Source organism: Juglans microcarpa x Juglans regia, chromosome 5S (genome assembly GCF_004785595.1).
Source record: "Juglans microcarpa x Juglans regia isolate MS1-56 chromosome 5S, Jm3101_v1.0, whole genome shotgun sequence".
In the NCBI taxonomy this organism is placed as follows: Eukaryota; Viridiplantae; Streptophyta; class Magnoliopsida; order Fagales; family Juglandaceae; genus Juglans; species Juglans microcarpa x Juglans regia.
In genome coordinates, this window is record NC_054603.1 from 13,342,295 (window position 1) to 13,414,383 (window position 72,089).

Genomic DNA, 72,089 nt, shown 5'->3' on the forward strand with positions numbered 1-72,089 from the left:
GGTGGTAAATTACACAACAATAAGGATATTGATAGATAACAGAAGCTCGGCGAACTTCATATTCTAGGATGCTTTTACGATGATGGGGTTAAATGCGAGTCAGTTTCGGCTAGCGCTAACCACGTTGAAGGGATTTACGGGAGATGTAGTCCAACCCATGAGTTCTATCACACTGCATGTGTCAGTAGGAACTAATGCTCACCTCGCCACCACTATGACTGAGTTCTTGGTGGTCAAAACGCAATCATCGCATACTGCCATTATAGGCTGACCAACTTTAAACGCCTTGAAAGCGACACGTCCACTTACCATATGAAAATTAAGTTTCCTACGAAGGTGGGAGTTGGCGAGATACGTGGCGAACAAGTGCTTGCCTAAAAGTGCTATGTGCAAGAACTAAAAAGAGGATAGTGGGATGTAAAAATGATAGAGCTGCGAGAAAATGACAATGGGATTTACCCACCACCTCCACCTGAGGTTTCATGACAGAGGCATATATGAGGGATGAAGAAATATTGAGGCAAGGAGAATTCGATGAACCTTTGGAACTTGTGTCTTTCGATCCAGGCCAACCAGGTAATCATGTAAGAATCAGGACTACGATGGCAAAGTAGGAGAGGACTCTCCTAATACAACTCCTAGGGGAGCACAAAGACATCCTTGCATGGAAACATCAAGATATGCCAGGAATCAGAAAGGAGGTAATAGAACACCGGCTAAATGTTAACCCAGACACAAGGCCTGTTAGACAGAAGAAGAGGAATTTCAGCACCAATAAGTACAAAGCGATGGCAGAGGAAGTGGATCGATTGTTGGCAGCTGGGTTTTTTAGGGAGACTCAGTACCCATAATGGTTGTCAAACGTAGTCTTAGTAAAGAAGTCCAATGGAAAGTGGAAAATGTGTGTGGACTTTACGGACCTTAACAAAGCCTACCTAAAAGATAACTTCCCTTTCCCCAGGATAGATTCAAAAGTCGACACTACGACAAGTCACAAGGTGTTAAGCTTCATGTATGCCTACTTCGGATACAACCAAATCAAAATGAGCCGCGCTGACTAGGATAAAATGGCCTTCATAACCGACCGGGGCCAATACTGTTACCCAGTTATGCCTTTTGGATTGAAAAATGTAAGAGCAAACTACCGAAGGCTAGTTAACAAAATGTTCAAGGGTCAGATAGGTCAAAACATGGAAGTATATGTGGATGACCTTTTGGTAAAAAGAATGGAGTTCGAGCAGCATTTATAAGACTTGAAAGAAGCTTTCGGTGTACTTTGGTAGTACAAAATAAGGCTTAACCTAGCTAAGTGCGTGTTCGGGGTTCAGTCAGGCAAGTTCTTGGGTTTCGTGGTATCTGAGAGGGGCATTGATGCGAATCCCGAGAAACTCAGGGCGATCATCGAGATGAAGCTGCCCACGACTCTTAATGAGGTTCAAAAAGTGGCAGAGAGAATATCGACTCTCAGCAGGTTCGTGTCAAGCTCAACGGACAAGTGCATCCCTTTTTTTCAGGTACTGAAGAAGGCACAAAAATGGGATGCATGATGTGAGGATGCGTTTGCACAGCTGAAGGAATACCTCACCCATCCACCACTACTTAGTCAAATTATGCAGGCGGAGCCCTTGTCACTATATCTGGCCGCCACCCCAGAGGCAGTTTCCGTTGCTTTAGTCAGAGATGAGGGGAAAAACCAGAGGCCCATGTATTATGTCAGCAAAGGAGCAAAGAGGAGGTACCCAAAGATAGAGTTGATCGCCTTCACCCTGGTGACGTCAGCACAGTGATTGCACCCTTATTTCCAGGCTCATCCCTTATGGATCATCACCTCCACACCTTTACAAAAGGTGTTGCAAAGACCTAACACTTCGGGGCGACTGGTGAAATGGTCCGTGGAGTTGAGCGAATATGACATCAACTATGTTCCCAGAACCTCTATCAAAGGACAAGTCTTGGCCGATTTTGTTGCAGAGTTAACAAACTTTCCCAAGGAAACACCGAAGACACTCAAGAAGGAACCATGGCCCATACATGTCGATGGCTCACCTTGCTGAGCAGGAGGAGGTGTGGGCTTACACATGGTAACAGAAGATGGCACGGAGTCATTTCATGTTGTCTAATTAAACTTCAAGGTGACAAACAATGAAACAGAGTACGAGGCGGTGCTCATGGGGTTGGCCATAGCTGAAACATCAGGAAGAAGGTCGATAGCAGTCAAGGCAGACTCCCAGGTGGTGGTTGGCCCAATCATGAGAGAATATTAGGCAAAGGGACCAAAGCTAGTGAGGTACATCCATCATGTCCAAGAGAAGTCCTGTCGATTCCAGTATTTTTGAATTGAACAAATTTTCAGGGGGGACAATTGGAAGGAGATCGATTGGGAAGGGCAGCATCATAGGGCAGGAGCAAATGTTGCCATGGGAGGTAGTCCTCAGGACAGTAGATATGACTGTAATAGGGGATGAAGTTTGTGGAATCGATGAAAGTTTGCTAGGATGGACAGACGACATTATCAAGTATTTGATGGAAGGCGAGCTACTCGCTTCTTGGGACGAGGCGAGGAAGGTAAGAAACAGGGCAGCTCGGTTCACCTTAATAGATGGATTGTTATACAAGCAAAGTTTTCTAGCCCATTGCTAAGATGCATTTTAAGGGAGGAGGCCGAGTATGTGATGAGGGAGGTACATGAAGGTGTTTGGGGGAACCATTCAGGAGGAAGGTCATTGGTGGCAAAAGATATGAGGGCAGGCTACTATTGGCCCAATGCCCTGTGGGATTCAAAGGAGTTCGTGAAAAGGTGTGCCCAGTGCCAACTGCAAGCAACAGTCTCGAACATGCCTCCAAAAAAATTGAAGTCAATGACGGCTCCATGGTCGTTTGCCCAATGGGGGATAGACCTAGTTGGCCCTATAACTCCGGGTAAGGGAGGAACAAAATTCATCATCGTCACCGTCGACTATTTCACAAAGTGAGCAGAAGCTGAGACAATGGTGACAATGACTGCTCAAAATGTGACGAAGTTCATATGGAAGACAATCGTGTGCAGATTCGGGATTCCACTAAGCATCGTCTTTGACAATGGCGAGCAGTTTAATTTAGAGCATTATCGTAGGTGGTGTGCAAAGCTCAGGATCAAAGTCAAAAACTCATCTCCCGGACACCCACAGGTGAAAGAACAAGTCGAGGCAACCAACAAAAACATAGTCAGGATACTAAAGAATAAGGTAGGCGACAAGAAAGGGACGTGGGTAGATGAACTCCCCGAGATCTTATGGGCATACAGGACAACATCCAAGACATCAATAGGTGAAACTCCTTTCACCTTAGCATATGGAGTTGAGGCCATGATACCTGTAGAAGTGGGGGTACCAAGTCATAGGAAGCTCCACTTCAACGCCAATGAGAATGAAAAGAAATTGGAAGAGCATCTAGACTTGCTAGAAGAAAGAAGGGGAAATGATGAGACAAGGGTGGTCGCTTACAAGAAGAAGACGAAGCAGTATTTCAACAAAAGAGTAAGACCAAGGTCCATATGTGGAGACTGGGGTGACCATTGCAAAAGAAGGAAAACTGGACCCAAGATGGGAGGGGCCGTACGTGGTCACAAGAACCAGCCACTAGGGAGCCTACCGCCTAAAGGATACGGCAGGACGTGAACTGCCTCACCCGTGGAATGCTGAGCATTTAAGAAAGTTCTATGTTTAAAGTTTTGTTACAATATTATCATGCCTAAGAAATTATTTTGCGCAATGTTATTTGTTTCCATAGGGTCTTACTTTTTGGTAAGCTTGGGTATTCATATCATACTCTTGTTTTTCATTGTTTCTTATATATTCGACAAAATTAGGCAGTCGAGAATTCTCCCGCTACACCTCTTTGCCAAGACTACACGGTCGAGGAACCTTCCCGTTACGCCACTAGCCAAAGTCAAGCGGTCGAGCAACTCTCCCACCACACTCCACTCGCCAAGGTTACGTGGTCGAGAACTCTCCCGTTACACCTTCTTGCCAAGGCTACACGGTCAAGGAACCCTCCCGTTTCACCACTCGCCAAAGTCAAGCAGTCAAGCAACTCTCCCACCACAATCCACTCAACATAGGTTACGCAGTCGAGAACTCTCCTGCTACACCTTCTCGCCAAGGCTACACGGTCAATGAACCCTCTCATTACCCCGGTCGGTCAAGCGGTTGAGCAACTCTCCTACCACAATCCACTCACCAAGGTTACGCAGTCAAGAACTCTCGCCAAGGCTACACGATCGAGGAACCCTCCCGTTACGCCACTCGCCAAAGTCAAGCAGTCGAGCAACTCTTCCGCCGCAATCCACTCACCAAGGTTACGCAGTTGAGAACTCTCCCGCTACACCTTCTCGCCAAGGCTATACGGTCGAGGAACCCTCCCATTACGCCACTCGCCAAAGTCAAGCGATCGAGTGGCTCTCCCAATCACCCAAGTTACACAGTCGCAAAGTTAAGCAAATCACCACACAATTGACCAAATCACGCAATTGAATTTTAAATAAGTTAAGTCCGTCTTCACTCTCGCTTTTTTTTTTCCTTTGCCCTTTGTTTAACTTAACTCAAACTAAAACAAGGTAGGTTCACAATCCATACATATACAAATTCGTAAATATGCAATTACTAAAACAAAAGAGTAAAATCTTTAATCACAAGCATTCATATTGTTTGACAAAACTAAGGAACCCAAAATATACAATCACTAAGGGGCACTTTGCCCGAAATTTAGATGTAGTCCAAAAAATGCTGAAAATAAGATATCAAGGAACATGAGGAGGAGGAAAGGCATCCGTCATCACATCTCGCCCAATAAGCCACGATCCTGAATTGCTTGGCAAAGTTAATCTAAGGGATAAGGCGATCAATTTTCTCCTGCAAGCGACCCAGCTCTTGCTTCAGCTCAGAGACCTTCTTTTCAAAAGCAATCAGGGTTTTCTTGTTGGTCTCCTGACTCTAGTTCAGCATCAAGAAACTATAGTCGTGCTCTTTAAGAAAACACTTGGCTGAGGCCAAATCATGCTCTGCTTTAACCTTCTCACCTTGAGCCACGCTTAGCCGGATGTTGGTTTCTAGTCGTGCCTCCTCAGAAGCAGTCAAGCAGTCTTTGTCTGCCGCAAATCCTCTACTTCTTTTTCCATCTCACTCAAGTGGGCAGTCAGGTTGTTTTGTTCAACCTCCCTCTCGGCGGCGCTAGCCTTGTACAACACATTTTCACCTAATGCGCTCGCTAGCTAGGATTGGAGGGAGGCAACTTGTTCCTGATAAGAGGCCTTATCCCTGGAAGGCTCCCCATCCAGCTTCTCTTTCTCCTCCAGGGCAGAAACAATAGCCTCATGAGCCTCACTGATGAATGAACGCATGGAGTCATTTTCTTCTTTGAGCTCCATATGATCTTCCACAAGCATCTCAGTCAGCTTATCAACTCCCTGCAAAAAAAAATCAATCAAAACAAGGAAAATCATGGCACAACAAAAACGACAATGATCCAGGCAGAGTTAAAACAAATAAAACTCACTGGCAAAATAATGTTGCGTAAGTTGAGAACGGTGGAACGGAGTGCTTCATCCCGACGCGATCTGAAGGCCTGAGAAGAGTCCTCTAGCAGAGAAGAGAAAGCACCTAGTTGAGCAGTAGGAGTCTAGAAGGAAATCCCAGCCATGCCCTCCTGAGTCAACGGTTCCTAGATGGGGGCAGAGTCAACAGCTCCCAAGCAGTGGGAGGCAACTGGTCAGTGGTTGTTTGAACTGACGTCCCGATTGTTTGGGTGACTAGGGGAATGGAGACACCTTCCTAGATTGAAATCCCGTCGGGATGTCCAGCCTAACAATCGCCAAAGGGAAAGTTTGGAGAAGTTTTCCCGCCCCCTATTGGAGGTGTGTTGAAGGGGGTAAGGAATCGACACCCTGCTCCCACTAACAAAGGATAGGTTCGGGAAGACAAAGGGTAGTTTAGGAGTGTCTCCACTCAAAGCCGTCGAGGTAGTAGGCGAGGGCTCACCAGCATCCCCAGGTTGAAATGAGTCTCCATATTCATCTAACAAGGAAGGAAGGCTGCCAGTAGGAGGTGCGTTGAAGAAATTCGGGTCCATAAGAGAGATAAAATCCTCCCCCTCCCAGGGAGGGGCATCCTTGGGAGTGATTGCTTGCCCAGAAAGAACTTCTGACCTCAAGGCTTCCTCAGCTTCAAGAATAAAGTCCAACTCAACATCTGCTTGGGCCGTAATGGTATCTAGCTAGTCAGGCCGACTTAATGGAGGTTTCCTTGACCCATCTCCTATATTTTGCCAAGGGAGGGAGGGGAGGTGGAGCGCCCTTAGAGGTGAATTCCCCACCGACAAGGGGGCACCAAGGATCTCACGACTAAGCACATGGGCTCGACTAGATACCATCAAGAATCTATCAATATTGGTGGGCGTCAAGATGGTGTCAGACTCGATAAAGCTAAGGTTTGCCATCGCCCAAGATTGAACCAAGCGAATGCGAGCTTCTTCTCAAGGTTACGTTCTTCTCGAACGGGCAACCAAGACCCTCGAATGAGGAATTCTCGATGTGAAACCTCATCTGCCGAAAATTCCCGCTCCCTTCCTGAAACAAAGAAAAACTTCTTCAGCCAATCCTTGGTGTGGGAATATTTACGCTCAAGTTGCACCAGTTTACTACAAAACCTAAAACTACACAAATTCTCATCCAAACTGCTAAATCCATGGAGAGAAAGGAACTCCCGAGCATTGAGATCAGGGTAATTGTCACCAGTGGGCTCTAGAACTCGCAACCACAAAACGCAGCAAGCCATCAAAATACGCTATGCATTGGGCACCGGTTGGGCCAGAGTAAGGCCTAAGACATATAAGACGTTGCGGACAGGCCGCACGAAGGGCAAACGGAGCCCCATTGAAAACATAGTCAGGTAAAGGGTAACGGAGACAACCATACCTCTAATGTCAACAGCTCCATGTCGCTGACCAGGCAACATCAACCCTAACGAGTTGAGGATGCTAAAATGGTCCCTCGCTCCATTCAGTTCGTGACGAGAGAGGGAGGAAACTCAGCGGTGGCCTTGGAAGATAGAGCGAGAGACACCTCCATTGACGTTAGGGCTAGTAACGGTGCCATCACCAGGGGCAGAAAGCTCGCGGGGTCACGAAGGACCACCATCTCGAAAGGAGCCTGCGACTTGGTTTTTACTAGAAGCCATGGAAACACGGAACACATGAGAATGCGACAGAGGAAGAAGAAGAAGGAAATTGGAGGGCATGAAAAGTTGGATGCAAGAAACTAGGAAGCTTGACCGAAAAGACAGAAAGGGAGGAAAAGAAAATAGGCAACACCTCGTAATAAATAGTGACGAGAGAATATATGGGGGAATGCGTATCGACTTCTGACAGACGCCGTGGGAGAATCACGAAGAATAACCCCAAATGTCACCCCAAGAACGCTTCGCGTGTGGTAAGGATTCCCGAGGTAGCTAGAGGGAGCTTAGGCCCAGCGCCTCTTGGATTTAAAAGCCATGTTGCGTGACTCATGATAAGGACTCACGGGGTAACTAAAGGAGGACAAGTTAAAATCGAAAGAACCTAAAAAAAATTAATATAAAAGTATCACACAATATGTGACGAGACTTCACAGGATAACTGGAAGGGCTCTAATACCACCATAGGGGCCCGCGGGGTGCCTCCCTTGGCCTGGGCCTCCACGGCCTAGCAAGACACTTGAGCCCTAAACACCCCCCTTGAATCACCAAAGAGAATACCCACCTAATTATCCCAGTATTGTTAAGATGTTCATTCAAAATAGATGGATAACTCATAAGAACGACGATTCAAGTTTCAAATAATGGATGATGCAATTAACTCGAAGGATCTCAAGAAGGCAGATTCTCTATTTAAAGAGGCCAGGTACGCTAATGAAAGTCTGGAAAATCTTGATTCTGAGATTACATATATTATTACTGACTTAAGCATCGGAGGGTCCCCTTTTATCCCTCAAGTCCTCTTACTCTTGGTTGCAAGAAGTCGAGAGTATGCGACGGTGAAACATGTCCTCAACAATTAGCCTGATCAATTAGACCGGAGATAAAAGACTAATTTCCATCAATCATCTGATCTAGGTATTCACCGATATTCTTAAAAAAGAAATGAAAGTTGAAATTTAATTTATCTCTTTAAAAGAATTAAAACGTAGCTTGCAGCTTGACCAGAGGGCACCACTTTGTACAGTTTACCATTGACAACACCATGCATGTCATTATTGTATTTTTAAAAAGAGTAGTATAATATTAATATATATATATATATATATTTATATATATAATACCCTTCATGATCAAGGGGATGGCTCAGGTATGACTTTCTAGTCTGAACAACTGAACTTATGATAGTTTCCATATTAGAGCAAGTGAAAGCCACGTTTAAAAATAAAAAATAACTGAAGATAAAGTAAAAGATGAGATCGTGCTTTTTTGCTTTCCTTACGGTCCATATGATTTTATTAATAGAGTTGAATACTACCCAACATAATCATTATATATAAACATTCCAACATTATATATACTTTCCCAGCCTCCACACGTTTACTTACAAGTATGTATTTGACGTAGTTTTACAATTTAATATCGTACCACTTCAAAATATATCAGTTAATAGATTTATTTTTATGAAATTTTTTTATAATTTAAACATTTTTCTTGTGTATAATATAAGCATACTCGCATAAACCTACAAGTAATTTGAGTGATATTTTAAAGTTTGTACTTCAAATTAATCTTCCCCCTTATATTCCCATGAACATGTCAATCTTTAACAGTAATTCATTGCATGAGATATCATTTAGGGAACAAAATCCATAATCGAGCTATCATTAGTTCCATGCACTAGTGTGCGATTAGATTGGAGACCAAACCCTAGCCTTGGCGGCTGCAATTGGCTGTCGACAAAAATTGTCAACACGTACTGTCATATTTAAGAGTGTCTGTGCGTGTCTGCAGTTTTGATATTGCCCATGCAAAGACATGAGATGGCCCACGTACGTTTGAAATATGTTTTTCGTGGGGTATAGGCATTTATAATAAAAACACGAAAAAGTATTATATGATTCTGGAGACGGACTGGATCTTGCCTCTTTATTCTTTGCTAAGATTCATTTTCACATCAACTTAATTTAGTACTACTGTATGTGTGTCTCTTACACCAAAAACAAAATATTAAGTACAATATGGCCCACAAAAGATGATATCACACTCTGTCATAGATACGTATACTCTATAGAAAAGATATTTATAAGGAATGCAAATTTCGTACATTATTTAAAAAAAATTAAATAAATCATACGTGATTAAATTTGAGATCTATATATAAAATCCTTTGTAACATGATATAGTTCTTTAAATAATTTTTTTCATGGACCCCAATAAGTTCTTCCAATCATTTTTCTATTAATTCAGGAGATTAGCATCATGTGTTCATTTAAGAATAATCCAGTTATATCCTAAAAAAACATAGATAATAACTATGTATGATATTGTGCGTAAAATTATCTATATGTATAGCACTATCCTAATATAAAATTGCATGTAATTTGTTTTTCTGGGATTAATTTATCACTAATTTTACCAAAGAATGGTAGTGATAAGTTTTAAGTACGATTTGGATAGTGAGATGAGATAAGATAGTTTTAGATGAAAGTTAAAAGTTGAATAAAATATTATTAGAATATTATTATTATTTTAAAATTTGAAAAAGTTAAATTGTTTATATTTTGTGTGAAAATTTAAAAAAATTATAATGATGAAATAAAATAAGATGAAACATTTTCACTATGAGTAATGCTATATTTAATTATAGATTATATAAATACCGTGTATTTCTTTAAAAAAAAAATAAAATTTATTATTAAAAAATTAATTTGTTCATGTCAATCTTATCTTTACTCACTGTTTTTAAAGGAGGACGTAATACTTACGCACAACATGAATACAAATATCATGTCTCCTTTCACTATCTCTCCAATTTTTTTCTCACAGGCTTTGAAGTCACCCAATCTATACCGTTAGTCACCAACTACCACAAACGAATTTTCTAAAGCAAGTCCTTAACAACAAGAAATTTAAAAAAAAAAAAAAACCAAGTGCATGTTTAAATCAGCTACAGTACTAAGAATTAAGAAAACAAAGTGAGTGCTAAAACAGGAAAAATCAAACAAAGTGATGAGTGCATCCAATTTTCAACACAATCCACCAAAAAACACAGTGCTGCAGCAAATGATCATACCAAGAAACCATGTTCAATGCGCGTGCAACATCAATCCAACCTCCGACTGTTCACTACTTCAACCCTGTTCTCGATGATCATCTTACACTCATTGCAACTTTTTCCTTTCTTCTTTGTTTTATATGGAAAATTACCCCCAATTTTGCATGCCAATGACCTTGGACTTGGTCCATGTTGGTAGTTGGATTGTATTAGCATTAATGTAATCTTACCTTTTCACACACGGTTTCAGACCAACTTAGATGTGGAAACTTGACCAATTTGGCAAGTGAATGATTTTTTTTCAAACGTTTGAACCCATGATTCGTGGACAGTAGTTAATAGAAACCTTTTGGTTTACATGAGTGACAGGCATAGACCCTAAAGTGACACTTTATTTGGAAGTTGCCCCTTTGTTAGTGCAGCAAATTCCTCAATGCAAACTTAGATCAACTTGCATGCAATTGTAATCAGCTTTGACTTCACATGTAATATTTTGTTTACTTTTTCTTGTAAAGCACAGAGAGAGAGAGAGAGAGAGAGAGCATTACCTCGCAATTCTTTGAGCAACTAAAGTCTAAAAGAGGCAAATAATCATTTATTATCCTGTGGTTGCATGCATGCTCGTGTACGCCAAATGTTGCATATAGGCAGTATGGACCCAAATATTAAATACAGTAAGATTCATATTAAATACAGTATGGACCTAACATAAGTGTAAAATACACTTTTATTTTATGTAATTTTTTTCATGCATTTTTTTTAAACCACTTTATTTATTTAAAAACAAAACAAAAAAATCAAATTGATAGAATTTTTCGGAAGAATGTGTCCGTGGCTTAAGCATTTTCCTTATGTAAATAGAAATTGTGAAAAATAAGCATTTAATCTATAAATCTAAGGAAATTTGATCCGATTTGACTCTAGTCATTCTAGATATCTACAGAAACGGTTTCATCTCATCTCATTATTATAATTTTCTTAAATTCTTATATAAAATATAATAAACAATTCAACTTTTTTAACTTCTAAAATAATAATAATAATATTAAGAAATAATATTTTAATAATATTTTATTTAATTTTTAATTTTTATCTAAAATTATTTCATCTCTTCTCACTGTCTAAACGGAACTTAAAAGGATTGAGCGATCAATGGGCTTTAATTTTGGTTTGATAATTGGGCTGGAAATTGAGATGGTTCTTTAACACAAAAAGGGCTTTGTTGTTTCTCCATCCCATTTAAAGGTTAAAAACATTTGTTCTGCCTATGCAGTGCATGCTCATTTATAGCGAGGTATTCGTCCACCCATAAACGAGAGGAGAAATCAATACAGAAGAAAGATACTTATTCTTAAAAGGAAAAAATAAATTAACTATTGATTTTTCTCTATAAACACTCGCGAAATAGAGAATTTTAAAGTATTTTCGTTCTTAAAATGGAGTTGAGATATCGTTATCCCGTGAACAAATCAAAATTGAACATTCTTTTTTTAGAGAAATAATATTTGTAATTATAGAGAATGCAAGTATCATGTACTTCTTTTGAAAGAAATAAATAATATTTATGTACTTAAATTTTTGAAAATTTGACTGATACTAAAACTTTATAATTATGTGAATAGTAGTAAAATTATTTAAGTTAAGATGTTTTATTAAGTTTTGAGAGATGATAGAGAAAAATATTGAATAAAAATATTAAAAAATTAAAAAATTATTTAAATAATATTTATGTTTTAAAATTTGAAAAAGTTATATTATTTTTTGTGTTTTGTTTAAAAATTGTATTGAATTTTGTGTTTGGGAAGGTTTTTTTTTTTTTTTTTTGGAACATGATATTTCAAAAAGTTAGTGTAACTTAAGAAGGTTTAAAGTGAAAATTGGGGATAACTAACATAAGTTAGTGCAAGTATAAACTTGTATAACGAAAGCAGGAAATATTGGGGCATTTATGTGTATTCTAAAAAGATAAATACTAAAATAAATAAATAAATAATGGCAAGCATAATAGAAAATTGAATAATAGATCATTTTCAAATACAAATAAATAGAACTTGTGACCGTTGCACCAAACCAAAATTTAAAATCTCTACCCTAACCCCCATTTCTCTCACTGTCCAATTGCGTAGAAATGGTGTCAAAGATCTCAAAGAGAACTCCGACGAAGTACTTCAAGGATTTCCATATCAATAGGCAGCATCGCCGCCGTCACCGTCGGAAATCGTCTGCCAAGAACAATGTCGCCGACATCGCATCCATCAACAAGTCGATTTTGACCTGCCATCGCCGCTTCATCAAACTCTTGTCCAAGTTGGCCTACCTCAACACCTCTAACTGCCAGCACAAGGGCTGCCAGACTCATGCAAAGATTCCCGACCAACACGAATGCACCGTCGACCCCGCACCCCTCCCACCGCTGATTTCGCCGAAGTGAACGGTGTTTCTCGACCTGGACGAGACCCTGATCCACTCCAAGCCGGACACACCGCCAGACCAACCGGTTTGACTTCGTGGTGAGGCCTACTATCGACAGCGAGATCATGAGCTTCTACGTGCTGAAGCGCCCTGGCGTCGACCAACTCCTGGCAACTCTGGGTGAGAGATTCGAGATCGTGGTGTTCACGGCGGGGTTGAGGGAATACGCGTCGCTCGTGCTCGACTAGCTAGACCGTAAGGCCGTAATATCCCACCAGCTGTACCAAGATTCCTGCAAGGAGGTGGACGGGAAGTTCGTGAAGGACTTGTCGGGTTTGGGGAGAGACCTGAGGCAAGTGGTAATCGTAGAAGATAACCCGAATGCGTACGAGTTTCAGCCCGAGAATGCGATCCCCATTCGACCCTTTACAGACGATCTCAGCGACACGGAGTTGGAGAGGGTGATCAAGTTCCTTGAGGGAACATATGGATTTGAGGATATGAGGAAGGCTGTTAAGCAATACATGACTGCTGATCCATATAATAAAACATTTTGATGGTATGCAAATTTAATAATTCCCACCAAGTTTGTCTCTTTCTTTCTTTATCAAGTTTCTTTTCCTCGAAAGAATATCAGATATTTATGTATGTATTGAACAGAAAACTGTTCAATCATAAAGGAGAAAAGAAACTCACGCTAATTTGTTCATGATTCATTTTCCTCCGAGTTGACACTGACATAGAATTTTAAATAATTAAAAATCTATTATTTTGGGATTTCAAATTATATATGAATAGTTCGAATAATGACATAGTCGGAGTATCAAGCTAAATGACTTATCTGAGACTTTACACAAACACAAGGAGGGCATTACGGGTACTACGGCAATAACATGAGGCCCGATATTACTCTACTCACATTATACAACAATTCACAAGAGTCTTCTAGAATAGAACTGTAGAGGAAGTTGTTATTATTTCTCTCAGGTTTTGTAACAACTATTATTCTTTATTCTCTTTTACTTGTGTATAAATATTACCCAAAGCACTCAATGAGATCAGAGAAGTTTTTCCATTTTCCAATTCTGTTATCATGGCATCAGAGCCACAAGACTAACATCTTCGTCCATGGCTTCCTCTACCATTTCTTCCTTCTCTCATTACCACAAAATTAACAAATGATAATTACCTTCTCTGGAAGGTGCAAATCTCAGCATATCTTCGTGGGCAAGACCTCTATGCTCATGTCGATGGATCCCTTTTATCCCCACCTCAGTTTCTTCTTGCCACTTCTGAAACACCTTCCAAACTCAACCCAGCTTTTTCCTCTTGGCAACACACTGATCAGCTGGTCTTGAGTGTGCTTTTTTCTTCCCTCTCCAATTCTATCCTTGGCCATGTTCTCTCATCAACTACCGCTCATTCTCTCTGGTCCACTCTAGCCTCTATGTTTGCCTCTCACTCCCAAGCTAAGGAGTTTCAAATTAGGTTTCAGCTCACTAATCTCTCCAAAGGTGAGCAACCGATTTCTGATTATTTTGGGAAGGTAATCTCTCTTGTTGAGTCACTGACTGCTATTCGTAATTCCCTTCCTGATAAGGAGGTCGTCACCTACCTTCTCAATGGGTTAGGTCCCACTTATAAGGCATTTATCACCTCTGTGACTACACGGACTGATCCTCTTACCGCACATGAGTTATTTCAACTCTTACTTATTCATGAAAGTAGAAACTCTCACCAAACCAGGAATACTATTTCTCTTGAGCCCTCTATGAATTTCAGTGTTTCTGGACAAAGAGGTCAGCATGGTCGAGGCAATTTTCGCGGTGGCCGCCAAGGGCGTGGACCGGGTCGTAATTTTAATAACACTCGTGGAGGTCGTGGGGGTCGTTTCTCCACTCAGTCAAACTCATCTCAACAAGGATACAATACTCAACGCCCTACTTGTCAAGTATGTAACAAGTCCGGTCATGTTGCCCTGCAATGCCGGTACCGATTTGATCATGCTTATCAATTGGATCCTCCAAGATCCTTCTCTGCTCATTATACTGCTCCCAGTTCCATGTCTGAGGCTGTATGGTATCCTGACTCCGGCGCAACACACCACATTACAAATGAACTTAGTAACTTGAATGTTTCTTCGGAACCATATACTGGTAGTGATTCTATACATGTGGGAGACGGCACGGGTATTCCCATCCAAAACTTTGGTGACTCCTTTCTCTCATCCAACTCTTCCTCTTTTCATCTTAAAAATCTCCTGCATGTTCCTACCATAACAAAAAATCTTGTGTCTGTTCTCCGTTTATGTTTAGATAACTCTTGCTATTTTGAATTTCACTCATCTCACTTTTTTGTGAAGGACAATCAGACGGGAACAGTGCTCCTCATAGGACCCATGCATAATGGGCTCTATGTTTGTCCCTCGTCATCTTCCTCAGCTCTCAGTCCATCTATTCATCTTGGAGAAAGAACAACCAAAGCCCACTGGCACAAAAGGCTTGGACACCCATCAGTGAATATTGTCTCCCGTGTCTTACATCAATTTCACTTGCCTACTATTTCCAATGACTCTGTTTTCTTTTGTACCTAGTATCCACTAGCAAAAGCTCATCAGTTACCTTTTAGCCGTAGCCATACAACTTATACCAAGCCACTTCAATTGTTATGCGCTGATGTTTGGGGCCCAGCACCCCACATTTCCAGACTTGGTTTTAAGTGTTATCTCTCATTTGTTGATCAATTTAAGAGATACACATGGTTCTTTCCTCTTAAACTAAAATATGATGTTGCTCATATTTTCACCACTTTTTTGCCTTATATTGAACGCTTGTTTAATTCCAAACTTTTAATTCTTCAAACTGATGGTGGTGGAGAGTTCAAACCTCTCACCCAAATTTGTAATAAGTTTGGAATCACACATCGTCTCTCTTGTCCTCATACACATCAACAAAACGGACTTGTTGAACGTAAACATCGACACATTGTCGAAACTAGGCTTGCTCTTTTAGCCCATTCTTCTTTACCTTTTTCTTTTTGGGCTGATGCTTTTGAAACGGCTGTTTACTTAATAAATCTTCTCCCATCTCCGGTTATTAAAAACCAATCACCTCATTTTGTGGTTCATCAAAATAATCCTGATTATATTTTTTTGAAAGTATTTGGTTATGAGTGTTGGCCCAATCTCAGGCCTTATCTTTCAAATAAATTAAAATTCAGATCTACCTCCTGTCTATTCTTGGGCTATAGCCCATCTCATAAAGGATACAAGTGTCTAGACGTCAAACACAATAGACTCTACATCTCCAGGGACGTCACTTTTAATGAGTCCTCGTTTCCTTTCGTACATCTCAGCCTAGTCTCGTTTCAAGTTCTTCTCGTGCGAAAACTACCCTTTTACCTCTACTCACACCTTCCATTCTTGGGCCTGGGCCCAGCCCATCATCATCCTCTAACTCAGCCTTGCCTTTACATTCGTCTTCAACCTCTCGCAATTCCTCATATGAGACAAATCCTTCTATTCCGTCTGAAACTCAACCATCAAGTTCCACCCATCCACCTTCCTCTCTTCCTTCCATCTCTCTTATTCCACCTTGTTCACCAATTATAACTCGTGCCCATACAAATTCTTCTAGGCCCCGAGTCTTCACGGACGAAACCGTGCCGTATACCTCTCGGTATTGTTTTACTACCTCTATAAGTGTTCCTGATGATCCTTCTAGTTTCTCTGCAGCTGCAAAATTTTCAGAATGGTGTGACGCCATGCATCAAGAATTCACTGCACAACAACAAATCCAGACGTGGAGCTTAGTCCCTCCTCCTCCCATGGCAAACATCCTTGGCTGTCGCTAGGTGTTTTGTACCAAAACTAGAGCTGATGGTTCTTTCGAAAGAAGAAAAGCACGACTGGTAGCTAAAGGCTACCATCAACTCCACGGTTTGGACTACACTGAGACCTTTAGTCCAGTGGTGAAGCCGTCTACCATTCACCTAATCCTCTCGCTTGCAGTGACTTAATCTTGGCCCTTACGGCAACTTGACATCCAAAATGCATTTTTGCATGGATCCTTAACAGATGATGTGTATATGCAACAACCTCAAGGATTTGTTGATTCAACTCATCCAAATTATATTTGCAAACTCCACAAAGCCATCTATGGCCTCAAGCAGGCCCCAAGAGCATGGTTTGTTCAGCTTAGTTCTTGGCTTCTTGATTTCAGTTTCACTGCCTCCAGAGCTGACCCTTCCTTATTTATTTTAATTCATGCTGATATCAAAATTTATTTTTTGGTATATGTAGATGACATTGTCATCACATCTTCACATTCCTCTGCCATTAACAGTCTTATTTCAGCATTGGGGAGTGCTTTCCTAGTAAAGGACCTCGGTGATCTTTCCTTTTTCCTTGGAGTTGAAGTTGATCACACAGCACATGGCTTAATTCTCTCCCAACAACAATACATCAAGTAACTGTTAACCCACAGCAAAATGCTTCACGCCAATCTATCAATTCACCTATGGCTGCTAATCTCAAACTTTCGAAGTTTGACTCACCAGAGTTTGAAGATGCCACACTTTATCGAAGCATAGTTGGGGGTCTCCAGTATCTGTCCTTGACCAGACCAGATCTCTCTTTTGCAGTCAACAAAGTGTGCTAATTCATGCACACACCTAAAGCTTCCCATTGGACTGCCGTGAAAAGTATCTTACGATACCTCAAAGCAACCATCAACTATGGTCTGCTCTTCAAGGCTCAAACTGATTTTTCCCTTCAAGCATATTCTGATGCAGATTGGGGGGCTATCCGGATGATCGCCGATCAACTGGAGGTTTTTGTATTTACTTGGGTCATCACTTAATATCATGGAGTTCAAAGAAGCAAAGCACAGTGGCCCGTTCCTCCACTGAAGCTGAATACAAGTCTCTCGCTTCCTCAGCAGCAGAAGTTATTTGGCTGCAAACAGTACTTCGTGAACTAGGCGTCTTCCTTTCCACAGCTCCTACTTTATGGTGTGACAATATTGGAGCAACATATCTATCAGTGAATCCTGTATATCACTCAAAAACAAAGCACATGGACATTGATTTCCACTTCGTTAGAGACAGGGTTGCGGTAAAAACCTTACAAGTTCAATTTTGCAGTTCACAAGACTAGTTGGCTGACCTTCTCACCAAACCTATTGTTGCCAATCGTTTTCACCATTTCAGGTCGAGCCTCAACGTGGTAGACACCCCATTGGCCTCGAGGGGGCGTATCAAGCTAAATGACTTATCTGAGACTTTACACAAACACAAGGAGGGCGTTACAGGTACTACGGCAATAACATGAGGCCCGATATTACTCTGCTCACATTATACAACAATTCACAAGAGTCTTCTAGAATAGAACTGTAGAGGAAGTCGTTATTATTTCTCTCAGGTTTTGTAACAACTATTATTCTTTATTCTCTTTTACTTGTGTATAAATATTACCCAAAGCACTCAATGAGATCAGAGAAGTTTTTCCATTTTCCAATTCTGTTATCACGGAGGTGCTTACGCAAGACATAGCTGGATCTCCTTTTCTCTACCTTCTGTTACATTAGTATGTTGGGAAAAAAATCTTCAAAAATAAGATTAGCCATGTCGTCCTGAGTATAATACTGGTTCGCCATAGGTCCGAAGTCATCTCCTTTCTTCAACTACACACGAACCTTGCTTTGCCATTGACTGGCTTTTCCTCTTCTTAGAAATATGCATATTTCTTTAGGAGGCCATAATGTTTATGAATCTAACACCCCCATATTGATATTTATCTAGTGTAGGATTTTCCTGACAAAGCACTCCAATCTTCAGCTCATTTTGTTGCAATCTGCATAATAAGAGAGCATAACGAATGGAGCAATTGCATGCTCAATCTCATATTCCCACCTAGACAAGCCGGTCAAATGTAGGCAGATCCTTGTATTAGAGATCAAACTAGAAACAGAGCGACAGTGCAATGATCTGCACACAGGAGTTTATGCGACAAACTCGAGATTACCAAGAACAACAGAGAGCTTCAATGAAAAGAGAAAAGTTATGATATTATTGAATGAATGAAGAATAGTACATTCGGGTCTCTTATATACGAGATGAATACTAGAACTACCATAACTAACTTGTATAACAAAAAGGGTTGACGCGGCAGACTATCTTGGATTATAAAAGAGATTGAAAACTAATGTTTGTATATTCTTCTTCAATGAATACAACCAATATGTGGTAGCAAATATATACAAATGTATGCGAACCATGATCCCATAATTAAAGGAGGGAATCTGTCAATATAAGTGATGTGCTTAATTTCTATACAAGTTTTTTCGTAATTTTATTATTAATTTTATGCTAGTTTGTGTTTAATTTTCTTATTTATTAGATTTTTTTTTAAATAAATAAATTGAATGAGTCATCAAGATAATAGAAAATGTTCATTTCTTAAAATTCCTGAAGTACCCTTTGGTATTTGGAGGGTAACTTTTGTTAAAGAACTCTAATAAGGGCAATTTTGGTGTCTACAGAAATCTAGGGAAAAACCCTACAACTTTCATGTTGAAGACTTTGCCGAAAACAAACATCTAGAAGGAGGAAACAGTACATCAAGTCAGAGGTCGAGAAATTGCCAAATTCTTGACATACCCTTCAATATTTAGAGCATAACTTTGGCTAGAGAATTCCAAGAAGGGCAATCTCTGTGTCTACGGAAAGCTAATAGAAAACCCTACAATTTTTGTGTTAAAGCCTTAAAGCCTTGGCCGAAAACAAACATCTTCAGAGAGAACGGTGTATCAATTTGGAGGTCGAAAATCTACAGAATTGGAGTTTGTAAACGATTGAGATTCTCAATTTCCATATAGTTTCCTTTTTAACTCTTTCATCTTCTTTTTGTGTAATTTTCATTATGAATTCTAGAATTATTATGGTTTGTTTTGATTACATTATGAATTAATTTCTATTGCTAAGACTACGATGTAGCCTCTCCATAACAATCCTGAATCTTATTTCTATGTGATCATAATTTTATCATTCTCTTTTAGTATACATCATTGAGTTTTGTGTTTTCAATTATCTGGTCAATATTTGAATGAATTGTTGTGCATGTTAATTCGAGAGATGATGCATGTAGTTTAGCTTCGTATGATGTATGCCATGAATTGAACGAAAAAAGGGAATGTGCCAACATGATTTGTGCAATTTTATGTGAAATATTATTAATCTTAATGTGCTCAAATGCTTTTAAATTCGTAGACATATCGCGGGTTATCGTATGTTAGGTAATTCTAATTCTACTTGAGATAGGGTCTTAAATAAGTTAAAATATTTCGTCGTCAAATAGGATGATAATTGATTGATTGTATGGTTAGGATTTAGGATTGGATTGCTTAGGTGAGTCGGATGCCTTAGTATTTTCTTCTTAGGTGAAATCTTCTTCTTTTTAAGTGTTTGGTCAATTCTTCTTCATTTGTTTGGTCAAAATCCACCACTTTTCTTATTTTTCAAATAACTTAAAATTAGAACAATTTCAATAGTTAAAAGGTAAATAGTTCTCGTCGGTTCAACATCCTTCTTTATCACTATATTACTTGTTAGGATTTCGTGCACTTGCGAAATTTTACAACAAGTTTTTGGCGCCGTTCTCGGGACTATTTATTTTCTATTAGTTTTGATACCAACTAGTTCTAGGTTAATTTGATTTTTTTATCTTAGTCTTAATTGTTAATTTTGTTTTTATTTTTCTTTTCATGTTTCCCGAGTTGTGCATGAGACATACTCGAAACTTAGATTTAATACCTTTTGACCCTAAAATTGAACGCACCCTTTATCGTTTAGACAAGGAGAAGAAGGAAGATTCCACAACTAAAAACAAAACAATGGAAGATTAACTTGAAAACAGGACTTTGGGAGATTATGTTGTCCCCTTGGTCACTGGAGCTACTTCTAGCATTAGACAGCCTGTCATTCAAGCCAATAACTTTGAGATAAAGCCAGCTATTCTTCAAATGGTAGCTTCAATGGTGCAATTCAGTGGCATGGCACATGATGATCCAAATGCTCACATAGCTAATTTTCTGGAGTTACGTGAACCTTTTAAACATAACAGAGTTTCTAATGATGCAATTAGATTGAGACTCTTTCCATTCTCCCTTCGAGACAAGGTAAAGACATGGTTAAACTCACTTCCAACGTTGACCAAAACTACATGGGATGATTTGGCTAAAAAGTTTCTAGCAAAGTTCTTCCCCCTAGCCAAAACTGTGAAGATACGAAATGATATCACTACTTTTGTCCAATTTGATATGGAGTCGCTTTATTAAACTTGGGAGAGGTATAAAGAATTGCTTAGAAAGTAACCATATCATGGACTTCCTGTTTGGATTCAAGTGCAAACCTTTTACAATGGTTTTTAGCCTACAACACGTACAATGATTGATGCGGCAGTCGGAGGGACTTTGATGAAGAAATCATCGGCAGATGCATGAGTTGGTGGAGGAGATGGCAACCAACAATTACCAATGGACAGTGGATAAAGTGACACCAAAAAGAACCTAGGGAGTTCACGAAATTGATTCTTTTTTTGCTTTAGCTGCTCAAGTTGCAGCTTTATCTAAGAAATTAGATAATATCAATGTGAGTTCCATTCAATCTACTAATGCAATTTGTGAATTTTGTGCAGGAAATCATATGGGGGTAGATTGTCAAGTGGTAAATCCATTTGCCAACAATAGTTCGGAGCAAGCAAACTTTGTATCAAATTACCAACGACAAAAAAATCTTTATTCTAACACTTACAATCCAGAATGGCGAAACCACCCAAATTTCTCATGGTGCAACTCCCAAAATGTTGCCAAGCCTCCACTTTTCAAAATCAACAACAAGAGAAAAAGTCGAATATGGAAGAGGTAATGGCACAATTTATGGCCAAGGTAGATGCTAGATTTCAAGATCATGACATTACTCTAAAGAACAATAAGAACATTATGCGGAGCATTGAAAAGATAATTGGTCAATTGGCAAAATTAATGTCCGAAAGGCCTCAAGGATCACTTCCAAGCACCATAGAAAACAACTCGAAAGAAGAAGTGAAAACCATTACTTTAAGAAGTGGAATGGAGCTTAATTTACAAGAGAGAGAAAAATCCCAGAAAAGAGGAGTTGATTGTGAGAGCCGCAGCGCCCATATCCGAGGCTGTAGTGCCCACCCCTGTTTCGAGCCCAACAGTAAAAAATTCTGGAAATCCTCCCGAGTCTTCTTCTCTTACTTCTCCTTATGTTCCTCCTATATATTTTCCTCAAAGATTTCAGAAAAATAAGCTAAATAAACAACTTTCTAAATTCCTTAATGTTTTTAAAAAGTTACATATTAACATTCCTTTTGCAGATGCCTTGGAATAAATAACTAGCTATGTGAAGTTCATGAAGGAGATTCTATCAAACAAGAGGAAATTTGGAGAGTATGACACCATGATGTTGACTGAAGAGTGCACCGCCATTTAGCAAAATAAGTTACCACCGAAGCTTAAAGATCCAAGGAGTTTTACTATTCCTTGCACCATTGGAAACTCTTATTTCAAAAAAGTTTTGTGTGATTTAGGTGCTAGCATAAATCTGATATCTTTTTCTATTTTCAGGCAATTAGGGATAGGAGAGGTCAAGGCCACTACCATTTCACTTTAATTGACGGACCAATCCATTAAATGACCAAGAGGCATAGTAGAGGATGTTCTTGTTAAAGTTGACAAGTTTATTTTCCCTACAGATTTTATTGTTTTAGATATGGAGGAAGATCGAGAAATCCTACTTATTCTTGGTCGACCATTCTTAGCCATGGGAAGAACTCTCATAGATGTGCAACAAGGAAAACTAATACTACAGGTGCAAGATGAACAAGTTACATTCAATGTGTTTGATGCAATGAAATATCCGTCAACAACCGATACATGCTTCAACATAGATGTGATTGATGAACTCGTGGTAGAAATTTTTGAAGAGAATTACCCTAAGAAACCACTTGAGGCATGTCTTGTTCAATCCAGCACTTCTGATTCCGAGAATTCCAAGATAAGTAATTGTGCACACTACATGGAAGCATCTCCACCTTACTTGCCTAAAGGGAAGTCAGAAAATATAACATTAGGCGAAAGCACTACTCCACAAAAGCCATCCATTATTGAGGCCCTCTCTTTAGAACTCAAACATCTTCATTCTCATTTTAAATATGCTTATTTACATGATTCTTCTTTACCTAATTTCTTCATCTTTGATAGGTCTTGAAGAAGAAAAGTTACTTCCAACTTTGAGAGTTCACAAGCAAGCTTTGGGATGGACTATAGCCGACATTAAGAGAATAAGTCCTTCACTTTGCATGCACTAGATTTTAATGGAATAGAATTATTAGCCTACAATGTAGCCACAAAGGAGACTTAATCTGAACTTGGAAGAAGTTGTAAAAAAGAAAGTTCTCAAATTGTTGGATGCCGGAATTATTTACCCTAGTTCTGATAGCTCATGGGTAAGTCTGGTGCAAGTAGTACCCAAGAAGGGAGGAGTGACGGTGATAGGGAATGAAGATAATAAACTCATCTCAACAAGAACAGTCACGGGTTAGAGAGTGTGCATAGACTACCGCAAGCTCAAAGATGCCACACGAAAAGACACTTTCCCACTTCCTTTTATTAATCAAATGTTCGAACGGCTCGCCGGTAGCTTATTACTATTTCCTAGATGGATACTCAGGATACAATCAAATCCAAATTTCACCGAAAGATCAAGAAAAGACCACTTTCACTTGCCCATATGGAACATTTGCCTACCGAAGGATGCCTTTTGGTTTGTGCAATGCTCCGACCACATTTCAACGATGCATGAAGGCCATTTTTTTGGATATGGTAGAAAAGTTTATTCAAATTTTTATGGATGAACTTTCTGTATTTGGTTCTTCATTTGATAATTGTTTAAATAATCTATCTTTAGTTCTACAAAGATGTGAAGAAACTAACATTGTTCTTAATTGAGAAAAATTTCATTTTTGGTGCAGGAATGAATTGTACTTGAGCATAAATTTTCTTCCAAGGGCATTGAGGTAGATCAAGCCAAAGTAGAGGTCATTGAAAAATTACCTCCACCTAGCACAGTCATGGGCATAAGAAGTTTCTTGGGACATGCGGGGTTTTAGTGTCGTTTTATTCAAGATTTTTCTAAGATTATTAAAGCCCTTTATTCTCTTTTGGTCAAAGATACTCCATTTAACTTTTCCAATAATTGTTTGCGGGCATTTGCACTTTTGAAGAAGAAGCTAAGTTTAGCCCCAATAATATGTGCACCGGATTGGGCAATTCCATTTGAATTGATGTGTGATGCAAGTGATTATGCAATAGGAGCTATGCTTGGACAAATGAAGAACAAGGTTCTCCATGTTATTTGCTATGCGAGTCGTACCTTGACGGATGCTCAATTAAAGTATGCGACTGCAGAAAAAGAATTGTTAGCCTTGGTCTTTGCTTTTGATAAATTTAGATTATCTTTAATTGGGTCAAAAGTAATTGTTTACACTGATCATATGCTCTTAAATACTTGTTATCTTAAAAGAAAACAAAACCAAGGTTACTTAGGTGGATTTTACTCTTACAAGAATTCAATTTGGAGATCAAAGACAGAAAGGGAATTGAGAATCAAGTAGCCGATCATCTCTCTAGACTTGAGCACACAACTGAAGAGGGAGCACCACTTTCTCCAATAAATGAGGTATTCCCGAATGAACAACTCTTTGTTTTATCTCTAACACAAGTTCTTTAGTATGCAGATTATGTAAACTACTTGGTAAGCAATGTGATCAATCCGAATTTTACATACCAACAAAGGAAGAAATTATTTTCGTAGGTCAAGCACTACTATTGGGAGGAACATTTTCTCTACAAGCATTGTAGTGATCAAGTGATTAGGAGATATGTATTTGAGGAAGAGATAGAGTCGATTCTAAGACATTGTCATTCATTAGAGGTTGGCAGGAACCATGGAGTGAACAAAACGGTAGCTAAAGTGCTCCAATCATGTTTTTATTGGCCCGCCATTTTTAAAGATGCTTATGCTTTTGTTTTTTTTTTTTTTTTTTTTTTTGTGATAAATTCCAAATGGAGTGGAAATATTTCCTGGAAAAATGAAATGCCATTAAATAATATACTTGTTGAGCTATTTGATATTTGGGGCATAGATTTCATGGGGTCATTCCCTTCTTCTTTCTCTAATCAATACATTTTAGTAGCTATAGATTATGTTTTCAAATGGGTAGACGTCATGGCCCTCCTTGCAAATGATTCTAAAGTTGTGATGAATTTTTTGAGAAAATGGATATTCACTCAGTTTGGAACTCCAAGAGCAATAATTAGCGATAAGAGAAAACATTTTTGCAACCGGCAATTTGAGGCACTCTTGAGCAAATATGGTGTTACACACAAGGTTGCCACTCCATACCATCCTCAAATTAGTGGACAAGTAGAAATTTCCAACTAAGAGCTTAAATGAATATTGGAGAAAATCGTGAGTAACTCAAGAAAAGATTGGTCCAAAAAATTAGACGATGCACTATGGGCATACCAGACAACCTTCAAAACTCCAATTGGTATGTCCCCCTATCGTCTAATTTTCGGGAAGGCATCTCACTTACCGGTGGAGTTGGAACACAGAGCTTATTGGGCTATCAAGACTCTTAATTTTGACATGGAGACAGCAGGTGAGAAGAGGATATTACAACTCAACGAGATGGATGAGTTTCGGCATGCATCCTATGAGAATGCTCGCATATACGAGGAGAGAACCAAGAGATGGCATGATAGACACATTTTCAAGAGAAACTTTGAAGTTGGCCAAAGAGTTCTACTTTATAATTCCAGACTTCGCCTCTTCCAAGAAAAATTACGATCCCGATGGTCCGGACCATTCATGGTAACAGGAGTTTTCCCGTATCGCGTCATTGAGGCTTCTAACGACTCAAAAGGCACATTCAAAGTTAATGGTCACGTCTAAAGCCCTACTTCGAATGAGATTTCAACAAGCAAAAAGTCTCAATTGATTTGCTTGATCAGTGATTCAAAGAAGGAAATGTCAAGCTAAAGACTATAACCAAGCTCTTTTTCGGAGGCAACCCAAATTTCTTTCCATTATTTTATTTTATTTTTATTTTTTTCTGATTATTTCACTTTTATTTTATTTTTCATGCTCTCATTTTGCAAATTTTTATTTTTTATTTGCTAAAAGAAAAGGGCAACTTCGCGCATTGCACTAGAAGAGCCTTCCACAACACTCCTTTGAAACACGCCCAGGCACACACACTCGAGAGCCGGTGCCGCAGCACCCAAATGACTGCCTCCAATGTTATTCCCTACTCTAGACTTATCATAGCACTTCTGTAACATTTTCCCAGACCTATTATTGCACTCATGCAATATTTTTAGGGAAGTTTACTTTTATCCTTTTAATTTTTCATCTATTTTGATTCTTCACATTGGAGACAATGTGTTCTTTAAGTTTGGGGGTAGGGGTCATTTATTTTGGAGTATCTATTTATTTTCACAAAAAAATTTATATATTTAAAAATTTTGAAAATCACAAAAATTTTTCTTTTCCTTTTGTTTTGTTTTGGGTTGATAATCACTAGCCTATGATATTACCTGATTGAAATTGAGTTAGATTTTTGGAAAATGCCAAATTTGTCTTGTTTTGTGCTTAATTCTTGTGTTAGCTTGGTTTATTTGAATTCTTTTGAATACTTTTGCACAATACCATGATCAATAAGTTGCTTTGTTGGATTAGAGTATATTTATGTGAATTAGATATTTTCTAAGATCTTACTGAACTCTAGAACCTATTTGATAATCTCTCAAGGTGAAATCCTAGGCAGCACACTACTAGAAAAATGATTTAGGTCATCTTTGGAACGTTTGGGCTTTCCTAGCCTACCCTAATTATCTATCTCTAGTCACCCCTTTGAGCCTTAAACACATTGGCTATTTTTCTTTCATTAACTCACATTAACCACACATTTTAACCCATAAAACACCCATCCTACATTTTCAACAAAATTTGTTATTTGCTTAGTCATTGGGGAAGAGAAAAAATTTGTTAAAGAATTAAAGGAGCAATAGCAAGTTTTTTTATTCTATTATAAAAAAAATACAAATAATACAACCCGAATTAAAAAATAATAATAAGTTTGGGGATTGTGGAATTGAAATAATAATAATAATAATAATAAAGAAGAAGAAAAACAAATAGATAAATAAATTGCTCAAAAGTTGCTATAAGAAGTAAATGTAATTTTTTTTCTCTCTCTTAATTGGTGAAGCTTGTGTTGAATTTTCTTGCTTTGAGTTCATACCATTTTTTTTATTTTACCATTACCCTGGGCCGAACATTACAAGCTTTTATTAAGACCTTTTGATCTTTGGTGGTGTGTTTGTACTATATTAGTGGAGAGTTGATTTGAAAAATAGGCATATGAAGTTCGAGAAGCTCATTCTCATAGAGATCAATCGTAATTCAATCCAGTTTGCATAAATTGATCCAAGTTAATAGAGTAGCAAGTTGAAAATGGTTACTCACACACACTCAAATGTTTCCTTGTAAACCTAAGCATGCTCTTGAATTAATCTAAAAACTTGTTAAATGCTTAGATTTTTCCTTAAAATCAATTTCATTATACAATCCATGATGCAATCATTGTGAAAAATCAACTTATTCCATTTGTTTAATTTTTCTTTTCTTTTTTCTTTTTGCTCAAGGACTAGCAAATCTTAAGTTTGGGGATGTTTGATGTGCTTAACTTCTTTTTGCTAGTTTGTGTTTAATTTTCTTATTTATTAGAGTTTTTATTTATTTTGTTTATTTTTTTTAGGAATAACTAAATTGGAGGAGTCATGGAAATTGAAGGAGTCATCAAGATAATAGGAAACGTTCATTTCTAGAAATTCCTGAAGTATCATTCAGTATTTGGAGGATAAATTTTCCTAGAAAACTCTAATAAAGGCAATTTTAGTGTCTATGGAAAGTTAGGGGAAAACCTTACAATTTTTGTGTTGAAGACTTTGCCGAAAACGAACATCTAGAAGGAGGAAACAGCACATTAAGTCAGAGGTCGAGAAATTGCATGTTAATTCGAGAGATAATGCATGTAGTTTAGCTTCGTATGATGTATGCCATGAATTGAACGAAAGACATGAATGTGCCAACGTGATTTATGCAGCTTTTATGTGAAATATTATTAATCTTAATGTGCTCAAATGCTTTTAAATTCGTATAGACATATCGCGGGTTATCGTATGTTGGGTAATTCTAATTCTACTTGAGAGATAGTCTTAGATAAGTTAGAATATTTCGCTGTCAAATAGGATGATAATTGATTGATTGTATGGTTAGGATTTGGGATTCAATTAGTTAGGTGGGCCGGATGACTTAGTGTTTTCTTCTTGAGTAAAATCTTCTTCTTTTTAAGTATTTGATCAATTCTTCATTTGTTGATTTAATTTCATTTGTTTTTAGTTTTCAAATTCAAAATCCACCACTTTTCTTGATTTTTAAATAATTTATAATTAGAACAATTTCAATAGTTAATACGTAAATAGTACTCGTGGCTTCGACATCCTTCTTTATCACTATATTATTTGTTAGGATTTTGTGCACTTGCGAAATTTAACAACAATAAATATAAATGGTAGCTAGCTATCCACATGGCTTGATTCATGGGATTGTTGACCAAGGCTTTCAATGCAGAGGATTTATCGGCATGAAACAGGGAAAGTTTTTGTGTGCTGTCACACCCCCACAAGCTCAACAGGGAGGAACAAACAGTGAGCTTGGAACGAAATCTAGAGAATTTTGTGTCAACTAGAGGCTTAGTGAGTACATCAGCAGGCTAGTCTTTACCTGAGATAAAATGGACTTGGAGCTATCCGAGGCCAACTCTTTCTCAGACAAAGTGAAAGTCAATCGCAACGTGCTTTGTACGAGCATAAAAAATGGGATTGGCAGAGAGGTACGTGGCTCCAATATTATTACACCACAACGTGTGAGGTTGGTGTAAATAAACACCAAGTTCTCGAAGAAGATCTTGCAACCAAATTAATTCAGCTGTGGAGTTTGCTAAAGCTTTGTATTCAGCTTCAGTACTTGATTTGGCAATTGTAGGTTGCTTGCAAGAGCTCCAAAATATTAAGTTTTCACCAAAGAAAATGAGATACCCATTGGTGGAGCATCGATCGTCTGCATCAGAATATGCTTGTAAGAGGTTGTAGGACTTAGGTGAGATATGAAGACCATGCATAAAGGTGGCTTTAAGATAGCGTAGAATTCTTTTCACATTCGTCCAGTGATTTATAGTAGGGCGGTGCATGTATTGAGATACACAATTTACTGCAAAAGAGAGGTTAAGTCTGGTAAGCAGGACATATTGGACAGCTCCAACTATACTACAATAAAGAGTGGGATAATGAAAGGCATCACTGTCAAACATGGTGAGATCACGAGAGGAAGACATGGGAATGGCTATAGGCTTGGCATTGGTCATATTGGTGCGATGAAGTAGATCCAAAACATATTTCTGTTGTGAAAGAAAAGTTCCATCTAACTTGAAATGAGCTTCAACAACAAGAAAATAATGTAGTTGGCTAAGATCTTTGATTGGTAGGCTAGACCGAAGATGGTGTAGCAGAGAATCAACTGCAGAAGAACCAGTGACGAGTATATCATTAACATAGACCAAGACAAAAAGCTCTAAATTGTTGTGACGATATATAAAAAGGGAGGGAGGTATCAGCTTTTAAGGAAAATAAGCCGAACTCAAGAAGTTGAGAGCTCAATTTTGTGAACCACGAGCGGGGAGCTTGCTTAAGACCGTAGATGGCCTTTCTTAATTGACAAACATGGTATGGATATTGAGGGTGAACAAAGCCCTGTGGCTGGGTCATAAAAATTGTTTCAGTAAGGTCACTGTGCAAGAATGCGTTATACACATCAAGTTGTCTTACTTGCCATTTTCTACTAACTGCCAGGCTGAGAATGAGTCAGATGGTCTGTGGTTTAACAACCGGACTAAAGGTTTCATCATAATCAAGACTAGGTTGTTGATGGAAACCTTTGGCCACTAACCGAGCTTTATAACGTTGAATGCTACTATCGGCATTGCATTTGAGACAGTAAACGCACTTGCATCCGATTATGTCCATCTAGGGTTTGACAGGAACAAGTTGCCAGGTACCATTGCTTAAGAGAGCATCAAATTCATTGCTCATGTCTTTTCTCCATTCTGAGTGTGAAGCACATTGGTTCATGATCAACAGAGGTGCTAGTTGATAGCAGAGCATGAGGCTAAGTAGCTATCGTGCCATCGTGGTGTTTCTTGTGGCACCAAATATTGTTTTGGAAGCTGGTGCACATCGGATGGATTCGAGGAGCAGCTGGTGGATTTGTTGGATTTGTGCGAGAGCTTGGTGCTGGTGCAGGAATGGCAGTTGGTGAAAAAGTACTATCTAGAGAAGACAATGGTACTGTGGAATCATGCGAGGAAGGTGCAAGAACATGGACAACTAGAGGGCTATTGTGTGGAGCTAATGTAAATTGCTCAAGTGGGCCAGAAGTGTTAGTTGGACTAGCTGAAGGGACCTGCATACACAAAGGTAAAAGGGCCTTACGTGATTGACCCATGTTAGAAGGAAGGTTGGTGCTTGAGACAAAAGTTTGAAATGGAAAACAAGTCTCATCAAAAGTGACAAACCAAGATATGTATATTCGGCTAGATGGGAGATGAAGACAAGTGTATCCATTGTGTAAAGGACTATATCCAAGAAAGACATAACGACCGATAGTCTAGCTTGTGGGCATTGTATGGACGTAGGTTGGGCCAACAAGCACATCCAGCATGAGCCGTAAGAGAAAGCCAAGTTTCAACAAGATGACGGTATTTTCTTTCAACGGATCCATTTTGCTCATGAGTGTGTGGGCAAATTATTCGATGGCCAATACCAAGAGACTTAAAAAATGTATTTAGTTGTCTATACTCCCCACCCCAATCGATTTGAACGGATTTGATTTTCCTCTCAATTTGACGCTCAACGAGTTTTTGAAAAATCTGAAAAGTAGGCTCAACTTCAGATTTTTTGGTCAACGGATAAAGCCATGTGAATTTACTATAGTCATCTAAGAAAATAACATAGTATCGGCAGCCTTCTATAAAGGGTATAGGAGAAAGACCCCAAACATATGAGAAAATTAAGTCCAAAGGATTTTGAGAACGATATGGTGACAAATGAAAAGGTAAATTATGACTTTTAGCTTGTTTACAAGAATTGCAAATAGCAATAGTCTTATTTCTAGTAACAGGGAGTTTATTGGAAAATAAAATGTTATTGACTAAACAGAGTGAGGGATGTCCAAAACGACTATGCCAAACGTCAAGTGAAGCTCATTCACAAAGGAAGGCAGATTTGTGAGGAGCATTGGATGGAGAGGGTGAAAAAGTGTACAACCCATTTTTAGTCGGTCCGCGAAGGAGGAGCCTCCCAGTATTAAGGTCCTTCACATAAAAATACGATGGATGAAATTCAAAAAATACATGATTATCACAAGTGAACTTGCTAGCAGACAACAGATGCTTTTGAATAGAAGGAACATATAAGAGTTGTTGCAAGTATAATTTTTTGGAAATAAATGAAAAATAAGAAGCACCAATATGATGGATAGGCAGACCTACACCATTACCAACCCTTGTATGATCAGTGCCAGTATATTCATCAGCTTGGAGGTTTAGATTGTTAAGGTCAGAGGTGAGATGATAAGTGGCAGTTGTATCAGGATACCAGTTGGAATCATTTTGAGAGGATGCAGCCGACATGTGTGCTTGAAGACCATTGGTTTGCTTAGCTTGATATGCAAAATTAAAATGTTGATAGCACTTGAGTTCTGTATGGCCTGGTTTATTACAAACTTGGCAGATTGGTCTTGATCCATTGTAGGAGAAATTGCATCCACACCCCCTTCCTCGTGAACGGCTATTTGACTGAGAGGACTGGTTTTTATTTTCAATGGTTGAGCCACGAGAGCTGCCTTGACTCGAAGAATGCCGCGAGACCATGTTGGCAGTAGCATTTAGAATATTTAAACCATTTTGCTGCTACTCTAGCCGAAGCTCATAATTGAGGAGATGGTCATATGTCTCTTGGAGATTCATTGGTTTTAGTCGAGTGGTGAGCAAGGTGATAAGAGAATCATAGTCAGATCCAAGGTCTACAAGAAGGGGTGGCCTATGGCTGCCAAAGTATCGGCATAAGTCTTCATTTTCTGAAAGTATTCAGCAATGGAAAGGCTGCCCTTTTTCTGTGAGGACAAGTTGACACATAGTTTGATGATTCTCGCATTGGATTGAACCACGAACATACTCTCAAGTGCTTGCCAAACTTCACGGGAAGTGTGAAGGCCAATGACATGAGCAAGAACTTCTTTGGACAGAGAGGAAACAATGGCCGAAAAAAGGAGTTGATCATGTTGTTGCCATTGATGATAGTCAGGATTGGGAGTAAACGCAAAACCTGTGATGTTATTGGCAGGGGCTGGAAGAAGTAAAGGAGGGGTTGGAATGGAGCCATCCACAAAATCATACAAGTTTTGTCCTTTGAGGTATGGGACCAATTGAGCTTTCCGTAATAAATTGTTCTCCCGATTTAGTTTAATGGTAATGAGGTTTGTGAGAGGGAGAGCTGAGGTAGATGAAGCAGGGGAAGAAGTCGTGGTGGATGAATAAGATGCTATAGGAAAAAAAAGACATTAGTCACAATAGGCTCTGAATACCATAAAAGAAATTGAAAACTAATGTTTTTATATTCTTCTTCAATGAATATTACAGCCGATATGAGGTGGCAAATATATACAAATGTATGCCAACCATGATCCCATAATTAAAGGAGGGAATCTGTCAATATAAATATAAATGGTAGCTAGCTGTCCACATGGCTTGATTCATGGGATTGTTGACCGAGGCTTTCAATGTAGAGGATTTATCGGCATGTGCTTGTGAGCTAGATTCATGGGTTTGTTGGCTGAGGCTTTCAAAGCAGAGGATTTATCGACATGAAGCAGGGGAAGTTTATGTGTGCTATTAGATTACCATACTAGCTAGGGCAGCTTACAAGTGAGGCTTACGTCTAATACCTTGAGATCCATTTGCAAGACGCTCAACCAAAATTCAAGCCAATAATTTCATCATGGAGGCTTATTTGCAATCACAAGTCCGGGAAAAATATAATGTTCAGTATAATTGTCCTCTCTGCAAGGATCCTTTTTCAATGAAGGGAAAGGTCTTTCAGGTGCAAACATCCCTACCAACATCTACTTCTCTAGTTCGCTAATAAGTTTTGATAACTTCTTGTTTATCTTTTTGTTCGCAAGGGGCCTTCAAGGTGGAATATGAGTTTCAACCTTTATTTTCCTGTTTGGTCTACTTAGGTTGTCCTACATCGATTGTGGAAGAGGCTGATGGTCAATTTATAAGTATAAGGGAAAGCCTCACTTCTTGACTTAGCTTTTGGAATTGAGAGAGGCTTATTAACCACCCAACACTAGTATCGAAGCTCAGGTTTACTAACAGTCTCAACCTAACAGTCCGCGGAAGAAACGGGTTGTCTCTACTTCAACCCAAGGCCTGATGTGGAGGAGGAGATTGTTGGATTTGTCCCACATCGGTTATGGAATAGACTAGTGGTCAGTTTATAAGTGTGGGGAAGAACCTCACCTCTTGAGCTAGCTTTTGGGGTTGAGAGAGCCCATGACCACTCAACACTAGTATCAGAGCCCATGTTTACCAATAATCTCAGTCCATTAGTTTGTGAGAGAAATGAATTGTCGCTACTCCAACCCAAGGACCAACGTGTGAGGAAAAAATTGTTGGGGGTTGTCCCCCATCAGTTGTGCAAGAGGCTGGTGGTCATTTTATAAGTGTGGGGGAGAGCATCACCTCTTGAGCTAGCTTTTGGGGTTGAGAGCCCATGACCACTCAATACTAGTATCAGAGCCCATATTTACCAACAATCTTGGCCCAACAGTCCTTGGGAGAAACTTTCTGTCTCTACTCCAACCCAGGGCCTGATGTCTGAGGTGAGATTGTTAGGGTTAGCAACCTGCCAACTCTGCAGAGCAATGAATTTGGCAACATGCGACACACGACACACAATATTTAACGTGGTTTGGCAACATGCCAACTCCGTAAAGCAGTGAATTTTATTCCATATGAGATTACAATCACAAAGTGAGTTACAAGAGCACCACTCTACTCACACAATCTCAACTCTCTCTTTCTAGGCTTTTTCTCTCTCATAATATGCTTTCATGCCTCTTGCCTCTTGCCTGCAAACGGCTCTAGAAACCCTAATCTGGCAAAATAGGGTTCTTCGCTAGAATGCGTTTCGAGTGCGTTGCAAGCGAACAACCAAATTAACATTGGCTCGAGTAGACTGTCAAGCAAACCTCGAGTGAACTTTTTGTCCAAGTTTCACTCGAGCCAACTGTCTGAGTTTCGTTCAAGTGCTAGGTTTCGCTCAACTTTGAGCGTCTCAAGCAAACTCACTGCCTGAGTTTCGCTTAAAAGCCAGGTCGAGCGACAATCGTCAAACAATCTGTCTGCTCCTTTTCTAACTCACAAAACCAATCAAGCTTCATAACCCAACAATCTCCCACTTGGAGACTAAGGCCCGGTTTGGATACACAAAACCTCTCATCTCATCTCATTTCATCATTACAACTTTTCTAAACTCCCACACAAAATATAATAAACAATTCAACTTTTTCAAATTCCAAAATAAGAATAATATTAAAAAAAATATTTTAACAATATTTTATTCAACCTTCAACAAAACATATCATCTCATCTCATCTAAACTGCGTAACCAAACGAGAAGTAAATCTTCACATGCCAATCACTGTCTTTAACATCAGCTTGCCTTATCACCTATGCAACTCACGGCTCCCGTCTTCTAGTGAGAAGACATACTAACTAAAGTCAAGCCTGACTTTAGTTTCTCACATGCATCGCCCTCAGTCAGCACATCTATTGGGCGACTCACAACTCCCATTGCACTAGGAATATCCTATCTCGAACTGACCCTGGCAAACATCAGAGAACTTGTTGTTGACATCCCCTTCTTTGATTTGGACGACTGATCTCATCTCCTGTCACTAACATTTTCTATCTTCAATCAATGTGCCCATCTCCTGTGCAGTTTCCATTTCCTCCCTGAAAGTTCATTCAGCTTCTTATTAGCCAACTCTCACTTGCTCAATCTCCCGTCTCGCAATATTTTTTTGTTGTACTGTGGCTCACGACCTTCTGTCATCATGATCTTGTTCAAGGTAGGTGACCACCGTGGTGGTTGGGCCATCTTGGTAGCTCTACAAGCATCAATTGTAGGTGTAGACATCCCTAAAACTCCAGACTCTCTGTTCCCGTCTCTCCCAGCTATGCTTCACACCATGGTCTCGGGAGATTTCTCCATGCTTACATGATGATCTGCAAAGCTGACTCCCTTTTGCTTCCCCATCTTGTTCGCATAACCAAGATTGCTCTGCTGCAACTTTTCATTTACCTGCACATCACTACACACTAATGTCAAATACAAAGTGTCAGTTTTCTTACCACGCGCCAAGACCACCGCACCCTTGGTAACCTTGCACACTCCTTTGGAAAACACTACTCTATGACCGCTATCGTCAAGTTATCCCATAGAGATCAGTCTTTTCTTCGGCTCTGGAATGTGCCTGACTTGCTACAAAGTCCACATGCTCCTATTCGAAAGTGAGATGGGCACATTGCTCAGTCCCACTACATCCAATGCCTCTCCATCATCCTTGTGCATCTTTCTAAAATCACCCGCAATATAATTCTGCATGATTTCTCAATGTGAGGTGCTATGGAACGAAGCTCTTGAATCCATCACCCAATCATCAACCGGACTATATACTGCAAGGAATAGAGTCTCCTGTATTTCCTCAACCACTGCATTCACAGTGTCATCCTCAGTACTTTCTTGATTCCGGTAGTCTCTTTTGATGTGGTCCGACTTGCCACAATTCCAACAAGTGATCTGCTGCCTAGATCTCGAATTGCTCCTACCCCTGTTCTTGGACTTGATAGGTCCCTAACCCCAATTGTGAGCACCTAGAGTCTTTTTGCGTACCTCCTCATCAAGGATCACATCACGTACGTCATCGTTATTCAGTTTCATCTTGCCGGCTAAATTACTAATAGTTGGGAGACCATCCTCATGGCCTCCCAACTATTTGGCAACAATGCCAATGAAATCAACTCCCTAATCTTATCATCAAACTCATTCTCTACACAAGAAAATTGATTTGTGATCGTATTAAAGTTATTTAAGTGTTGGGTCACAGACGTATCTTATGAACAGTTTGTTTATCATATGCACCTTGTTATTCGCTGACGATTTTTCATCCATAGCTTACAAACCCGCCATGAGATCTACCGTATTTCTCTCCTTAATAAGTTGTGTGTCACTGATCTAAACAAGGTCAGCCGAATAATCACCAGAACCTACCGATCCAACAGATTTCACTTAGTATTGTCCATACTCTCCAACTTTTGTCCTGATAGAGGAAGATGGAGTTTCTTCTTATAGAGATAATCCTCGATCAGCATTCTCCAATAACCAAAATATGTGTCATCAAACTTCTCGATCCCAGCCTTCACTATGTCTCTTGTCATCATTCTCCCTTCAGGCCCAAACCTTGGCTCTCTGATACCAATTGATGTGAAAAACAACGATGACAAATAAGTAAAAGTAAACACAAGCAAATCAATCACACACACACGACATAGTACTTAACGTGGTTGGCAATGTGCCTATATCTACAAAGTTGCAGGGGATTTTATTCTAGAGAAAATTACAATCACACAGTGAGTTACAAGAGATTCACTCTACTCACACAATCCCAACTCTCTCCAACTCTCTCTCTAGGGCTTTTCTCTCACACAGTATGCTCTGACGTCTCTTGCCTATCTCTGTTCAATCGGACACTCATTGACATAGAACATATGAAATAACATTCATATATATAGTGAACGATGCTAGAAACCCTAATATGGCAAAAGAGGGTTCTTCGCTCGAGCAGGTGTCGAGCACGCCGCAAGCGAACAGCCAATCCAACATTGGCTCAAATGGACTACCAAGCAAGCATCGAGCGAACTTTTTGTCCAAACTTCACTCGAATCCAACATTAGCTCAAGTGAACTGCCGAGCGAGCATCGAGCAAACTTTTAGTCCAAGCTTTGCTCGAGCCAACTATCGAACGCACCTCAAGTGAACTCACTGCCTAAGCTTCGCTCGAGCGCCAACTCGAGCAACAGTCAAGTGAACAATCTGTCTATGCCTTTTCTAGCTCACATAACCAATCAGGCTCCACAACCCAACATGCCCACCCAACACTTGTATTAGAGCCAAGTTTACCAACAGTCTCGGCTCAACAATCCACGAGATAAATGGGTTGTCACTACTCCAACCCATGACCCGATATGTGAGGGAGAGATTGTTGGGGTTATCCCACATCAATTGCGGAAAGGGCTAGTGGTCAGTTTAAAAGTATGAGAGAAAATCTCACCTCTTGAGCTAGCTTTTGGGATTTTTTAGAGATTCATGACCACCCAACATTGTCCACCACTTTAAAGAATCTTTCATGTGTACTATGAGCAAATTCAAGACTCAAAAGGAACAGGTTCCTTAGTCAAAAGATTTCAGAACAGAGTATTGCGAGAATTTCAGTTATTCGTGCCAATCGGTTCCTTCTAACTCCTATTGTGTTCTTGCTATCTCTAATTGAAGATCTTGAGCATAAAGATATCGGTCTTTCTTCGAGCAGTTCAAGCCAACAAACTGCAATGCATCACCACCAACCCAATGGTAGCAACACATTTCGACTAGCGGTCTATAAATGAATTATTATTTAAGACAACGCCCCCTTTGCAGAAAATGAGTGGAAACCAATTTTTCAATCTCAAAGTGTGATTTCTTTATTTTTTTTCATACTGTAATTATTTGTAATAGGATGTATGTTGACAAACCTCACCCGCTTCTCATATATCTTAATCATTTTATATTAATGAAATACTTGCTTTAAAAAAACATAGATACCCCTAAACTTAAGGACTTGTTTCCCTTGTAGAGTGTAAAGCGAATTATGATGACAACTCCCCAGAACGGATATCATTTTGAAGAGAGATTTTCACAGAACCGTATATAACCTAAAATTTGAAAATATCAAAATCAGAACCAAGTGATTTACTCATCAAACAATATAAGAAAAGCAAGAAAGCAAGCAAACCCAAAGAAAAGGACAACTCTTGCGAAAATGGGTGAATGCCACATGGAGACTTCATCTTGCAGGAAGGTATTAAATTATAGGTTATAAAGCAATATCGGCATATTCACAGAAAAGTTATAACGTCTGAAAGTATTACTCAATAGCACATGCAATTTAAACAAAGCGAAACCCCATACATCATCTACATTCATTAATCAGAACAAGATATCAAATCCACGAAGGAGAAAGAAACAAAGGCAAAAATGTGCCAGAAAAGTGACCCAGTTACTTAACAGGATCTGTTTGGTTGCATGGAATACCAAACCATAGTCTAGTTACAAATTAAGGGCTCATTTGGATAGTAAGATGAGATGAGATAGTTTTAAATAAGTTGAATAAAATATTATTAGAATATTATTTTTAATATTATTATTGTTTTAAAATTTGAAAAAATTGAATTATTTAGTATTCTAATTTCTTTGGAAAATACAAGCAAATTACGGTATTCTTGTCTTTGTTGGATTGGCATTCTAATTTCTTTTCTACCTCGTTTGTTTCCAAGCAGTAGTCATAGACCAAATCTAGTGGTTTTCACTTTCCATAAACCAAAACGGCAGCACCGTTTTGGGCTTTTTGTTGGGCTTGGTCAATCGTCTTGAACCGTAACGTAATGTAAACAGCAGCACAGCACAATATAGCTCAAGGAAATAGAACAGTAGATAATAAAAAATTAGGAATAAATAGCAGTAATTCTTTATTTTTTGCCCTATTTGAGATTTCTTGTATAGTTTTTTTTTAAAGAGAATAGTGTTATTTATCATCTATTTTACCATCATCATCTTATAATCCCATTATATGATATTAAATAATTATAAATTATTTATTATATTTTACTTGTAGATCTATCATTTCATGATACTTCTAAGCATGTTGAAAGGATGATTATAAAAAAAATGATAAATAGATTTTTCCTTTTAAAAAAAATATCACCATGTACTATGAGCGTATCATAAGTTTGGAATCAAGCATCTCCGTTAGAGTTTTCGTTTATCATACTTAATAAAAATAAGAGTTTTGCTATTCATCATCCCACACACTATACTTATTTATTTATTTTTTGGTTTTATTTTTCTTAAACTAATTGAGTTCTTCTACTTATTATCCATATATCACACATTTGATTAGAGAAAAAAGAATTATGTGTGGTGTGAGGATGATGAGTAGAATTTTTCTAAAAATAAATAAACCATATTCTTTGCGACTGCCGTGTGAAAAAATATTTTTTGTTATATAAAAATAAAATAAAATAAATAATAACTTAATCACTTCCATAGTGGCACGCCTTATGGCTAGGGGGTGGCTAGATTCAACCACCTTCTATGGTAGCCAAGCTCAAGTCATCCTATGGTGATTGGAATTAGCTACCGCGTAGACGACCAAATTTATGAGAAATGATATACAAGCCTCAAATTTACAAGTCTCACACATGCTCTTCAAAAAAAAAAGTAGACTCTACCATGAAAAAATATGAAAAACTCACTTTTTATTGATGGAACTCACATTTTTACAAAAGGCTTATGCAAAGTTTATACGTTTAGAGCTTGTACCTAACATTACTTGGTTGACTATATTTAACCACCACAAGATGTTTAGATCAAGTCACCATGAGCTGGACACCCCTAATGGCCCACAACACAGATGGTCAAATCATCTAGTCACCTCGTTGCTAGCAGGTAGGGCTATAATCGATTCGAGTCGAGTCAAGTTTTTGGATTATCGAGTCAAGTTGGACTCAAGTAACTGGAGTTCAAGCTCAAGCTCAAGTTGAGAGCTCTTCGAGCAGCCGAGCTGAGCTGAGCTGAGTTGAGTTCGAGTTGATCAAACACGAGCTCGATTTGAACCAAGTTATTTATCGATATTTATTTGTACTCTGTAACAAGCATGAGCTAAACCGAGTTGAGTCAAGTTATTACTCGAGTTTTGTTGGTACTCTTGTATATATTTCTATTTATTTTTTGAATGAATTGAATAATTAAAAATACCAAATTACAAGACAAAATATTAAATCTAATAAAATTTTTACAACTAATATATAACTTTGTATTGAATTATAAAATTATAACATTTTTATGAACACATTTCTTATATAGTTATACATTGTAGTACCAAGTCCCATGTACTAACTATTACACATATTAGCAAATACATACTATAATTAATTAATCACTTTAAGTACTTAATTAACTAACATATAATTATGAACTATATTCAATATATAGGTATAAATGATTAGACATAAGTAATAAAGTTATATAATACATATTTAATTATAAAGGTAATTATGCTTATGTTATTAAATTTAATATGTATAGAAGCAAATATGTGTGTATAAGAATACTAATATATAGAAATAAATTATATATATTTAATGATTTATGGACGAGTTCTAATTGAGTCGAGCTAACGAGTTAAGTCGGGCATGAATGAGTTAGCTTTAACAAGTCTTAACCGAGTCGAGTCGAATTTAATCGAGTGTGTTATTTACTAATCGAACGGGTTTTTGTTTTCACGATCGAGCTTTTTTTTCACGAATCGAGCTCGATACGAGTTAGCCGAGTGAGTATAAAGTGAGCAATCATATGGACTGATTTATTTACAGCCTTATTAGTCGAAAACCTTGATTTTTGTTTTCGTTTATTCTATTAAAAATAATAAATAATTTATAATTTATTTTTAAAAAATGAAAAATTAATTTTCCACGAGATTGCTACGATAGTTAAATAGAATAGACGAATATCTTAAAGGAGTGTCTCAACAATTTATGATAGGCTTAGCAAAACGTATTATTTAAAAATAATAATAATAATATTACGCAATCTCAAAACACGGGTGTTGGGGTAAACAAAACGGCAACGTTGTCTGAAATTTCTAGGTCTCTTGGGGAAGGGATAAATCGTTCCTTCAAATCGATTATATGCATCGGTATCGTTCCTTCAAATCGATTACGGAAGAGAAGAACAACGACAGGAACCTTGATTTTACTTCTACGATGGTAACCCACAAAGATACCGAGTCTCGGGCGCCCCCTAGGAATTCCAACTTCTCCTCCGGCCAAGATATAGGTTGCCCGGATTCTAATTCTTTCCCGGTAATATTGTTATCTCTGTTTGCTGAATTATAAGTTTCGGTTCTTTCTTTGATGAGTATGGATGATGAAGAAACAGAATACTTGGAGTCCGAATTTGATTGCTTTTTTTGTGGCTAAGATCTGCTGTTAATATAGGTTATTTTAAGTACGTCGTCCAGCGTCCATGGTGCAGAAAAATTTTCTGATTTTAGGGATTTCTTTAATTCTTTGAAATAGCTAGGTTTCTTAGGAGAAGCTCCCATAGGTTAGGTAGATGGAGGGCTATAATTTAAATTTTGAGTCTCAAGCTGAGTTTGGTGACTGGGATTTTCATAATTTCCAGCTGTCATGAATTCTGATTCATATATGTTTCTGTTTCTGTTTCTGTATGGTGAAATAGTTTGGTATTTTTGTATCTTGGATATTGATTTGGCAATTTTAGCATAAGGGTTGGGTAGGGAATATGTCACTGTTTGGTTAAATAGCCTTAGTCCTTTTTGTATTCTACATATTGATTTGGGAAAATTTAGAATCAGGATCTCGTGGTGTTCATATTTTTTGTTGGTAGTTCATTGGTTTATTAATTGAGTCAAGATTAGTGTTTTCAGTTTTTTTCCTCTTTTGTTTGTGTGAACTGATACTACTTTGTGGGTGCCAATATGCAATAGATTGTGAAAGCTGAATAATATTTTGATGAACACATAATAAGATTAATATGTTGTGTTGCCTTTTGTGGATTCTGGTGATAGACTGAATATGGCGACCTCCAAAATCACATAGATCGTGATGTTATGCCATCCACTGCTGGCATTGGAAGCAATAGATTGGATGAGTCTGGAGAATGTGATGCTAAGTTAGCTCGAGGTTCCGAGGAAGATAGCGGTCAGAAAAGAGACTGCAAAGCTGGCCACCAGCAGCAAGGAAAATACTTCTTTTATGATTCACCGCTTTCTGAAGAAACTGGGGTTTGGATACCTGTTTCTGTTCCACCTATGTTGGAAAACGAGCATGAAGAGTGGGCTAGAGGTTTTCACACGAATGGGGGTTACTTCCCTGAAGGAGACATGGGATGGGGCCAGTACCTTGGGGAAGAAAAGGAGTTGACCATGTGGGATGTGATGGTGGAGATGTTACTTGCAGCACGTGGGAAAGTGGGTGCTATTGCTTCAGGTGACATCCACAGGTGTACATTCTCATTGGTTTCAAGCCATCTACTCGAACAAGCTTGGAAAGAGATGGCCCAGACTTTGACAGAGACTAATTTTGGCAATGTGAGGGAAATAATTGAGGCGGAGCCACCAAAATGGTTGGCTGACAGTGCTGCTTTTGCGTGTATGTTATGTGGTGTGCGGTTTCATCCAATCATCTGTTCAAGGCATCACTGCAGGTTTTGTGGAGGAATATTTTGCGGTGAATGCACTAAAGGAAGGAGCTTGTTGCCTGCAAAGTTTCGTATTGGGGATCCCCAACGGGTCTGTGATGTATGCTGTGTTCGGCTCGAGTCTGTCCAGCCCTACTTGATGGACCAAGTCAGTCATGCTGCTCAGTCACCAACCCAAGACCTGACAGACCTCAGCACTTTGAGATCATGGGTTAATTTTCCTTGGGGACAGTCTATGGAATATGAGATCTATAAGGCAACAAACACTATCCGGTCTTATAATAAGGTAAGAATTTGAGTTCTAAGGTGTCTGTTTATCATAATAAATTGCTGCTGCCTAAAACTCCCTTTTTTTTAACCTATCAAAAAGTTTCTTTTTTGTTTTTTGATCGGTGCTGCTGCCTAAAACTTTCTATTGAAGTCTGCGATTAAATTTGCCAACCGGTCCTGTCACACCTCTTACCTTTCATTCGAAGGAGGCATATTAGTCTAGCAACTGTCTTACTAGCTTGGAGGTCTCTCTATTGCAAATTTGCCAATGAAACTTAGGCTTGACTCGTGACTGATAACAGTGATAAGAATTTGCATATTCGTTGCTCCATAAATTTGTTGTGTCATGTTTGAATATGCTTGCAGTGAAGTAATCTTGCTGAATTGCTTGGATTCCTAGTTCTTACTCATTTCTTTAATTTATGGATCACAAACCATATAACTTCTCAGGTACCTGAGAAGAAAATTCCAGATGCCATTCTACGGCAAGCGAAAGGCCTTGCAATCATTACTGTTGTGAAAGTCGGGGTGATGGTTACCTACAATATAGGAACTGGACTTGTGGTTGCTCGTAGAGAAGACGGTTCGTGGTCCCCACCATCTGCCATTTCTACATTTGGTGTGGGTTGGGGGCTCAGGTAACTAGTTCATCTTTAACAACTTCAATGTAAATTTTCTTCATCTATTCCAGGTATTGTGAATGGAAGCTGCGACTGTACCGATGCATACAATCAACTGTCAGTGCATGCTCTCTTTCTAGATTTCCCAAGGAAAACAATTTTTAAAATTTGATCAACTCTGTATTTGTTCTCTGTATATATTGAACCAACATATAGATATTTATGCTGTTTAGATGATCAATCTCCCATTCATCTATGTATTTCAACTCGAAATGAAACCTTGATTTTCCTATTTGATATACCTGCAATTACGTTTTCAGTGTGTTTATCTCAATTTTTAACATGTTCTCTATTCCTTTGAAAATTTGAGAATCTTTCTGTCTTCCTACAGGCTGGAGGAGAATTGACAGACTTCATTATTGTGTTGAGAACGACTGAGGCTATCAAGACATTCAGTAGTACTGTCCATCTTTCAGTCGGAGCTGGTTTGAGTGCAGCTGTGGGAAATGTAGGAAGGGCAGCTGAAGCTGATGTGCGCGCTGGTGATGGTGGTTATGCTGCTTGTTATACATACAGCTGCAGTAAAGGTGTGTGTATTATCTGAGTGATGCATATATCTACAGAAGGCTAATTGTTGTTGCTTATTATTATTCTTATTATTATTTTGGTTGTTGGTGTTTCTGTTATAGTTTCTTTTTTTCACATAATTTTTCTTTACACTAGCAGAATATGATTATCGTTTAAAATGCAGGTGCATTTGTTGGTTGTTCACTTGAAGGAAGTGTAGTCACCACTCGTACGAAAGAAAATTCTCGATTCTATGGTAGCCAGTCATGACTGCCTTAGATATACTTCTTGGCTCCCTGCCGAGACCGCCTGCTGCTGCCATCCTCTATCATTCTCTTGCAGATTTGTGTCAGAAGTTCGAGGATTGAGTGATTGGAGTTGATTATTGACTTTGTTGCCAAGTTTCATTGGTCAAGTATGCCAGTTTGTAAAGGTTCTTTGCTGCCATTCTTTACACATGTAAAGTAATACTCAAGATATGTATAGCATGTCTATTGGGAATCCTCCCAGGGAATACGCCAAAAGTGCCCCAAAAAAAAAAAGAATGTATATGTTTATGTATAGTGACAACTACTTGGTTGAACACCTGTCATATCTGCCGCAAATTGTACATAAAACTTGGATGTTCATGGCATTTCTCTATTGGCCTCCATATATTATAGCTTTTTACTCCCAAATTTGATGGCTCTAGTGCAGAGAAAAACCAACCTTCACTTGCTGATGATCATGGCATACCAGGCTGTGCATGCATGCATTTGAACATCAAAAACAATTTTGGATGGGAGCTGTACCCATCTTTCTTAGACTCGGGAGGTGACTTTTTAACTTTCGAGTACAACTGAAAACCTCGAAAGTTTTTAACAATGGCTTAAGTTTGCCTGCTAATAGTATTGTGTGGCATGACTTGTCCGAAGAGTAGTCTCAGGAGTAAGCAGAATAAAGTGACTCCTTGCTAGTCTGATTGGCCTCCAAAACCTATGCTGTATCGCATGCTGAAAATCTCTATTCTACCCTATCATTGGTGCTACAATCTTGGAAATCTTGCACAATCGGAAAGACCCTCCTTCCAGTCCTTACATTGACAATGAGAAAGACTCTCATCACTAAACACGGCATTGATATTGATCTTTTACCCACACACACACACACACACACACACACACAAAAAGAAAAATCAAATCAAATTTAGCAAACAAGCAGCAGATTCTTTTGTATAATTGTTGGGGGCTTTACTGCGTAACAAAACTTCTCACGACTGATTCCCATGGATAATTAGGTATCTGCTACAATATATTAAAACTGAAGCGTACTCTTCGTAAAATATTATGCCAATTATTGGCACCGGGTGTCCAGAAACAGCGTCCCGACTAATCTCAGGGATAAAATATTATGCCACGGAATTTGTTAGGTACAAACAATTTGGCACACCAAACTGCGTACCAACACTCACATAACTGTTTTAATTATGAAAATAAATAAAAGAATGTTTTACATTTAATATTAGTACGCGATTTAGTGCACGAAATCGCTTGCAAGAAGATTTTTTCTTATACGACCTTAGCATTGTCTATTTTAATTTATTTTTTTAAATATTTTGTTATTTCTTTATTATAATACAAACATATTTGTACTTGTACTATTTATTTCCACGTTATTACTCATCTTTTGCCCTTTTTGTCAACTTCCCCCCTTTCCTTCCGCCTCCTTAGCAATTCACTCGTCTTTTGCACCTTTTTTCAACTTCCACCCTTTATTGCCACCTCATTAGCTGTCTTTTAGATATTTCTCTCTTACACTTCTCATCAACTTCTACCCTTTATTAGCAATTCACTCGTCTTTTGCACCTTTTTTCAACTGCTGTCTTTTAGATATCTCTCTCTTACACTTCTCATCAACTCCTACCCTTTATTAGCAATTCATTAACTGTCTCTTGCACTTCTCGTCTTTTCACTTTCTAGTAGTTACTGTTTTTTATTCTCTTAAGTTCAGTTTTACCTTAAAACTGTTCGAGTTTTCAAGTTATTAAAAGTTATTCAAACAATTGGATAACCATCTCAACATTAATTTTTTTTTATTTGAACAGTATTTTGTTTCTACATCGTTCGGTTTCCAAGTTGACTTGGAAATCGTCTAACTTTCACTTATTTTTTTTTTTATCTCAAGCCTCTATTTAAGGTCTCATTTATTTTATAGATGAGACGAGACTCTTTGTAACAATGTTTGTAGTGGTGGTGGTCAAATAAACTCTTTGTGGCTACTCTTAGGCCTCGTTTGTTTTCAAGAAGTATCTCATCTCATCTCATCTCATCTCACTTCATCATTACAACTTTCTCAAATCTCCACACAAAATAAAACAAACAATTCAACTTTTTTAAATTTCAAAACAAAAATAATATTAAAAAATATATTCTAACAATATTTTATTCAATTTTTTAACTTTAATCTCATCTCATTTCATCTCATCTTTAAAAACAAACGAGCCCAGATTTCTATGCAAAGCCCAATTCTTCGCATCTCTTGCAGTTTTGACTTTCGCGTTATTCTTTTGAACCATGATGGTCTAGGTCCAATGGCCAACACAGATGGGCAACATGTTGATGCATTTCTCTTTAGAAGTCCCCACTCTCTTTATGCGTAACAAGTATGTCAAGATTCTCATGATTATGATAGAGGTAGGGAAATATAATAGCATTAAAAACTTAATAATTATCCGCACATTACCAGAGAATTACAGCTAGTATATGTTACACATGGCATGCAGTCATCACTTCTCACCATTAAGTATAAACTCCACTATGTTTTGTATGTGCGAGCTCATACGCAGTACACGATCAGTTCAAGTGAAAAATATGCAAGGACGATTCATGAAAAACGTGATTTTTAGACTAAATACACTTAACAAAGTTGAAAGTATAATCGAGAGAGAGAGAGAGAGAGAGAGCAGACATGCACAGATTAAACTGCAACTGTAGGCAGAGGAGGAACAACATTAAGCATCAATGGCAACCAGTAAAGGCTATCGCCAATCCATTTTGAGCTAATCCAGACATTCAAAATCCCTTTCAATCACACACATTCCTCAAATCACTCCAGTAATAATAAAAGTTCGTCTCAGAGGGAAAAATAAATAAACACGAATATTGGAATAAAAAAATCGAACTAAGGGCAAAGCAAAACAACCATGAACTATTTATAATTTACTTTTGGCTCTCTCCCTTTTGATCGGGGGAAAAATTAACAGAAAAATGAAGGAAAAGAAAAATAGTGGACAAAAAAAAAAAAAAAAAAAAAAGGCTGCTCCTACTCGATGTACTTTTCTAACTGGCATGCCTTGTCAAATGAAACTTTTGCACGAGAAGGTAGACCCAAACCAAGAAGCCCATACCAACTGCTATCGAGCCTCTCTACCTGCACCACAAAAGCAATCATTAATAAACGGAAAAGGAAGTAAACCAGGAATTATTGCATCTTATAGCCATGATATATTGAAAGATACCTAGTTCTAGTGTTCCCGAGTGTGAGTTCAAGATCATCAGATATGCATTCCTCGTGGATCCTTTCTCCTTCCCAGGGCTTCACCAACCCAGTTGTGTTACTGCCAAATGCAAATTCAGTTGCAATTCCATCTGACATTGGAACATCTGCGGTGTGATCAATGCCTGCAGCTACTGCAGGAGAGCATGTGCCACTCTGCCCGGGAGTCCACATCCGAGACCCTCCACCTGATAACGCCTCCTCCATAAAGCCAAAGGGGTTTCGTGCTACAAGGCTGAATGTAGGGGATGCTGGGCCGCTTTGGGAGATTTGTATACCAGCAAACCACCTTGAATCAGGCAGGACCTGATGGCGAGGACTTGGTGGGGTAGATGAGGGCAGGAAAGAATAGTGCTGCCCAGCCCATGATGGGGTTGCAGATGGGTCATCCCAGTCATTTTTAGTCCTAGGAGTTCGAGATGTTGGGGAGCTCAATGGAGGGGTAACTGGAGCACTGATAGAACCCCCATGGACATGAAGATCATGGGAAAGCTTGGATGAAGCTGATGATGATCCTGATGAGAGGTTTTTCAGCCATGGAATGAGAGAATCGGCATCAGCATTACCGTTGGCCTTTGCAGCATAATGGGATGAGACTGGGCTCGGGAAGGAAGATGAGGCAGGACTTGGATTGTAAGAAGCACATGGACTCGGTTGGAATGACGAGCATGGACTAGCAGAAGTTGATCCACCCATAATGTCCATTCGTTTCACAGGTTTACATCCCTGGAAAAAGGCAAAAAATAGCTGTTGCTCACTACAGCTGAGCCAAATAATTCAAAATCATACAGTGGTAAGATACAGACTAGACTGAACAGCCTTAGACTGCTGACAGATTTTCATAACAACTTTAACAGTCCTATTAGAGAAGGTTGTTAACCCTCATTATTCATCTCTTGGGAATTACAATTTAATGTGCTATCAAATAATACCCCTAGCATCCCCCCCCCCCCCCCCCCCCTCCTTTTTTCTGATACTTTGCAAGAATTTCTCGTGGTTTGAAATATCTGTTCCTCAAGAAAAACAAAATAAATTAACCGATCATGTCAAGGGCAAAAACACTCAAAATTACCAAGAAAACGTTTGGCTAGGGTATAATTAACCATCAGAAAAACTAAAAATATTTCAAGCCTCCATAGTAACTTGATTGCCCACTGGTATTTATACACACTTCTACAAAATAGTTTATGCTTATAAATGGGGAATTATGGTGAATGGTAGCTGCTATCAGAATTGAAACTAAAAGTATGACAACATTTAATTTTATTCATTGAAACTGAACAACAATATTCAGTCCTGAGGATGAGGCAGATACTCCAATATTTTTCTCCACAAGATAATGAAATTGCATCTTAAAATGCCATGCAGACTAAAATGGGATCATTTAATAAAGGCACCAAAATTTTCAAAAGGGAAGAAACCCCAAGCCCCAGAACAAAGTATAATCAAAGAAACCAGTTAGAAAACAATATTTCTATCACCTACGGTCTCATTATGGTATCAAGACCCTCGTATCATTTGTTCTACCCATTCTCCCTGACAAATAATTTGATTGCTGGTTTTTGTCACCCCTCAAAGCTACCGCTTCCTGCCCCACAGACCATGAGTAGTCTACAATACAACATTAACCTTCTCATTATATTACACTAAGCCAGTTCCAAACCCTAGCAAGCACTTATAATAATCGCGTGTAGAGATGGTAAATACTAGGTCTACAAAGCCAAGTATAAAAAACTAACTTACAAACTATTGTCTCTTATTGTTTTGCGCCATATCTACTTCACAATAAATAAATAAATTACGGTCTAATATACCACTAGCGTCAGGTAACCATACAAGAAGGGGGAATTGAGCATATTTAGCAATTGCAACAGAAAATAATAAGAAGGCACACAAAGTAACATTACTATTTCAGCTCTTATACATGCTGCTACTATGGCAGCAGCAGGAATTTTTCTTGTAGATCGGCTTCTTCCTCCTTTTTTCTGTACATGGCTATGCCTATTCATCAATCAATAAAATTTGTTTACTTATCAAAAAAAAGATATTAAGAGAAGTTTAGCCTATTTTGCAATGTCTCAATTGGGTAATATGATGTTAACTCTAGGTATTGGGTCATATCGAGCTGCTTTATTTCATTTGATTAGTCATGCTAATTGGAAAGCATTGTTGTTATTAGGTTAGGCCATAAGTTGTTGTAATTCTATAAATTATGCATTATTTAATTAAAAACATAGTGGTTAAAATTTTAAAAACACTATCTTCCTAAACTTTCCTATAAAATGTAGAGGATTATTACTCCATACCCACGACAATAAGAGGACTTTGGGATACAGTAGTATTTAAGGTATGATGGCAATCATGTGATTGCTATTAGACAAAAACCATTTCTGAAAGAGAGATATGTCAACAATTGTGTGCATGGAACACGCACCCTATCACCCCTACCACATGCTCCCTAATCTAGGGACAGGCCCACTTTCCTCCTATAAAAAACTAACAACTTGACGGTATCCAAGGATTCGAAAATCTCTCTTTCCCAATTGAAACAGCAAACAAAACCATCCAACCTATTTAAAAAGAACACCGCCCCCACAAGCCATCAAAATGCCACGCTCTCAATCACCTTTGAGGAAAGTATTACTCGGTGCCAAATTACCCGGGAATCTCGGAAAGGTAATCAATTACCCACAAAAAGGGGTAGTCCCTATTGGCTCGTTGGTCATTGAAAGTTCCCTTTTCCCGACAGAAAGCCCCTAACAACGCACCGAGTGGGGAGGTGGCTCAGTCGCCTTGCAGTGGCAAATTGCTCGGAAATAAAAAAAAATCTCCGGACAGACTGAGAAAAAAAGTAAAAGAAGAAACCATTTGGTGCGAATTAAAACAAAGTGGTGTGGAAGTTCACAAATCTCGACGATGGATTGGTAGTCCTAATTGACGAGACGGCCTCTTCAATGCTTGGGAGTGGGAGTAGCAGTGCTGAGGAGTTTGAGTCATAACGGCGGGCTCTTTCGTCCCGTTATAAAGTTTCTGCGTGGTCTCTATGACTCTCTGTCTCGGTGTATCTTCCGATTCATAGCAGAGGGCGAATCCTAAAAACAGAATCTTCGTGTTTCGTGCACTCAACGAGAAAAAGGAAATACAACTGAACGCTGCTAATCTCGATAGAAAGACAGCAAAAGATAAATCCATCTCCGCCGTCGATCAGCACCACACGCCTAACGTGCCCGATGAACGTTGGCCATTTCGGAAGAACAAGAAAGAAAACTCACCGCCACCCACAGATCGCACCTCAAAAAGCTCACAATTTTAAACAAAAAATGAAATAAAAAAAAAATGCAATCTGATATCACCAGCAGCGGATTTCATCCCAGCTCCACAACAATTTGCTAACTTGCGGGGACAGGAAAGCTTGGGAGAGAAGAAAAGAAAAAGGTAAAGTTGGAATTCGTTTCTCTACCTTTCGGTAGGTGGTGCCGTCTTCTTCGACGGTCCAACCAGCCTCGTTGCAGAGAGCTTTGAGGACCTCGTTGTTGTCGCAATGCTTCGGGAGCTTGTAGTTCCCGTACATCCGGAGACCGGTGTAGATCTTCGCGGCGAAGGCTCGCCTCCTCCGCTCCCTCCTCTTGTTGTTCTCCCTCTCCTTCCACGTTGGCATTCTCGCTCCCGACGTCATTTTCAGCTACTGCTCTTTCCTAGAATACTCTCCAGCCGAAAAAATAAAAATAAAAGTTGCTTCACATAAGTCGGAAGAAACAAGGTAAAGTTTTTCTCGGGATCCAAACGGGAATAGTCGTGAACCGAAGTCGATAGAGTGTTGAGCCCTGCAGCAGGCGAGGCTGGTCGTGAGCTAAATAAAGAGGGAGTAGTTCTTAACTGGTCAGGGTTCGTTCTCAAAATTACGAGGAGTGCCACTGCAACCGTGTACTTTTATAGTTTTGTTCCCACTGTATTTTTGCGTATTAAAAATAAAAAAATTCTAACCAATCATATTAACAGAGCTCAAAAAGTGAATATACATTAAATTTTTGTTACTTTAGCAAATTTTAAGACAACTTTTTTCTGACATGAAATAATAAAATTAGGGCCGAATTAAATTTGAGACAAGTTTAATTGACATAATTATTAATCTAATCATTTTTCAGTCAATTCGAATAGAGAAATGATAAACTTCCGACCAATTTACTGTTCTTGAACTATTATTGAATAAAATAATTTTTTTTTTTAAATTTGATTTTTGATTTTGATTTTATGTATCTAAAATTTGAAAAAAATTATATTTTATGAGGAAGCAGTAGATAAATTGTAAAGAAAAAGTCTTCTTGTAAGTAAGTTTACACATCAAACCGTGAATTCATATTAATATGTAAGACATATATTTAATGAAACGGTACGAATTGAAGACACGATTTTCATGAGATAGAGAATCTTCTTCTCCTCTCAAAATTTTCAAAATTTTATGTTTAGGCCTATAAATAATTTTCTTGTTTTTAGTATATAATATATCTTTAGATTTATGAAAATTAAAACTTTTTAAATTTATAATATATTTGTAATCCTATCAATGTTGTCGGCATATGCCTTAGATGAGTGACAAAGCAACTAAAGAAATTATTCATGAAAAATACGTATAATAATTACTACTCAAGAGGAATGTTTTTACCATTTTAAAGAGTGGTAAAAAGATTTAGGCCTCGTTTCACAAACTATCTAATCTAATCTCAATTAATTATTATAATTTTTTAAATTCACACATAAAAGTACAATAAATAATTTAATTTTTTTAAATCTTAAAATATAATTAATATTATAAAGAAAAATGCTAGGGAGCCCAATTTGGGCTCCCTTTTTTTTTGCCCGATTGGGCATTTTATTATTTTTTAGTTTTTTTTTAACTTAGTGATTTTGATTTTTTTTTTCACATCATTTTTTTAACACTTTTAAATATTTTTAAAAAATTAAATAAATTCACAATAATATTAAACAATATTTTCTTAATCACTAAGTAAAAAAAACTAAAAATAAAATAAAATGCCCAATCGGGCAAAAAAAAGGAGAGCCCAAATCGGGTTCCCTAGCATTGGCCTATTACAAAATTATATTCTAATAATATTTTATTTAACTTACATCTCATCTTATATCATTTTATCTGTATAAACAAACGAGGCATAAAAATCGCACTTGACTTGACACGAACTCGAATGACCTGAATTCGACTAATATATTTTGTTATTCAGGTTGGATTAGGATTCGCTGATTGATGATCCCAATTCAAATAATCTAATACCAATTCAAATAACCCGATGCAAATTGATATCCCTAATTTCAAAGTAGCCATGACGGCCACACAAGGATGGTGTGAATTGTGTGACTTACTCGAACGATGAAAAAAAAGTAATGTGAAGAAGTTCTGAGGATTCTTGAGAGATAGAGATATCATTAGTATGCTTAAAACTGAAAATCAAAAGGAAAGATTTCTTTGTATACCCATTAATTTAGCTCAAACGGTCAAAGACTGTCAAGAATTAATAAAAAAAAATACTTCAACCAAATTAAAAGTCAACAGTTTCCATAATTTGAGAAAAATAATTATACTATTTACAAGCCGATAAGAAAGATATGACCGTGTTTGGATTTAGAGATGATTTCATCTCATCTCATTTTATCATTACAATTTTTTCAAATTCTCATACAAAATATAATAAACAATTCAACTTTTTCAAATCTTAAAGCAATAATAATATTAAAAAATAATATTCTAACAATATTTTATTCAATTCATTTAAAAGCATCTCATCTCATCTCACTATACAAACCATACTTAATAGTATGAAGTGTGTGCCATTTACCAAGTTTGCAATAAAACCATTTAAGTTTGCAATAGTGTAACATATGTCGCAGCATTGGTGTTGTTAGTATATTTGTATTTATTTTATTCATAAAGGAGAAATGTTTAAGGTTTGCCTATGATACATACTTCAACAATGACAAAAACTAATGATTAGTATAACAATAACGTTAGACTTAGATTGTAAAGTCATTTTTATTGTAAAATTAATCTAACGTATGATATGAAGTCATATCAGTTTGTAAATTTATTTTTGTAAAAATTTTTTGTGACTATAATACTTCTTATTAGTATAACATAATTGTACATGTCTATAAGTTCTCTATATTGGCTTGGTATATATCACATAAAAAAATTCTTTCTTTTTGTTGAAATGATGATGGCCATGGAATGATCAAGAAACTAGAGTCTCTCTATAACACCTCATACGATAAGGATAAGAGTAGATGGTATATGAGATCCCACATTACTTGAAAATGAGAATTTCTGACTCTTTATAAGGTTTCAATGAAATTCTAATTATATCATTGATTAGTCATTTTAAAATATAAGTCATGTAGTTTGGACCTTCTTTTAGGACGTTAAACTCTCTCTATAAATGAGAAACATTTGGCATGGTTGATGTTGGTGCTTGGTGAGCATTAGTAGTGAACTAACAATCTTCATTTTTAAGACAAAGTTTAGCTAGTTGCCTTAAAAAACACCACATCGTGAGCTAGCCAATAAATTTAAAGACTTTGGTATATATAAGTTGATTATCTAAACTAGAAAAAGTAAATTTTCTATACGTGCAAATAAAATTCAAGCATCAGCGCGGACGTGCGCCGCGGGGTCACAGATTAATTAGTGGATTGGGATCCCATCCGGCCACCATGCGGCTTCCTCGGCGCTTTGTGGGTGGCAATTATTGCACTTTTACCTGGGTTGAGGGTTGACGTTGGATACCCACATTGTAGATAGCTTTTTAAGTGATGTTAAATTTAAATATTATCTATCGATCGAGTTTTATTACATACAGTTATTTTTGTGTATACATTCCACATTATATTGATATGATTAGTCAAAATAATTATTTTCTATTAAAAAAAGTGACGCAATCAATCATATTAGTAGAGTGCACAAAAAAATATATAAAAGTGACTGGACATTAATAACACTGTATTTTTTAGAATTCTAGAGTCAATTTTGGAGGATAATCATTTTAGAATAGAAAAATTTTAAAATTTTCTTGAAGTGAAATAGAAAGAATGAAAAATTATAGTTTCATCACAGTAAAAATCATCGTGGCGAGATTACTTTGATGATCTCTTGTAATTTAACAAAAACATTAGTTGATAATTCACATATGTAAAGAGCAAGAATGATTTATTTATGTGTATAATATATATAGAAAGTTTCCTACGGAATAAATATTTGATAGGCGTTGAAGAAGAATGGGTATGACTGTTAGTAAACAGTAATAATAATATCAAGTTTTAGGCTCAACAATTAAACGTACAGTTGGTCAAATGGTTAAATGATTTGGAGGCGATGTTGATGGACGAGACGTGGGTGCATGAAATAAAGGAGAATGACAAAATAAATTAGACATGATGTATAACTATCTATGAAGCATACATCCACAAGATCATGAAGATTTCTATTTTTTTTTTATAACCAGGCCATCATTCATTGAAATTAAAAGGAATCCTTACAAATTTTGTTCTTATCAAGCCAAATACACTACGAATGTGTAAAAATTACAAGCTGTGATTTGTCATTTTTGTTGTTATGAGGTGAAGGGGGAGAGAAGAATGGAGGAAGCCAACGAGAGAGAGACTTCTGCAAACGTGGTAGTCCATTTTGTAGTCCTCTATTTGGTTATCTTAGACCTAGTTTGTTTTTACAAATCATCATATTAACGTCGTGTTTCGCACGCCTTTGGGCTAGGCTCTGATAACTTATATCTTCAAGAATTGAGCTTGCAAAAGATATGGAAGAATACAACTAGGAGGAGGCGGTCTTGGGGTTGGAGAGTCTCCGATGTCAAAGTTTGTAAATAAGTGAAAGAGTTTAGGGATCAAAAAGTTTTCTCATACCTAAGGCTTGTTATTTATACCATAGGTCTGGGAATGTGCAGATTGTATTTGTCTTCACGGAGTTTGTGCACCTCCTACTATTCCTGCTGTTAGAATCCTTTAATGCAACGTAGTTCTGCGATGATACCATTAATGTGACGTGTAGCTTGGTAGTGGCGCCATTAATGCAACGTGATTTCCAGACCTTGCTTTTATCCCTGTGAGTGTAAATGTTTTCATGTCAGTGGATCGAGGGTCGTCCACATTTCTTAGTGCGTTCCATGCAAGTTCTCAAGTTTTGAATGTGGTCGAGCGATGTCAGGCCGATATATCCTGTCAGTCACTTGACTCATTTTTCCTAGTTAACACCTTGCTCCAAGTATGGTCCTAATGACCCTAAGATCGGGTATTAGGCCAAGGCTCAGTGGGCTTTGTGAAGTGGAAAAAATTCCTTTACAGTTACCCGGTGGGGACAACCTCGACTACAGGAGCGGCTTCGACAACAATGCCTTGAACCGGCGACACAATACAATACAAAGAAAAGAGGAAATTATATTACGAATATAATAGTTTTTCTTTAATAAACTTCTGATTTCATTCCTAGTTCAAAAAACAGAAAACAACTTACAACAAACAATACTAAGCTCTTAATACAATACAAAGAGCCAATTATAAATCAGTATCTACAATCACCCTGTTTGAAATAAAATTAGGATAAGAGTGTCACCATTGTGTCGTATCTTTAATTCTTTTTGCATGTTGATACTAATATAATAGTTATAAATTAATATACTTATGTAAATAAATTTGATAAGATATAATAGCTCGTGAAAAATTTAATGGAAGCTGCTGCAAGCTGGTTTATCAAGATTTCTAGATAAAATCATAAGATATAATAGAAATATTTGACTTTATTGAAATTAATAACTCATAAAAAGGTTAAAATCGTTCTCGCATACATGTGAACATAAATATAACTTTGATGACAAATCCAAATTTGAGTAAAAACTAAAAAGAATCGAACTTAATCACCCCCAAATCGATTTATTTATATGTTTAAAAATGAGTCACACACACACATATATCTACTTTATTATAATAAGTGTCTATCTAACTGTGAATAGTAACTTTTATTATTTTTCCATTAATTTTTTTTTATTTTTTCGTTAAGTTCGTTAAGTCTTGTTTTACTAAAAGACCCTTAAAATTTTTTACCATTTGATGTGTAGCTCCCTTGTAGAATTTAATGAAAGATATTATTTTACCAAAAGGTCCTTAAGACCCTTGATCATTTGACGTGTAACTCATTTGTAGAATTTAATAAAGATCATATTTTACCAAAAGGTCCTTAATAAAATATAATTATTATTAATATTAATATTGAATATTATTAATTTGATTAGAATATAGTTTTTATTAATATTTTAATTAGTAGAACTATAAAATGTGATAAAAATAATAAAAAAAAATTATTAAATTAATAATATTTTATTATTATACAAAGAGCAAATAGATAATCCAATATAAATGTAAACCAATGCTTATACTTTGCTGAAGTTTAGATTTTTTTTAATATTGATTTTTTGTCTTTCTTTAACCTTGTATTTTCTTTTCTCAGACAAATAAGTTATTGACTTTTTCTTTTATTTAAATCATTATATCAGATGCACCCCAGGGCTCATGCACCCAGGGCTGTTCCCTAATATATATATAATGCTACAGGTACCAATAATTCAACTGAAGATTTCAACTGATAAATGCAAATACACTTTTTTTATTTTTTTTCTTCTTTTCCTGTAATAATTTTTTACATATCTTTAAATATTTTTAAAAAATAGAATAAAATACCAATTTATTAATATTCACTTTCTTAAGTCAATTGGTTACTTTTATCGATAACTTTTATAGGTTCAACTAACATTTTTTTATATATATATATCTATATATAATGCCATGGTTAATTTCTAAAAATTATTAACCATCTTATAATTTAAAAAAATATTTTAATTACAAAAAGATCTCATAAAATTAAAGTCAAAAATTTAATTGGTTTAATATGTTATAATAATTTATAAAATTATTTTATTATGTAATAGATCTAACTTATTATGTCAAATCAGGTTAAATTATTAATTTTTTTTATTTTATAAATATAACACTTTTCTATAATTTATTCCAAAGAAAGGACATGGAAGCATCCTTCCCTTTCGTTTGACAAAATGAAACGAGCCTAGACCACGTGTACGGCATTCAGATGTTGGGAGATCAGAGACGGTCAGAGATATCCAGTCCACCAAGGCACGCACGTCAACACGCTCTCTCTTACGTCAACGAACTCCATCGGAATAATTCTCTCTTTCATACTCGAAGCGCATTCACATCCCATCCTCTAAAAAGTAATAATATTTCTTATTTTCTTAAATTAAATTCTTTTAGAATAATAAAATTATTCACATTTTTTTAACCATCATCTTTTAATATCGTTTAAATTGTAAGATGATATGAAATAATTTTAAATGAGTTAAATAAAATATTATTAAAATATTAATTATTATTATTAATAATTTAAATTTTAAAAAATTTGAATTATTTATTATATTTTATATAAAAATTTAAAAAATTGTAATAATGAAATAGAATGAATTGAGAATTTTTGTATCTGAACGGGACCAAGTCAATAACGAAATCAAAAATATAATTTAGGGGGTTGGATCTAATCTTAGATCGAAATTTTTGTTTGAATGTCCAAATTATTGTTGAAAAACATGAATGTTGTGTAGGATATTAATTGCATAAAAAAATATCATATAACGTATAGAACATGTAAAAAGAATTGATTTAAGTTTGAAGTTCCAATTTTAAAAAATAATTATATTAATTGAAAATCAATACTTATTCAATAAATAAAAATTATTAATCTCATATAATTTACAAGTACACAGAGAAAAAAGAACGTCAAACTTGATCATACAAATACAAAATATAAGTCAATCTCAAGAAAAATAATTCAAGTATTTTTTTAATTAACGATCAGATCAAATTAAAGCAGATACATTTACTAACAAGAAAAATAATTTATATTCATACAAAATTAAGCTTGAGAACTTTCCTTCTTTATCATTTGTTTTTAATTTATATAACCTTAAATGTAGAAAATGAATATGAAATCAAGTTTCCTTATTCATGTTTTATTTTTTTATTTGTAAAAACCTACAATATAAAAAAATTACAAAATCCTAGGATTTTTATGCTTAAAATTGTATACATTAATTAAAATTTTTCACTTATATGATGCCATATCAAAATATTATAAAGGATAATATATATTATTGTTCTTTTCAAAAAAAAAAAAAAACACTATATATATATATATGAAAGATGTTTTAGCCATAAAAAGATTCTACAAAAGCATATTTACAAAATGATGTGATTTGTTGCGGTATTTTGAAAGATTATAAAGTTACTTTTATTGTAATGTAGATATAACGTATCATATAACTCTATGTCAGTTTGTGAGTTTATTTTTATAAAATTTCTTTATAATTATATTACTTATTTACTCTAAATATAATCGTGACTATTTCTACTCAAACTTTTATTCATCTCAATTTAAATTTTTAATTATTTGTTGAAACATCGTTTTAATTTTACTGACCAGAAGTGACAGCCACCCAACTCTCTTGACATATTTTCCAATTATATATATTGGTCATATCTATGAACCAACTAAATTATCTTGAAAGCAATAACACCATATCATATGATATATGGATTAGTGAACCTTGTAATTACCCAAAATCTATAATTATATAAATAGTCCGTAAAAAATAAAAATTCATATAAACGTATAGAGAATGGTCAAACGGTCTTTGTCAAAGTCTATTTAGAGAGGATTAAATTTTGAAAAACAAGCGGGTAGGGATTCGAGACCAATCATTTTAATTCAAGATTTTTTATTCATCATCTTCACATATTACACATTAAATTTATTTTTAATTTATTATTTTTAAATTAATTAAATTCTTCGACTCATTATTCATACATTACATATTTTATAAAAAATAATAAGTATAATGTGTGATGTGGTGGGTATGAAGGATAAATATGATTTTTCTTTTATTATTGCCTCTATTTTTTTCATTGGGTCTGTCTGTTTATTTGAGTTTTCAAAATGATTTAGAAAAATTATTCCCAGAAACTTCTTAGGCATGTTCGTGAAGGAGATGGATTCTAGAAATTTCCCCAAGCAGGTCCACACGGAAACTAGACTTGTTCGTTAACATTTGTCATACCACGTATTTTAGAAAAAAATTATATTCTTTTTTTATAGGTTAATTCATACTTCAATGTATGAGATCGTGACGTCTCGATTATAATTTTCATAGAAACGTGTCTTCTTTTTAAAAATTAAAAACAGAAAAATATAAATATAAATATAAATATAAATATAATCACAATATATAATAGGCAGTTATCATTAAAAAATATATTTTATAAAAATAAACTCACAAATTAACATAATTTTATGAATTATATATTACAATATAAAATATCACATAAAATCATGTTAATTTGTGAATTTAATTTTATAAAAATTTATTTATGGATAAAACATTTTTCTAAATAGAAACTGTTAAGTAAATCGCCTTTATAGAATTTTTATTTACTTAAATTTATTATGATTATAAATATTGAAATATAAGTACTTTTTAATGTGAAAGATTTTTATATTTAATGTGTTTTTTCTATATAAAATAAAGTTCTACCCAATTATGTCTATAAATTGTTAGCCATTAGTAGGAAAATAAATTTGTTTTCCTGGAGATTATTTGTTCAGTTATTACTAACAGACAAAGTCTATTTGGAAGTAGCTTCAGAGTTTTAAAAAAAAAATTCGGACATTTTAAAATAAATTGTTTTGATGTAATTGTCAGGTTTTAATGACGTGAAGATTAAGGATATAAATTATAATGTCCGCTGCAGATAAGATCTTTAAAAACTGGGGTTGTCGCCGTTACCTATCTTCCAAGTTTTCAAATTTTCATTTATTTTTTGGGATTATCTTACATTAATTGTGCAGTGTAAGGACTTGCCAAAATGGTTGATATTTTCCAACTAATAACAGAACAGAAATGAACTGTTTGTCTTCGGTATATATACAGCCTAAAGGTAAAAATACAAATGTACAGGACGACCTGTTAACTGTTCCCTCTGTGACGCGGAATTTTTCTGAGGGGTTTTTTTTTTTTGTTTTATATATTTTATTTTCTGTTCTTTCGGGCAGAAACGGACGCTTGCCAGTCGTCTCGCGATTTATTTGGGATTCGGCCGGTAGTTGACTCCGTTTAGACTTCATTACCAGGAGGTTTTTTTTCCTATCGACCTTGATTCCGGTGAGTTTCGAAAACTCTTGGTCGTAATTCGACGGGTTTTGTTTTATTTTTTTGAATTGGGTTTGGCAGTTCCATGTTATTTAGAGGCAATTCGAACTCAAGAGGTCCTGGCATGGTGTTTCTGATGGATTAAGAAATAAAGGGCGGCTTTGTTGGGGTTTTGTTTTGTTTTTTTGAATTGGGTTTGGCAGTTCCATGTTATTTAGAGGCAATTCGAACTCAAGAGGCCCTGGCATGGTGTTTCTGATGGATTAAGAAATAAAGGGCGGCTTTGTGGGGGTTTTGTTTTGTTTTCTGGGTTTCGTAGTTATTGGAATCCATTGCATTGGGAAAGCAAGGTTCTTGTTTTGATTGAATTTGAAGCTTGGCAGTTGACTTGAAAAGAGTTTTGCAATAAAATTCTGGTTCTGGGTATTTGAGAAACTTGAGATTTTAGTTTTTCGCTTTGCTTCTGGGGAATTTGTGGATTCTGGGGTTTGAGGGCCTAACGAAAGTTTTGTGACTGAGGAATTGGGAAAGTAGGATGGATGATTCCCAGGGTGGTTCGAATTCGCTGCCTCCGTTCCTTTCAAAGACGTACGAGATGGTGGATGATCCCTCCACTGATTCAGTTGTGTCGTGGAGCCCGAGTAATAACAGCTTTGTCGTGTGGAATCCTCCGGAGTTTGCGAGGGTTCTGCTGCCGAAGTTCTTTAAGCACAATAACTTCTCAAGCTTCATTAGACAGCTGAATACATATGTAAGCCAATCCGTTTCATTAACCTGTCTGATTATCCATTTGTTTTCCTTCTCAATTTGTTGCTTAAAATTTTATTTTGCTTGAATTGAGTTGAATCATATTGTCTAATGATAGGGTTTTAGAAAAATTGATCCGGAACAATGGGAATTTGCGAATGAAGATTTTATGAGAGGTCAGCCACACCTTTTGAAAAACATTCACAGACGAAAACCCGTTCATAGTCACTCAATGCAGAATCTGCAAGGACAAGGAAGTGCATCGCCTTTAAGTGAATCGGAAAGACAGAGTTTGAAGGAGAAGATTGAGAGGCTTAAAAATGATAGGGAGCAGCTTCTCTTGGAGTCACAGAGGAATGAAGAGGAGCGGCGTGGATACGAGCTACAAATACAGCGATTCAAGGAGCGTTTGCAGCAAATAGAGCTGCGACAGCAAAATATGATGTCCTCTGTTATTGGAGTCTTGCGGAAACCAGGACTTGCCTTGAATCTTGTGACACAACTGGAAAATCATGACAGAAAGAGAAGGCTGCCAAGAATCAGTTATTTTTATGATGAAGCCGACATTGAAGATGATCAGATGGAGACTTCGCAAAGTTTACCTAGAGAAAGTGGGGCGAGTGCTTCTACTTTGACATTGAAAATGGACGCGTTTGAGCACTTGGAGTCATCGTTGTTATTTTGGGAGAGTGTTGTGCATGATTTTGGTCAAACTTGTGTTGAACAAAATTCAAGCGTGGTATTAGATGAATCCACGAGTTGTGCTGACAGCCCTGCTATATCTGGCTTACAGCTTAATGTTGACATTCGGCCTAAATCTCCTGGAATTGACATGAACTCTGAACCTGCTACAGTTGCTGCTCCAGACTCTGTTGAGCCTGTTACCTCCGAAGAACAAGCAGTCGTGAATGCTGCTACTTTGCCCACTGGGGTCAATGATGTATTCTGGGAACAGTTTTTGACTGAGAATCCTGGTTCATCCGAAGCACAGGAATTTCAATCAGAAAGAAAGGAATCAATGGCTGAAAGAATGAAACCAAACCTGGCAATCATGGCCAATTTTAGTGGAAGATAAATAATGGAAATTAACCTTGCCTAGCGGTTGGGGCATCTTACTCCAACAGAAAGGACTTGATACCGGTTGATTCCTTTCTCCGGCTTTTGATGCCCCAGTGGCTCACATGTAATAAATTTAGGTACGGATTGGTTTATTCTGGTTCTAAATAAGTTTGTCTTCTTTTGTTTACCGTTTTTGTTTCAATAGCAACTTCAATTAATTCCCAGAGCTTAGCATTAACATTAATTTTAGTATGTTTACAAACATTTATTGTTGACCTGATATATATCTGAAGACAATGTATGTTTGTTTACAATGTGTGCACAAAAATACACATCGATGGTATGATAAGACAAGAATTAAGTAATCTTTGTTTCCTATTGGATCTTGTCTCGATTTCACCCTCTGTTGCCCCCATGCTCGTACTCATTTTGGAAGCCTGCAGTTTCATCCACTTTTTCTTCCTGTCCTACTGTTTCCTTGGATGAAAAAAGTGTACCACCTCCCACCCCCACAAAGCCCAGAATCTAACCTATGATGTAATCTAAACCCATCATCAGTATCCTGTTTAACTTCCATGTATGGAAGTAACGTGGTAGTCGTCTGGCTTTCTTGCAAGGCATATTAGAAGAAAAAAGCGTGGAAGGCGTTTGCCAAGTGGCTGCTATGCTTTTATTTAGTACCCCATGTTTTCAATGGGTGTGGATATTGCTACTATTTGCTGATATGTGCTATAAATTTAACCATTCTAAGCTAGGGAGGAGATTCACTGGTGTTTACCAAGTATTGATATGTGAATATGTGATACCTCCCCCATGCACCCTAAAAGGAGAGAGAAAAGAGAACATCGGTAGACATATATTAACACCATAACACTACATAGTTCTGTTATGATGTAATGATTTTACTACAATGGTAGGCTTTTGCACCCTTCCATGGAAACTTCAGCTGATGAAGAATGTATCATGTCTGCTTATGCCCTTAATGCAACAAAACATAAAATGTGAGTTGGGCATCACATCATGGAATTGAAAAATGTTAAATCTGATCTAGTTGTCAGCGCCAAGAATGACACTTCAATTTAATGGCATGGCTACTGAGATGGACACTGAAAAATGCTGATGTTGTTCTTGATGCAATGTTCCCATATATTTTAATGCCATGGATATATTTGTAGATACATCTGGTGTTTGTTTTAAATATAGTTGGGATACTCCAAGTGGCACTATTCCCCATGGACATCCTCCTTTATAAATGAATTAAATTTGTGGTACACTTGGGGTTGGATGGAAGAGGCAAGTGGTCACAATGATATATGGACGATTTATTTAGCTCTCATCAGCTTTTATGCCTCATTTGTTGTGATTGTTATTAATTAGGACTGCCCTTCTTAAATATGTAGATGCTAAGAGACTGTTGTAGAATTTATGTATAACCAACCAACTTTAAATGTGCAACTTGCGATAGATATGTGCTTTAAATCGTCTGCATAATTGTTTCATGCAGATAATATATTGGAGCTTCAGATGGTTGTATCCTTGTATTTGTTACATAATATGTTTTACTTTCCAAGAACTGATCTACGTTGAACATGTACAGAAGGATGTACCCATAGAACAATTAGAATCTCTTATATGTATAAGAGGCATATGTGTGGAAAACTAGGAATAAATAATCTCGAGGAAAAATATTATCGAGTCATTAGTTCTTCAGAAAACAAACGAGGGATTTTCCCTCATAATTCATTCTACAAAATCTATATTATAGCTGAAACACTGGCTGTAGCCTAATTGTTTAGAAGGGATACTGGTGTCACCAACTAAAATGAGTTGTCATTGTATAAATGTTGATTATTCTTAAACATGGGTCTTTAGTGTTCTCCCTTATGGTTTAATGGCAAGAAAGGGTGACCAAAATAAAACTTCTTTTTTATTGGTAACTAAAATGGAATGAAAGCATTGACAATATTTGATGGATATATTTGCTACATATCATGTCGAGTTAAGTGAGTGGTGGTTAAATAATTGAATTTACGTCTTTCCATCAGGTATTTAAGTTATATTCCCAAACTCTCCTCACGTGTGTTAAGACTGTCTTTAGTAAGTAGGTCAAACATATGGACTGTTTAATTAAATAGAGGGGGAGGGCAGTTTAGATATCATGTTAAATCACCATTTGTCTCAAAACTTTTAGCTGATAGAAAGAGGAAAGTTGAACAAGGAAAATTCTACATACCACACTCTCATTCTATTTTTATCCTGCTATGATGAGGTAACGTGCCTATTAATCTTTGAGTTTTTCTTTAAGCAACAAAAGTTGAGATCCAAGGGTGATTAAAAGTGATACATTTTACATAGTGGGATGTGAGATAGGAGTGTGGTATGTGGCATTACTCATTGAATAATTTTATTATCTTCTAATAATAATACTCTGTGATGTGGCAGGACCAAATATGATTTCGACGATGCTTCACTTGGTTATGTTTGGAGAATTTTCAGTATGTATTGAACTCTTCATTCACGAACTACATTCGTTAAACATTGTATGAAAACCGCCAGTATATGTAGGAATTAATTTGAAATGAAGAGCTGAAAGTGTTTACATTTTGGAAGGTTTTTTCTGTCCTTGGAGTTGCATTTAGTGGTGTTGGAAGTTTCTGAGGTATGGTGAAACTCCAACATACAAATGACCCTAAGAGAAACGGCTTTCTTTTTACCATATATTAAGATGTTAATAGCATAGAATGGGTCACAGAGGCTTGTTATGTGACTTTTCAAGTTCATGGTATGGTCACATATCTACAACATTTATTATGCCAGAGTTCTCTTACTCTGGTAAGTAGGCACTTACATTTGAGTCGGTTTTTTATATGACGACTAAGACTTGGATTGAAAAAGCAATTATGTATGTCTTCCTAATTCACCATTTTTAGCAAAATGTACATATGCCAGTTGATGCAGCAAAATGGTCACAAATGAAAGATTGAAGATTGTGGTAGCTATGTGATAGGTTCTGCTACCGTGTACTTATTCTTATTGATGCATAGGAACTGGTGTGTGTCCAAAAAGTGTTGGATATGGAAGGCTGGTCCTGATTACTATCCTAAGTGTATGCATTGTTTTTAAATGTCTGGTAAAGCATATGTCAGCAGGGAAATTGGCCCTGAATGTTCCTCTCATCACAAGTTGGTATAAATTATAACTCTGTCTCTCTGTCTCTGCGTCTCTGTCTCTCTCTCTCAGTTTCCAAGTTGACTTCGGTCAGCTATTATGACGGTTCATTTGTGTTAGCTCCAAGTTTGTAATCTATCTCTTAGGTTTAATGGGCGTTTATTGCTTCGATGAAATGCATTAAGGTTTGGTTTCTGCATTTAGATAATTTATATTTTTCGCCCCACACGGCAAAAAGGGTCATACTGAGTTTTCTGCAAAGTTGGGACATATTGATCCATATGTTTTTGTTTCTGTATGTTGTTCTGTTCTTCTGTCAAATAAAGCTTAAGCTAGTGCCTATTCCTATTCTGGAGAAAGTTGTTTGTTTTACCAACCAATGTGCAAAATTTTCTCGGCATCAGTAGGGAAAATTCATACCATGCACTAGTGAACTCTGGAGTCTGCGCAGAGGTTGCTATCTAAGCAGCAGGGAACCTCTTTCACTCACGCTGATGCGACCTTTGAGTAATGCCTATACCATTCTATGCAAGTTAAGCAGCATGGAACTGCAGGCTTGCGATGGCCACCTTTGGAAATGGGCCACCCAGAGGTGGCTCGATCGCCAGCCACCCACATTTGCAGTTGCCTAGTCGGGCCACCAGGTGGTGGCTTGATGTCGAGGGATTTTTAACCTTTTTTTTTTTTTTTTAATATTTTTATATTTATATTTCATTTTTAATTTTTGGAATATTTTTTACTTATTATATTATTTTAAATAAGGAGTCATTCTATTTTTAAGCCAGTGTGTAAAGCACATCATCCACATAATTTAAATAGTTAGATTTAATTTGTAAGATTTAAATTTTAAAATTTATCTTTTAAATTAAATTATGCCACATGAGAATGTGGTGTAGAGATCATAGAATAGTAATAATCATAAATAAGTGGCACATACATGACCAAATAAGGAACCTTTAGCGAACAATGATGGGTGCTAATGTGGTGCTTCTAACATTTTATTAAGGAAAACACTATAGATATAAAGAGATTCCACAAATGAATTTCACACACTAATGTGGCAGGGTAGTGTGCCACGTCTCTCCCTTTTTTTTTCTTTTCCTTTCTCCCACTCCCCCCGTTCCCTCCGGCCATCTTGATGGAGATTCAAGAAGAGCCATTTGTAATGCCACTAAGAGGGCTAGGTGTGTCGAGGCTAGGAGGGTGGCATTGGAGTGCATGCATGACTCTGGTTATGGGTCCTTGGGCGCCCAAGACAAGGTCAGTTAGAGGATGATCAAGTTGTTAGCAAAATTTCTTGATTTTAGGAGTTGATTGGCAAATCCCTTGAATTTAGGGGAGGAGGCAAACCCCTTGATTTTAGGAGATTGGGCGGTTGGTAAAGAATTGACCAATATCTCCTTCAAATTAGAGAAATTATCTATTTGTTAATTTTTTTGAGTTTGTGTCCTTTATTTTAGGAGTTGTTGGGGGATTGTTTCCTTAATTTTAGAAGTTTGACTTATTTTGGGATTGTGATTTCAAATTTCAAAAGAAGTTGTTAAAGGGAATAAGTGGGGGAAGGCTAGCTGAACCCTAGTACTATTTATTTCGGGTTTGCATTGTAATTGAGGCATTATGTTATTTTCAATAAAAGTGAAGCTTATGCTTTGTCACCCTAATTTTCGAGAATTGAGTGCTAGCTCGAATTAGTCATAATTTTCACCATCTTACCAATTTGACCTTGGTGTTGCCTTGAGGTAAACTTAGATTCAAGATCAAGTTTTGATTCATTTAATAAGTTATAGAAGAGGGCAACAACATGACTTAAAGGCTTTGGGCACTTGAAGGCTTTCAACTTGTTTGATTAATTTAAATGACTTATTTTATTAGTTTAGAATAATTGAGTTTATTATGGGAAGGAATTAAAGGAGGCCTATGCAAGGGCATGTTGGGAAAGTTATTATTTCATTGAACTAGGGTTTCTAGAGGTTATTGTAGCCGCGACACTGTAGCTGCGGCACTGTTCATCCAAGGGCATTTTGGGTAAAAGAGGCTTTATTTTGTCTAGGGTTTAAATCAAATTTTGATTTAAATACTCTTTGTTGCCTCATTTTAAGAAGTTTTATGAATTTTGATGAATTTATTCATTGTGAATTGAGTTTTATCTCCTCTTGTTCTCGATTGAACTTTTGAATTTATCAAAGGTAAATCACAACCTTTGTGGCATTCCTCCTTGTAATCTGGGTTCTTGAGACATGTTCTTTAACGGGTCTAGATTTTAATATAATATTGGTTCTTGAAACGAGTTCTCATCGGGTCTAGATTCTCCATCCATTGACTTGATTTTGGCTTTCTTGAAAAGTTTTCATATTGATTGTGGGTTCAAGGGATTTCATTTCCGCGGGTTCATATCAGTGAGGCTTACAACATTGGTGCTTTCGTTGAGAGCGTCCAACCCAAGGAGAGGAAGCCATGGCCAATCAACAACCAACTCATAGGGAGCGGATTGAGAACATTGAAGCCACTTTGGAGGCACAACATACCGCCACCAATGAACGACTTGGAAGGTTAGAGGAGGTGCTCCACCAATTGGTGGATCAAAGGAGGAATGGAGAGAAGAGGCGCCATAGGAGAAGAGCCCATAGTTCGGAGGGTTCTGTTGGATCTAGAAGAAGCCAACGCCGAGAGAGGGTGGAAAACTCGGAGTCATCCTCTCAAGATTCCTCAAACACTTATGTGGAATCAACCGGGGAAAGTGAAGGAGAATGAGGGAACCGTGATGAGAGGAGAGAAGCACGTAGGGGGGAAGTTCTCGAGCCAAAGATGGACTTTCTAAATTTCAATGGTGATGACTCGAGCACGTGGGTTAGTAGAGCAAAGCAATACTTTGAACACAACCACATGGAGGGCCATGCAAAAGTGTCCTATGCTGCCTACTTCCTTGAGGGAGAGGCCAGCCAATGGTGGCAATGGATGAGGAAGACGTATAGGGCTCAAAAGAGGGAGTTGAAATGGAGGAAGTTTGTCAATGAGCTTTTGAGGAGGTTCGGGCCAACCGAGTATATGGACTATCATGAGATTCTCTCAAAGATCAAACAAACCGAATCTTTAAGAGATTATCAAAAGGAGTTCGAGTACTTGTCCACTAGAGCACATGGGTGGTCGGAGAAGGCCCTCATTGGGACCTTTGTGGGTGGCTTGAAAAGTGAGTTGGCGGCGGAGGTAAAACTTAAGAAGCTAAGACCTTGATGCAAGTCTTGGAGGTTGCACGGATTAAGGAAGATCAACTCCAAGATTTGAGGAAGAATAGCCGCTTGGAGGTGAGGAAACCACTCCCAATGGTTTCCAAGTTTGATGCAAACCAAACTTTTATCAAGGACTTCTCACCGGGAGGTCCTAGTGGAGGTGCATCAAGTGAAACCAACCATTACCCGCGGGAGTGAAGAAGCTACCTTGGGAAGAGATGCAACGATGAAGAGAGAAGGGGCTTTGTTTCAATTGCAATGAGAGGTTCACACTGGGCCACAGATGCAAAGCCAAACAAATTTTTCTCATAAAGATGGAGTCGGAGGAAAAGGAAGACATAGGGTGTGATACCCCGTATTTGCGTATATTTTGACTAAGTAACTATTGTATTTATTAAGGTTATGAGTTTTTTTGTTTTAAATTTTAGATGATTTACGTTATATTATTTTAATATTTGTAATTGTTAATTCAATGTGTTTTCTTGTTATTAATTATTGTTCATTATTTAAATTGCTCCTTATTTTAAATTAGTTTATTGTTGGATTTAATTATTTTATTTTTATTTAGTCACTATGTTTAAATTATTTTATTTAACTCGTTGTTTTGAAATTATTTTCGATTGATCATTTTTGTGACCCAAGATGTGAGAATTAGACCTCATTTTTTCCCTCACTTTTTCTTTTTCCTTTTTTTTCTTTTCCTCTTTTTCTTTTCTTTTTCTCTTCATTTTCTTTTTCTCCTCTCTCTCTCTCTTCTCTCCCACGCGCAAGTCTCTCTTTCTCCCCGTCTGTGCGCTATCCACCCAGTGCCACCGTGCGCCGTCGTGGTCATCACCGCCCCCTCCCAACCTCTTCCCCTCTAGCCGGCGACCACTCCCCTCCGTTCCCAGCCCTTCTCGCGTAGCCGTGAGTCCCCACGCACGACTTCAAGCCGCTGCCACCTTTTGTTCCAGCGCCGCTGTCACACTACTATTGGCCACCATCTTTTCACCACACCACCATTGACCTCCCAGCTACCTAACCCACACATCCTCAGCTCCGATCCGCCACTGGCGAAGTCCATCCAACTTCATTTCCGTTTTGGACTTTTTGGACTTCAACCGCCCTCTACGCCGCCACCCATAGCCAACCACCACCACCATTGGCTTCACCGATATCTCTCTAAGCTCTTCCCTTGTAATCTCAAGTCTTCGTTTGTCCCCGTTCAAAATCTAGCATTTTGAGACCCATGGCCATAGTGCATTTTGCACTGTTACGTTGCTGTGCCGCCACTTTTAGCACCTCCGTGATCCTTCGAAAATTATATTATAACACTGTAAGTATTTTTTCCAAAGAACTTTTGAGATTTAAATGTATTTTTACACTAACTCATATTTACTATGAATTGGTTGGTTGTGCCGGACTGAGTCTGAAGAGTAAGGGGGCTTGATGGATTGAAGGATGGAGTTGTTTGTGTTATTGGACTATGTTGTGATTTGTTGGTTGTTGGATATTGTGTTGTATCATGTACATTGCAGATTTGCACGCATGTTCATGTTTGTAATTGAAAACTGTGTTTTCGCATAATTGAATACATGCTCATGTGTATACTTGAAATACTGGGTTTTCATATGAGAAATGATTTTGAGTATGTTTGATATGATTGGATTGACTGGTTTGAGAGAAAGGAAAAAAGACTGTAGGGATGGTGATATAGTCCCGCCTACGGTGCACGAGGTAGGGATAGTGGTAAGCAGGGATGGTGGTATAGTCCCGCCTATGATTCCCGCCTACGGTGCATGCGGTAGGGATGGTGGTAAAAAAGGATGGTGGTAGAGTCCCGCCTGTGATTCCTGGCTACAGTGTTCTAATAAGTACCTTTTGTGTTGAAATGAACTGTAGGGATGGTGGTAAGCAGGGATGGTAGTATAGTCCCGCCTGCGATTCCCACCTACAGTGCACGCGGTAGGGATGGTGGTAAGCAGGGATGGTGGTATAGTCCCGCCTGCGATTCCCACCTACAGTGCACGCGGTAGGGATGGTGGTAAGCAGGGATGGTGGTATAGTCCCGTCTATGATTCCTGCTTACGGTGCATGCGGTAGGGATCGTAGTAGAGTCCCGCCTATGATTCCCTCCTATAATGCTCTGATAAGTATCTCTTGTGTAAAAAGGAACTGTAGGGATGGTGGTAAGCAGGGATGATGGTATAATCCCGCCTGTGATTCCTGCCTACGGTGCACGCGGTAGGGATGGTGGTAAGCAAGGATGGTAGTAAGCAAGGATGGTAGTATAGTCCCGCCTGTAATTCCCGCCTACAGTGTTCGATAAATGATTATATTGTCGGTTTATGATTTAATGGTTACGAGCACATTTTTTGAGAAAATGACGGATATTATTCATGGCGTGTTTTGGTCAAATGGAGTTTTTGGCGTGCGTTGGGAAAATAATCATTTAGGGAAAAATGAGGTTTTGGGTCACATTTGTGTTTCGTCATATACTCATGTTTGTTGGCTGCATTAATGCATTTTTATCTCTTGGGTTGCTTGGTTGATTACTTGCTGAGATTCATAATCTCACGGTATTCGATACCCTGCGGTACCGTTTTATAGTATAGCAGATTTTGATGCAGATGAGAACGAAAAGCCTGAGGATTCAGCTCCACCGGAGAAGTGATTTGGGATCACTTGCTCGTGTATTGGGATTTGTTTCCCACTTTTTGGCCATGTATTTGGTTTGTATTATATTTATATTAGATAACTGTATAACTTTTTTAAAGGTAATTTATTTGGATATCTGTATTTAAATTTCTGGTACTTAGTTGGCTAACTTTTAATTAACCACTACGACTTTGTTGTGTACTTCTTGCATGTTGCACACACTTGAGCACTTATCGTTAGGATGCGTAGCCCGTGTTGTCATCATCCCGATGTCACGATTTCCGCATTTCTATACGTGGGAGTCGGGGCATCACATAGGAGAGGAAAAGCAAGGGCGAGAAGAGCAAGAACAAGATGAAGACGCGAGGGAGATCCTCAAATTTCTATCCATGCATTGACGGGTGTTGTGGGGCCTAGAATGATGAAAAC

General features: G+C 37.4%; 2 protein-coding genes and 1 pseudogene across 3 annotated transcripts; 2 read left to right on the top strand and 1 right to left on the bottom strand.

Annotated features, from left to right (window-relative positions):
• Positions 1 to 40,926: 40,926 nt before the first annotated feature.
• On the top strand, positions 40,927 to 44,587 carry LOC121267509 (annotated as a pseudogene).
• Positions 44,588 to 46,984: 2,397 nt separating this feature from the next.
• LOC121267510 (BES1/BZR1 homolog protein 4-like) lies at positions 46,985 to 51,424 on the bottom strand. Its single transcript, XM_041171396.1, has 3 exons — positions 50,997 to 51,424; positions 47,499 to 48,262; positions 46,985 to 47,410 (listed from the first exon to the last, which is right to left on the bottom strand). Exons 1-3 carry the CDS (start codon positions 51,210 to 51,212, stop codon positions 47,407 to 47,409), a joined length of 984 nt encoding a protein of 327 aa, XP_041027330.1. The 5' UTR covers positions 51,213 to 51,424; the 3' UTR covers positions 46,985 to 47,406.
• A 9,567-nt stretch (positions 51,425 to 60,991) lies between these two features.
• LOC121267511 (heat stress transcription factor A-4c-like) lies at positions 60,992 to 65,232 on the top strand. 2 transcript variants are annotated; one of them, XR_005941027.1, is made up of 3 exons: positions 60,992 to 61,573; positions 61,688 to 62,765; positions 65,071 to 65,232. XR_005941027.1 is itself a non-coding variant. In XM_041171397.1 (2 exons), the coding sequence occupies exons 1-2, from the start codon at positions 61,358 to 61,360 to the stop codon at positions 62,642 to 62,644; spliced, it is 1,173 nt and encodes a 390-aa protein (XP_041027331.1). In that variant the 5' UTR covers positions 60,992 to 61,357; the 3' UTR covers positions 62,645 to 63,004. The 2 variants fall into 2 exon arrangements, 1 of the variants encoding a protein (XP_041027331.1); XM_041171397.1 differs by lacking the exon at positions 65,071 to 65,232 and having other exon boundaries at positions 61,688 to 63,004.
• Positions 65,233 to 72,089: the final 6,857 nt, after the last annotated feature.

What these genes read in the sequence shown, in the direction of transcription:
- LOC121267511 (XM_041171397.1), top strand. Translation starts at nt 61,358, where the DNA reads ATGGATGATTCCCAGGGTGGTTCGAATTCGCTGCCTCCGTTCCTTTCA. An exon ending in TTAGACAGCTGAATACATAT is followed by an intron (nt 61,574 to 61,687) that starts GTAAGCCAATCC and finishes GTCTAATGATAG; the next exon opens with GGTTTTAGAAAAATTGATCC.
- LOC121267510 (XM_041171396.1), bottom strand. Translation starts at nt 51,212, where the DNA reads ATGACGTCGGGAGCGAGAATGCCAACGTGGAAGGAGAGGGAGAACAAC. An exon ending in ACGGCACCACCTACCGAAAG is followed by an intron (nt 48,263 to 50,996) that starts GTAGAGAAACGA and finishes GCCTTTTTCCAG; the next exon opens with GGATGTAAACCTGTGAAACG.